The following is a 72,032-nucleotide window of genomic DNA, read 5'->3' as shown; positions in this document are numbered from 1 at the left end:
TTTGTACCAACTAGATTGATGCAGTATTTAAACCTAAATGTCTTTTCAGGTCCTACTACGAAGGAACTGATTTCAGCAGAAAAAAACAAATAGCTGTCAATATTTTCTGTTGCTTTTGCTGATTAAATCACCAATTTATTTGTTTCAATTTATGGTAGAAATCATTAAACTGTATAGTGCATTAGGAACAGCTTCCTACTGTTTTTTAACTTTTAATAAATAAATCGCTTGCCGAAATCGAGGACAGTTGGTTAGAAAATATATACTTCATTTTAACTTCCAACTCGGGGGAAATCATTTTCTAAAGGAACTGGGAGATTCGTGAATCAAAGGTTACAATGTGTTCTGAATAATGGTGATTTTCAAGGACTGAAACACCAATAACGGGCAAATCCCATTACCTTTTATTCCAAGACTGTAAAAAGGTTGGATAAAAGACTGTTGGGCAATGTAACGTACCTAGCATTGGTATGAAATTACCTCATATTGGGTTGAATTGGAAAAAAATCAACTATTGGGAAGAATTTGCCCAAGGGTGTTGGCAGTTGATAATTCAACCGGCATATGTCGAATTATCAACCCATTTTGCCCAACATTTTTGTTTTTACAGTGAAGCTGAAATAATGTCGCATACGAACAATTTTATCTTCTAATCTCGGCCTCGTCATGTCAACGATTTTTTTATTGCCACAAATCTGATGACAGCTTATTTGGTTTGACATTTTCGTTACTAGGGAATGATTTTTTAGGACCGGAGGAGGTGCCTTTTTCGTCTTTCTTATGGTTATCGAAACTCCCTGCGGAGATAATTAGTGTTCCAACACAGGCGAGAAAATAGGTGAGAACGTGGTTGGTACGTTCAACATCAGATCAAGTAAACAACATTTACAAGACATCCTGATTTTCGTTTTCATACGAGTGCCTCACTGGAAGTGTTGATTTCTCTACTGTACAAGGACCCTGTTTCAGCAGCCGAGACTAGCTCCAGCAACGAAGCAAATGTATGCAGTCCCACTGAAGATTTACTGATCATTAGATAAGATGACTATCAGTGTGCTCTGTCCGAAGCAACGAGTTCTACACTCAACCACTGATCTCTATATAAAGACTGGATAGCTAATAAAGAGCTGCACAATGTACGAATTTGACGCCATATTGGTGAGACCGGCTGGTGATCTACAAAGGACAAGTTGCCGTCTTTATAGACAGCTTGATTTCTTTTGTAACGTCGCGGCTCACTTGACTTATATTTTGGCTACCACCACTGACCAACTGACCAAGGTTTACTACAATTTTTCTAACGTAGTGGTTACTTTTATAATGCCGCAAATCACTTTTTCGGCGTTATTGAAATAATAATCACTACGGAAATGTGTTCCTTTAAGAACATCATAATATGTGTACGTGACCAAAATGCGCGTCAACTGTTGATACAACGCGCGCGTATTTACGCGTAGAACGTTCGTATTATACGCGGCCATCTTCGTGAGACCGGGGGCGAATTGGTCAATATGCAAAGTCTGCTGTGTGAATGTTGTATGCATATCCGCTATCCAGTCTTTATATAGAGATCAGTGCACTCAACCAACCGGTTCTTTCCAGAACCACACTCCTTCCAAGAAGATATATCTTTCCTAATGGGTGTTACCCGAAAATTGTATAATTTGTACCAACTAGATTGATGCAGTATGTAAACCTAAATGTCTTTTCAGGTCCTACTACGAAGGAACTTATTTCGGCAGAAAAAACAAATAGCTGTCAATATTTTGTGTTGCTTTTGCTGATTAAATCACCAAATTATTTGTTTCAATTTAAGGTAGAAATCATTAAACTGTATAGTGCATTAGGATCAGCTTGCGATACATTTTTAACTTGTAATAAATAAAACGCTTGCCGTTCATCGAGAACAGTTGGTTAGAAAATATTTCATATTAACTTCCAACTCGGGGGAAATCGTTTTCTAAAGGAACTTGGAGATTCGTGAATCTAAGGTTACATTGTGTTCTTATTAATCGTGATTTTCAAGGACTGAAACAGCAATAACCGGCAAATCCCATTGCCTTTTATTCCAACACTGTAAAAAGGTTGGATAAAAGACTGTTGGGCAATGTAACGTACCCAGCATTGGTATGAAATTACCTCACATTGGGTTGAATTGGTTAAAACCTGTCACCCTATTGGGAAGAATTTGCCAAAGAGTGTTGGCAGTTGATAATTCGACGGTTTCGACCAGCATTGGTCGAATTATCAACCCATTTTGCCCACTTTTTTTTTTTTTTTACAGTAAAGCGGAAATAATGTCGCATACGAACAGTTCAATCCTCTAATCTCGGCCTTGTCGTGTCAAAGATTATTTTATTGCCACAAATCTGATGACAGCGTATTTAATTTGTCATTTCTGTTACAGGAATGATTTGTTTTAGACGAAGATGCTTTTCCCCCGTCATTCCAATGATTATCGGAATTCCTTACGGAGATAATTAGTGTTCCAAGACAGGCGAGATAATAGGCGGGAACGTGGTTGGTACGTTCAACATCAGATGAAGTAAACAAATGCAATTGACAAGACATCCTGATTTTCGTTTTCATACGAGTGCCTCACTGGAAGTGTTGATTTCTCTACTGTACAAGGACCCTGTTTCCGCAGCCGAGACCTCCATTAACGAAGCAAATGTATGCAGTCCCACTGAAGATTTACTGATCATTAGATAAGATGACTATCAGTGTGATCTGTCCGAAACGTCGAGTTCTACACTCAGCCAACCGGTTCTTTCCAGAACCACACTCCTTCCAAGAAGAGATATCTGTCCTAATGGGTGTTACCCGAAAATTGTATAATTTGTACCAACTAGATTGATGCAGTATTTAAACCTAAATGTCTTTTCAGGTCCTACTACGAAGGAACTGATTTCAGCAGAAAAAACAAATAGCTGTCAATATTTTCTGTTGCTTTTGCTGATTAAATCACCAATTTATTTGTTTCAATTTATGGTAGAAATCATTAAACTGTATAGTGCATGAGGAACAGCTTCCTACTGTTTTTTAACTTTTAATAAATAAAACGCTTGCCGAAATCGAGGACAGTTGGCTAGAAATGATTATACTTCATTTTAACTTCCAACTTGGGGGAAATCATTTTCTAAAGGAACTGGGAGATTCGTGAATCAAAGGTTACAATGTGTCCTGAATAATCGTGATTTTCAAGGACTGAAACACCAATAACGGGCAAATCCCATTACCTTTTATTCCAAGACTGTAAAAAGGTTGGATAAGAGACTGTTGGGCAATGTAACGTACCCAGCATATGAAATTACCTCATATTGGGTTGAATTGGGGAAAAAAAATCAACTATTGGGAAGAATTTGCCCAAGGGTGTTGGCAGTTGATAATTCGACCGGCAATTATCAAACCATTTTGCCCAACATTTTTTATTTTATAGTGAAGCGGAAATAATGTCGCTTACGAACAATTTTATCTTCTAATCTCGGCCTCGTCATGTCAACGATTATTTTATTGCCACAAATCTGATGACAGCTTATTTGGTTTGTCATTTTCGTTACTAGGGAATGATTTTTTAGGACCGGAGGAGGTGCCTTTTTCGTCTTTCTTATGGTTATCGAAACTCCCTGCGGAGATAATTAGTGTTCCAACACAGGCGAGAAAATAGGTGAAAACGTGGTTGGTACGTTCAACATCAGATCAAGTAAACAACATTTACAAGACATCCTGATTTTCGTTTTCATACGAGTGCCTCACTGGAAGTGTTGATTTCTCTACTGTACAAGGACCCTGTTTCAGCAGCCGAGACCTCCAGCAACGAAGCAAATGTATGCAGTCCCACTGAAGATTTACTGATCATTAGATAAGATGACTATCAAAAATGACCGAGTCAACATGTACAAAATATTCATGTAGCGAGTTCCATCTTGAACGCCTGATAGACTTTTGTAGAACATAAAATCAGTTTTGTTTTGTGGAGGGGGGGGGGGGGGTTACAGATTTCTTGATTACAAAATTGTTTACCAGGATGGCGCCTAAAACGTCGTGGATATTTGAAATGCAATATGTGCATATTTGCTCAAGGTTGCTGCTACTATTATGTCTAGGAATCTATCTTTGCAAAATTGTACGTGTGTGTCTTAGTTACTTATGAAATTAATTTACTCTTTATTCATATCCATTTTATAAAAAATTACAAAAACCAATATCATTTTTAAACTAATCATGTTCTAAATGTTTGCCTAAATTAACGTAAACTAACGTTAAATATCCTATCACAAAGCGACACCATGGTGCAAAGAACAAAATGAAGTAGTGATATCACATTCCAGAAGATTGTGTTCTTGGGCAAGACACTTTACTACAATTGCCTCTCTCTCTACCTGTGACCATGGTGCTGCAGGGGGAGGGGGGGGGGGCAAGGGGGGCGCTTGCCCCCCGGACAAGCAAACAAAGAGTAAAAAAAAGAAAAAAAAAGAAAAAAAAAGGCGCGAAATCATATTGTTGTTAATTTAATGGGGGGGGGGGCAAATGCCCCTGCTCACCCTTGAAAAAACAATGATCAATCCGGAAAATGCTGGAAAATATAAGGATTTTGTGGGGGGGGGGGATTTGCTTTTCCCCCCCTACAAAAATTCCTGGCGACGCCCATGCCCGTGACTACTCCGAGTGCAACATTTTCTCCCAGTAAAGTACACCATAAAACAGTCCCTAAAATCCCTAGTGAAAATTCACTCGATCCGACTGGAAATAGGGATGTGAACACTGTATGAGTACTCCTCAAACTCGAGTATTGACTGAAGACTGTTTCAAAGTATTTCAAACGTAAATTTAAGTGATTTCACTAAATCGTCCCTATAGTTTCACTCATTCGAGCACATGAAAAGTGGGTTTCAATAATTTGTGAAACGTTTAAATAAGGCCTGTGTCGAATGAAATCAATCTTTCCCCTTTTTTACACTAAAAAATCACGTCCTGTACCTCAATAAAAGGTCCACTTCCACTTTAACCGTAATGGAACGTATATATGCACGGAGACCGACCTTTGGAACATGACTGTGTTTAAACTGGATTCACTCAGAGTGTACCATTTCACTAAATAAATTTAATACAGGAAACAACACGGTACGGTTAGGCATTAATGCGTCGTTGCTTGCAACTTGGGATGATCTCCGTTTCCTGCACAAACACTGACACGTACCGAGGCACCTCTTGACGCTGTTTTTAGTCTTGACCAAGGCTATCTGCTTGTTCCCATACGAGCTTGTTCCCGCTACCGCACACCGCGCGCGCCGCAACACACCAGTTGTACTATACCGTTAGCCTTAACGACCCTTGCGTGTGCTATGTGTGCCTGTACGTACGCCCCACACACACTTCCGCAAACAGCCGTACAGTAAGTCGAGAAGGAAGCCGCAACCGTGGCGAATTCCTTATGTGTTTCTTTGTATTTTCGACCGAATTCGGCCGAGAATTTGTGATGCACATATATTACACGATATCCTATCAAAGCCCGTAAACCCTGACCCGCCTTTGTCAAGGCTACGCTGTTTTATGCCTATCGAAAGCTGGTGTCATGTGAAATTTGGACTGCTATAAATCTGGTCTCATTTACCTTTGATGGACTCTTACTCTGACACGTGTCTTATCCCTGTTCTAATTGGGCATGCGCAATATATCAAACGAGTCCGGTGTCACGGTCTCACTTCTCCGGCGTGCTAGCTTCTCCGAAAGGGAAATTTCGCTTCAACACGCATGCACAAAATTGCGCAGTGGTGTGCATTTTTTGTCAACTTTATTTGTGTGCTGAGTTCTTCGGGGTTGTACTGGTGCACGTAATATCATAGGATATTTGTATGCATAGTTACAGGATACCAGTCGAATCCTGAATTTTCGTGGCGCGCGCAACTCCCAATAACCAAAAAATACTTGAAATGCACATTAATTTTAAGCCGCATGGTTGCAAAAATAAAGACAAAATGGACCACACGAACGAGCAAGGAACACGGACCAAGGAGTTCGCTAATTATTCCTCCATGAACACACACACACGCATGCATCACGTACGCTGGGAACACAAATCAGAATGATTGCAAGACCATGGGGGAAGTGTTACATAACACATTCTTGGATGTCCCTCACTGTTTTATTAATAGGCTTGGTAATACAGCCCGAGGAAAAGTAAGCACAGCGGACACATGAGCATGAATCGTGCTCATGTAACGTGCACTGTAATGTGCTCAACTGTCCGCCGAATCCATCTGGAGAAGCTAGCACGCCGGAGAAGTGAGACCGTGACACCGGATGTACGTATAGTCAACGTTTCACGGGATGCTGAACGAAATAGCGGTCACGTCGGCTTTGCTGGGGCTAGCTTGAAGGCACCAGAAATTGTTAGTTGACGTTGAAGAGTCGGGATAGCTTTTAAAACAGTTCTAAATTTCTGCCTGGCATGAATGAATCAGCGGTTTTTTTTTACCTATTTCGGCAACTCAGCTGAAACAGCTCATGTTTTCGTTAAAAAAGTTATTTTTATTTCAGACTCTCTCTTTTGGATTTGCACACATTGTTCCCCCGGACACTAAAAGCGATCGACTTAACCATTTAGTCAGTGTAGCTCTAGACACCGTCCCGCTTATGGGCCTTATGCACGAGTTTGCCATTAGTGTCGAGTTTCCTGAATATATTTCATTAATTGTTAACTGTTGAATGGGATGCATGGCGCCAGACTATTTATGCAGGCATAATGCAGCCTCATTTTACTGTCATTTTTTAAAATCTGGCTTTAAAGATCAAGGAATGTTTAATCACCAAATTTAAAATATTAATTGAGGCACGCTGGAATTAATTAGAAATTAACTTGCATTCATTTCTCTTCGCAAGTTCCAAAAATTTAGATTTTACCTCACTTTCAAATTCAATTGAATATGGCCGAATCGTGCATACGGCCCATTACTCACTGTAGTGAATGAAGCAGTCCCGAGCACTTGATGTTTTGATTGATTTATTGGTGAACAAATACAATGTAATTCAATGTAATACATGTACATTGAGGAAGTGGCGTAACCGGCGTACACTTTGCAGGGGGCACTAGGGAGGGGTCTCATTTTCTGGAGGGGGCACTCATCAATGGGTTCAGTCATAGTTTCAAAAAAAATACAAAGATCACGTGAAAGGGTTGCGGATACGCCGTTATAAGTAGGCCTACAGCTGTTTTGGGGTTCTTACATGACTGAAGTTGTACTTAATTTATAAGTCGATATCCACGACAACGTTCCGCTGCCACCACAACCAGCACTGAATTTCACCACTCTTTTCAGCCAAAACGCAGCAGTGAGCTGCGACATGGACACATGTGCCACTTCAGTGCCGTATGCGCGCGCGTACTGTACTGTACGCGCACAAATGTATCGACAGTCCAGAGACCCCCAACTTGGTCAACTTTGTCCCCGTTAAAGCTATAGTCCATCATTTGCAGCCATCCGAACAGTAACTGGCGTAATTATTGTTGAAAAACAAACTTGGTTGGAAGATAGTAAGGGAACTAAACTCCCTGTGAAATTATCCTTTCTGGGAAGCTGTTATTTTGAAGTAATCAACGAAAGAAGGCCTTTCCAACGGTGCGTCTTAAGATGCACCGTAGGAAAATTTAAATTAGTAGTTCGTTTTGTTATTCGGCGAAGCACGCGCAAGCATTGGCACGACCATAGATATAGAATAAAAATACTAGATCGGCAGCGCGTCCACGCGCGCCCATTCACTGTGCGATAAATCTCCGCCATTTTCGTTGTCTCTCGTGGACGTGGAGCTAAATGTATCTTTCCTCTAGCACGTGACCTAGTTCAACGCGCACGAAGCATAGCGCGAAGCTAGAAATGCTCACCGAGTATTTACGCGATGCGCACACGCATTAGCGATGATGATCCTAGAATGCTGTTTTTCTCGAAATATACAGCTGAAGCTTAGCTGAAACTTCATCAGGTTAGTTGTTCAGTATCCTTTATTAGATTTTGAACACTTCTGTTGCTTCAAACGAACAAAATGCACAAATTACAAATGATGGACTATATCTTTAAAATTGCAATTTTTAGATAATGGGAGATGTGATTGTGAAATGATCCATTTTATGGAGGCTTTATTCCAACAAAGAAATAAGCAGAGTTGTTAAGGGTTAGTTGACAAAAATCAATGTCTTGACACTATTGAGATGGATTAAACAAGTGCTTCAAACACAGTTCTGATTTCTATTTGAACCAATCCGATTTCAGTATTCAAATGCATATGTTATCTTAGTAAAAGTGACTTTTCTTCTTTTAATACATTTTAACTACCCCTTTCCCACTTAAAGCCCGCCATGAACATGTCAATAATTTATTACTATAGATATCTTAATATAACAGGCCCTTCCATCATGGATCAAACTCTTGCATAGGTAAATATTGTTTTAATTTCATTTTCTTTGGGGGGCACTAAATACTGTGTTAATAACATGATTAGGTTTTTCGAAACAGTATTTGGAATTTGAAGAAAAAGTAACACATTTATAACACATTCAGACATAGCGAAACCCCATTCCCATGCAAACTACCATAAATTTCAAGTATTTACAGTCAGTTTTTTTAGACCACTTGACAAAGCATCATTGAAATAATGACAGGAGGTCAATTTATTCATTCACTTATTTATGTGACACGCTTGAAATTAGGGATCGGAAGCTCTTCAGTTGTGGTATACCTGCAGAGAATTTATTCTGTAGGCCTATATGTGAAGACAAAATGTACACGAAGTGCTGTTAAATCATCAGTCTTCGGAAAATAACGAATGATCAAATATATTTACAAAATGATCTGACTACGATTAATCAGTAACATTAAAGCAAGATCAATTCGAATTACTTTCAGTTCATGAAATAATAATGATTTATTCAAATATAAGTGAACAGGAAAATACAACCAAAAATGGGTAGTCGAGGAATTGTGATGTCATCTAAGGTTATTGATCTAAAGATAAAGAACGAAAATAAATAGATAGTTATAATTAATACTTGTATATGTGAAGACAAAATATCCATGAAGTGATGTTACTTCATCAGTCTCCGGAAAATAACGAATGAGCTTAGTGCCCGATATCAGACGTTGGGGGCGCTGGGTTAATTTGAATTTACATGTAAATAAGGTTGATTACCAAAAATTCATTCATACCCATTCAACCAAGGTTGTTTTTAAAGATGCTGTGTTACATACAAACATGTAAAATTGGACAAAACACAAAATATCATCAGCAATTCAAATATATAAAACAAGCTGAAACATTAAGTCGGTAAGCAAATTTAAGAACGAACAATTACCACAACAGTAAAAATCAAATACATGTATAGACACCGAACAAGATTAGTAAATTAAAGTTGAAGAATGAGCCACGTCCAGTGAAACAGCCCATTAGATGAGGTTCGCAGGTGCAATGGGTTTTCCAGCAACTTTAAAAGCACCGTACCAATAATAAAAAAAATCATCCAATCTTGGGAACACTGTTATAGGAATTGTCTGGCCGGGTGCGCTGCCAAAATTCCCAAGCCAAGCTTTGGCAAGTTTGATCAAGCCTCCGCATCGGAAGAGGGTGCTATCAACAACATGAGGCAGACCCAGTAATTTCCTGGGTCAGATGTCAATAATATAATTCCCAATACTCGTTCCCAATACGGCGTTTTGACCGTGCTTGCCAGTGACCGGCATTGGAAGAAAATCCATATCCAGTCTTGGAACAAGACCATGAAGTTTGATCTTCAACATTGTGGCCAATAGGTTTAATTTGTCATAATAATTTAGAACCATCATTGTATTGTGGATGTTAAGATCATGTTGCGATTTTGCCTGTCGTTTCATCGCCAGACATTTGAAAATAAAAATACCAGGGCGTTCACTTTAGAAGTTCGAATTTGACAAGCGCCACGAGACCATACCACAAGAGGGCGCTTTCTTGATTTGAGGCCGGGTCCGTAAACACATTCATTAATCAGGAAATAGTTTATGGAGAACCATCAGGGGCGGATTTAAGATTTTCTTGCGGGGGGGGGGGGGTGGGTGGGTTCATCGGCAAATCAATGCTGAAATGTAGACAGGTTTTTTTCAGTCCGGACACTTCAAAATCAATGGGGGTGGGGGGAGGGGGGTGGGGGGGGGGGGGGGGGGGCTCGTACCATACTTCAATGGGGGCGCTGTCCAAATCCGAGGATTTGTACATGATTTTTTATACCAGTATAATTGTTTTTCGGTGTAACAGCAGGGGGGTGTTAGCTTTTATGGGTATTTTTATAAATATCTTTGGAAAAAAAAGACAGAGCTGGGGGAGGGGGGAAGTGTTGCCCCCCGGATCCGGGCCCACAGACATTAGTATACCTGGATGCGCCACCGGAAACTTTCAACTGGCTGACGACAAAATTGGATGGGAAGAGGTATAAATGTACACACAACAAATAATAATGTTCGCTTATTAACAAACAAATATATATTGCGTCAGCGTGGTTTTATAGGGAAAGAGGGCGGTTAGTATAAATTTTGGCGGGAATGGGATTCTTCAAGAGGGCGCTATTTTTAAAGCCTATTCATAGGCAGTAACTTACGCACTATGCAACGAAGGACAGTATAGGGGAGGGCGGGGGCTGGCAATGGTTAACCCCCAGCGACCCATGATCAATACTTTAATATTATTGAATAAAAATCCCAACTATATCATTAATTATCTGGATAAAATCTGTCACCCAATGTTGCAAAATGTGGTCATTGCCTCACTTCCCCTTTTCTCTCTTCTTATTGCCCTGATTGCAACGGCTCACTCCCCCTTTAAAATTCGTTGACATGAAACTCCCAGCCATCCCCTTTGGCAAACCTCGGAGCCGCCCTGCTGCATGCGGAGCAATGAGTAGAATAAGTGGGGAAATTTCGCCCAACTCTGAAGTTTGAGTATCAAACACGAAATAGGGTCATTGCATCCAGATGATGTGATGTCTTTTAAAGAATTTGGGAGGGGCAGTGATGCGGACGGGGAGGGAAATATATGGAAATAAAGCATTCTGGGTAGCTTTGCACATGCTGAATTAAATTATGATGTTTGGAGCACACATTATTATTAAATAACAAGTTCCTCGGCACAAAATCGTTTTGTTTAGAAATGTGTCAATGAAACTGAAGTTATACTTTTAGTTTATTTAATTGCATTTTATCACAGTCACAAAATATTGACATAAACCCTCTAGTTCGGTAGATTCAAAATGTAACTGCCTTTGTCAACAATAGCCATAAACTGGGCATCAGTTATATAATGGTTATTTTGCAACATCAAAAATGGAAAATTCTTCCCCTTTTTTATCGAAATTCAAACTACACATTTGTTTTTGGTACAAATGGTGAAAATATGCAACCAGAATAACCCACTATTTCGACTTCCGCTGTCTGGTGGAAATTTTCACAATCGAAAGCTGATAGATTGATTATTCGACAAACCATTTCCATATTTTTTTTTCATTTTGTGAAATTTTTTTTTTCAGAAATAAAAAAAAAACCACAAACACACAAATAGGATATCACACTAAGATATGAAGTGGGGAAGGAACAAAACTTATAATTTAAAGTACATTACAGCACGACGATATACCCTTATGCAATATCACCTCAATTTTTGTGTCTGTCGTTACGCTACAAACCTGTTTCTTATTGGCTGTTAATACTCTGTACTAAAGTCATAAGTAAACTGAATAACAGACTGATACAAATTTGAAGTTAGTCATATTTCAAGGAATGGAATGGAATGGAATGTTGTATGTAATTAATCTATTCTTGTACAAAGAGATATACTGATATACTATAAGCAATTCCAAAATTACATTATTACAATCATGCATGTTTGGTTTGAAGCAAGTGCATGTCGGACACAACACTTTCGCTGCAGTTCACTAAAATATTACGATTGTTTTTTCGGCGTCAAAATGGTGCCGTAGCAGTGATCACATTAGCTAAAAAATATGGCATATAAAGTTGATGAACACCCACGAAATCAACGAAAGAAGGCATTTCCAACGGTGCTTCTTAAGAAGCACCGTAGGAAAATTTAAATTAGTTGTTTGTTTTGTTATTCGGCGCAGCGCGCACAAGCATTGGAACGACGCAAAGGCGCGCGCGGTTGCTATAATTCGTCGGATCAGTGCGCGACATCGCGTAAAGCTGCAATTCAAAACAATTCGAAACATGATTTAGCAACTTTTGATTTTAAATTGAGATCCTAGAATGCTGTTTTTCTCGGAATATGAAGCTGAAGCTGAGCTGAAACTTCATCAAGTAAGTTGTTCAGTATCCTTCATTAGATTTTGAACACTTTTGTTGCTTCAAACGAACAAAATGCACTAATTACAAATGATGGACTATAGCTCTAAACATGCAGGTGACAAAGTTTGAAATCCAATGGACACAAATCAATCATGTTCTGCTTTAGATCGTAGCATCTGTTTTATAAATATATTTATATTAATAATAAAAGAAAGAAAAACAACAAACATTTGAGAAATTATTTGGCAGTAGAATGTTGGCAACTTCATTAATGGGCCATAATCATGTTAAACATGAAAATGCCCTTTTTACCAGCACTACTGCACTTTTGTGTGATTAATTCAGCAACTGATAGTTCTTATTTCTGTTATTTTGTTATAACTTTATACAAAATAAGTTGTTTATACAAATCTTAATCATGCGCGGAGGGTATCTTCATAAATGCGCCACTTGTTGTAAAGCTTTAATTCCATGGCCAGTTAAGTTTGTATGCTTTCAATAATTGTCTATAATTATTATACAAAAAATTCTTGCCATTTATCTTTGGCCTTGAATTTACTATTTACAACTGTAAATAACCATTTTGCACACGCACATTCTTTGTGGTTTTTTTTCTTAATACCAATTTGTCACCCACCACCAATAGTAGTGGCACCAAACTGCAATTGCACAAAATAAAATATCATTAGAGTCTCTACAACAGACCCCTTGCATGATACGCCCCAAGACAAGGACAGGTTGTGACATTAAAATTAATTTACTTGTACAGCACAACGTGTCTGCTTTATTTTTGTAACAAACTTTTTTGAAAACAAAGTTATCACATCATCTGCAAGGGTGTATTATCACCTTGTGTATTGTTTGATAACAACACCAACACATCTACTAAGTCTGGGCGCAGGACTTTTCAGATAAATTTTACTTTAGTTGACTGATAATGGTGTAGTGCTTTAAGCACTTTGTTCGAGTGGGACTCGAACCCACATCCTCCTGCTCACTATCGCAGATGGGTGGCATTTATCAAACGTTAGAGCCAGAACGCATTTCCTTTGTTTTTGTTACATTTGTATATTGTTTCATTATGTTTAAATGTGACTGATAAGTTAGATATCTCACACATGTGACTCGACTCAACAACCGCTGATTCCTTGAATTTGTTATATTTCTTTGTTAAAGTTTATTTGAGCCAAGGGAAGGTTGGAAACCAAATCACGAATAACTCATATTTCCAAAGTATTATCAATGAACGTTGTATTAGGGATGAGAGTTAATGACCTAGGGAGATGTAAAGTAAAGTCCACATTGATTCCACGATAAGGAAATGTGTTCTTTCTTCAGTGGCCATACACTTGGTTCTCTGTCTGAGACTTTGGCAAAATGGTTTCCCTTGGAGAACAATAACCTTAGTCCTGTTTCTCAGAAGGTTTATGTGTATAATCTTTTGGGACATGTCGAGAACAAGTCCAAACAATAACAAAAAGAGAATGGAACGACAATGGTACTCGGTAGTATGCATAATATAACTAGTGTGTTTGAGTGGGGAAGGGTGTGGTTAACCGTGACTGGGTGTCACCCTACAGACCATTCTCTGAATGCCCGAGAAGTAAGCCTACTTATTGGTTTTGGCACTGATTGCTTTGCACTGTATACTCTTCGAGAACTGCAAGACAGAGACCAACACATATTAATTCTTTTCATCATGGAGATCTTTGCTAAGAACGGTCATCGTACACAAGCTCGTGTGCGTAGAGTAGAGTGAATAATTAGTGTTTTTTTTTTAGTGTCACCGAACGGAGAAATGAAAAAGCCAGCGGTATCAGATGTTTGACACAACTGCCGGAGGTTTAAAGTGGTTGAAATTTGTTGCCAGTTTATTCCTCTTTTTTTTACATTCAAATGAATCTTGTAAATTATTCAACGTTGGTCGGCCGAGTTTGTTAAAAGAAAATGAAATATTTTCACCAACGCGCGAGTGGAAATAGCCAGCGGTATCAGATGTTTGAAGAAACTACCAGAGATTTAAAGTGGTTGAAATTTCTTGCCTGTTTATTTCATAATTTTCATTTTTTTTTGCTTACAGTCAAATGAATCTTGTAAATTATTCCACCTTTGTCCGGCCAAGTTTGTAAAGAGAAAATGAAATATTGAAATTGAACAGTGCAACATCTCCGTGCTACGGATTATACTACATGAAAAGTTGTCTTTTCACCAAAATCTATGTCTGCTATGCATCCAATGTCTGATATCGGTCCCACCTCAGTACTCAGCACTAAATATTCCAACGAAGGAACGGGAACCATTGGCTGGGTCACTTTACCATGGAAATTGTTGCCGCTTAATTTGACTACCTGCACATGACCAAGAGATGACAATAAATGAAAGACTGCCATTAAATCGCTGTTTTGCAGACCACATCCCGATAAAACAAGTGTGTGAAGCGAGGTAAAACGATCGATGGTGATATGTGATAAACTGTGGAGATTGTTTCCTTTCAGAACAACTGTCTTTATGCTGCCTGTTGATGAGAGGATAGAGAAAAGTGGCTTAATGTCAGTGTTTGTCAGCTCACACTCATTGACATGTAGTTCAGTCAGGCAGGGAACAGCAGTGATCGTTACAGGCTGCAAACCGTGTAAATTGTTTCCTTGCAAAACAAGTGTCTTTACGCTACCTGCTGCTGACAGGAGAGAGAAAAGTGGCTCAATTTCGATGTTTTGCAGACCACACCCATGGAGACTTAGTTTTGATAGGGAAGGTACAACAGTGATCTTTCCTGGCTGCAAACCGTGTAGATTGTTTCCATTCAGCACAAGTGTCTTTATGCTGCCTGCCGCTGCAAGTAGAGAGAAAAGTGGCTTAATGTCACTATTTGTCAGACCACACTCATCGAGATATAGTTCAGTCAAGAAGGAAACAGCAGTAATTCCTTCGGACTGCAAACCGTGTAAATTGTTTCCTTGCAAAGCAAGCGTCTCCACACTGCCAGTTGCTGACATGATAGAGAAAAGTGGTCCAATATCAATGTTTTCCAGACCACACCCATGGAGATGTAGTTTTGACAGGGTAGGAACAACAGTGATCTCTTCTGGCTGCAAACCGTGTAGATTGTTTCCTTTTAGGGCAAGTGTTTTTATGCTGCCTGTTGATGAAAGGATAGAGAAAAGTGGCTTAATGTCAGTGTTTGTCAGCTCACACTCATTGAGATGTAGTTCGGTCAGGCAGGGAACAGCAGAGATCGTTAAAGGCTGCAAACCGTGTAAATTGTTTTCTTGCAAAACAAGTGTCTTTACGCTACCTGCTGCTGACAGGAGACAGACAAGTGGCTCAATATCGACGTTTTGCAGACCACACCTATGAAGACTTAGTTTTGATAGGGAAGGAACAACAGTGATCTCTTCTAACTGCAAACCGTGTAAATTGTCTCCTTTAAGAACAAGTGTCCGTATGCTGCCTGCTGCTGACAGGAGAGAGAAAAGTGGCTTAATGTCACTGCTTTTCAGACCACACTCAAGGAGATGTAGTTCAGACAGGCAGGGAACAGCAGAAATCGTTTCAGGCTGCAAACCGTGTAAATTGTTTCCTCGCAAAACAAGCGTCTTCACCTTGCCTGCTGCTGACAGGAGAGAGAAAAGTGGCTTAATGTCACTATTTTCGAGCTCACACTCATAGAGATGAAGTTCAGATAGGGAGGAAACAGCAGCGATCTGCGCCGGATGTCGACCGTGTAAATTGTCTCCTTGAAGAACAAGTGTCCGTATGCTGCCTGCTGCTGACAGGAGAGAGAAAAGTGGCTTAATGTCACTGCTTTTCAGACCACACTCAAGGAGATGTAGTTCAGACAGGCAGGGAACAGCAGAAATCGTTTCAGGCTGCAAACCGTGTAAATTGTTTCCTCGCAAAACAAGCGTCTTCACCTTGCCTGCTGCTGACAGGAGAGAGAAAAGTGGCTTAATGTCACTATTTTCCAGCTCACACTCAAAGAGATGAAGTTCAGACAGGCAGGGAACAGCAGAGATTGTTACAGGCTGCAAACCGTGTAAATTGTTTCTTTGCAAAACAAGTGTCTTTATGCTGCCTGCTGCTGCAATTAGAGAGAAAAGTGGCTTAATGTCACTATTTGTCAGACCACACTCATCGAGATGTAGTTCAGTCAAGGAGGAAATAGCAGTAATTCATTTGGGCTGCAAACCGTTTAATTGTTTCCTTTCAGAGCAAGTGTCTTTACGCTGCCTGCTGCTGACATGAGAGAGAAAAGTGGCTTAATGTCACTATTTGTCAGACCACACTCATCGAGATGTAGCTCAGACAGAGACGGAACAGCAGTGATCTGTGACGGTTTCCTATCGTGTAATTTGTCCCCTTTAAGAACAAGTTTCTTTACGCTGCCTGCAGCCGACAGGAGTCGGAAAAGGGGTTTAATGTCACTGCTTGTCAGACCACACTCACACAAATTTAGTTCAGAAAGGGAGGGACAAGTAGTGATCGTGGCTGACTGCAAACCGTTTAATTTGTTTCCCTTAAGGGTGAGTGTTTTTATGCTGCCTGCTGATGAAAGGATAGTGAAAAGTGAGTCTATGTCATGGTTGTTTAAACCACACCCATTGAGACGTAGTTCGGTCAGGGAGGAAACAGCAGTGATTCCTTCGGGCTGCAAACCCTGTAAATTGTTTCCTTCAAAAACAAGTTTCTTTACGCTGCCTGCTGCTGACAGGAGAGAGAAAACTGGCTGAATGTCGATTTTCGTCAGACCACAGTCATAGAGATGTAGTTCAACCAAGAAAGGAACAGCAGTGATCTCTTTCGGCTGCAAGCCTTGTAGATTGTTTCCGTTCAGGATAAGTTTCTGCACGCTGCCTGCTGCTGATATGAGTTGAAAAAGTGGCAGGATGTCACTGTTTGTCAGATCACACTCATAGAGATGAAGTTGAGAAAGGCAGGGAACAGCAGAGATCTTTCCAGACTGCAAACTGTGTAAATTCCTTCCTTCCAAAACAAGCGTCTCCACGCTGCCTGCTGCTGACATGATAGAGAAAAGTGGTCCAATATCAATGTTTTCCAGACCACACCCATGGAGATGTAGTTTTGACAGGGTAGGAACAACAGTGATCTCTTCTGGATGTAAACCGTGTAGGTTGATTCCTTTCAGGGCAAGTGTCTTTATGCTGCCTGCTGCTGCAAGTAGAGAGAAAAGTGGCTTAATGTCACTATTTGTCAGACCACAGTCATCGAGATGTAGTTCAGTCAAGGAGGAAACAGCAGTAATTCCTTCGGGCTGCAAACCGTGTAAATTGTTTCCCTGCAGGTCGAGTGTCTCTATGCTGCCTGCTGCTGCAAGTAGAGAGAAAAGTGGCCTAATGTCACTTTTAGTCAGACCACACTCATCGAGATGTAGTTCAGTCAAGGAGGAAACAGCAGTAATTCCTTCTGGGTGCAAACCCTGTAATTTGTTTTCTTTCAGGGCAAGTGTCTTTACGCTGCCTGCTGCTGACATGAGAGAGAAAAGTGGCTTAATGTCACTTTTTGTCAGACCACACTCATCGAGATGTAGTTCAGTCAAGGAGGAAACAGCAGTAATTCCTTTGGGCTGCAAACCGTGTAAATTGTTTCCTTTCAGAGCAAGTGTCTTTACGCTGCCTGCTGCTGACATGAGAGAGAAAAGTGGCTTAATGTCACTATTTGTCAGACCACACTCATCGAGATGTAGCTCAGACAGAGACGGAACAGCAGTGATCTGTGACGGTTTCCTATCGTGTAATTTGTCCCCTTTAAGAACAAGTTTCTTTAACCTGCCTGCAGCCGACAGGAGTCGGAAAAGGGGTTTAATGTCACTGCTTGTCAGACCACACTCACACAAATTTAGTTCAGAAAGGGAGGGACAAGTAGTGATCGTGGCTGACTGCAAACCGTTTAATTTGTTTCCCTTAAGGGTGAGTGTTTTTATGCTGCCTGCTGATGAAAGGATAGTGAAAAGTGAGTCTATGTCATGCCTGTTTAAACCACACTCATTGCGACGTAGTTCGGTCAGGGAGGAAACAGCAGTGATTTCTTCGGGCTGCAAACCCTGTAAATGGTTTCCTTCAAAAACAAGTGTCTTTACGCTGCCTGTTGCTGACAGGAGAGAGAAAACTGGCTGAATGTCGATTTTCGTCAGACCACAGTCATAGAGATGTAGTTCAACCAAGGAAGGAACAGCAGTGATCTCTTCCGGCTGCAAGCCTTGTAGATTGTTTCCGTTCAGGATAAGTTTCTGCACGCTGCCTGCTGCTGATATGAGTTGAAAAAGTGGCAGGATGTCACTGTTTGTCAGATCACACTCATAGAGATGAAGTTGAGAAAGGCAGGGAACAGAAGAGATCTTTAGAGACTGCAAACTGTGTAAATGCATTCTTTGCAAAACGAGCCTCTCCACGCTGCCAGTTGCTGACACGATAGAGAAAAGTGGTCCAATATCAATGTTTTCCAGACAACACCCATTGAGATGTAGTTTTGACAGGGAAGGAACAACAGTGATCTCTTCTGGCTGCAAACCGTGTAGATTGTTTCCTTTAAGGGTAAGTGTCTTTATGCTGCGTGCTGCTGCAAGTAGAGAGAAAAGTGGCTTAATGGAACTATTGTTAGACAACACTCAAAGAGATGTAGTTCAGTCAAGGAGGAAACAGCAGTAATTCCTTCGGGCTGCAAACCGTGTAAATTGTTTCCCTGAAGGGTGAGTGTCTCTATGCTGCCTGATGATGAAAGGAGAGAAAAAAGTGACCTAATGTCAGTGTTTGTTACACCACAACAACTGAGAACTAGGTGAGTCAGGGAGGAAACGGCAGTGATCTCTTCCGCCTGCAAACCGTTTAATTGGTTTTCTTTCAAAACAAGTGTCTTTACGCTACCTGCTGCAGACATAAGTGAGAAAAGCGGGTTAATGTCGATGTTTGTTAGACAACACTCATAGAGACGTAGATTAAATAGGGAAGGAACAACAGTGATCCCTTCCGCCTGCAAACCGTGTAGATTGAGTCCTCTCAGGGCAAGTGTCTCTACGCTGCCCGCTGCTGACAGAAGACGGAAAAGTGACATAATGTCAGTGCTTGTCAGACCACACTCAAAGAGATGTAGTTCAGACAAGCAGGGAACAGCAGAAATCGTTTCAGGCTGCAAACCGTGTAAATTGTTTCCTCGCAAAACAAGCGTCTTCACCTTGCCTGCTGCTGACAGGAGAGAGAAAAGTGGCTTAATGTCACTATTTTCCAGCTCACACTCATAGAGATGAAGTTCAGACAGGCAGGGAACAGCAGAGATTGTTACAGGCTGCAAACCGTGTAAATTGTTTCTTTGCAAAACAAGTGTCTTTATGCTGCCTGCTGCTGCAAGTAGAGAGAAAAGTGGCTTAATGTCACTATTTGTCAGACCACACTCATTGAGATGTAGTTCAGTCAAGGAGGAAATAGCAGTAATTCCTTTCGGCTGCAAACCGTGTAAATTGTTTCCTTTCAGAGCAAGTGTCTTTACGCTGCCTGCTGCTGACATGAGAGAGAAAAGTGGCTTAATGTCACTATTTGTCAGACCACACTCATCGAGATGTAGCTCAGACAGAGACGGAACAGCAGTGATCTGTGACGGTTTCCTATCGTGTAATTTGTCCCCTTTAAGAACAAGTTTCTTTAACCTGCCTGCAGCCGACAGGAGTCGGAAAAGGGGTTTAATGTCACTGCTTGTCAGACCACACTCACACAAATTTAGTTCAGAAAGGGAGGGACAAGTAGTGATCGTGGCTGACTGCAAACCGTTTAATTTGTTTCCCTTAAGGGTGAGTGTTTTTATGCTGCCTGCTGATCAAAGGATAGTGAAAAGTGAGTCTATGTCATAATTGTTTAAACCACACCCATTGAGACGTAGTTCGGTCAGGGAGGAAACAGCAGTGATTCCTTCGGGCTGCAAACCCTGTAAATGGTTTCCTTCAAAAACAAGTGTCTTTACGCTGCCTGCTGCTGACAGGAGAGAGAAAACTGGCTGAATGTCGATTTTCGTCAGACCACAGTCATAGAGATGTAGTTCAACCAAGGAAGGAACAGCAGTGATCTCTTCCGGCTGCAAGCCTTGTAGATTGTTTCCGTTCAGGATAAGTTTCTGCACGCTGCCTGCTGCTGACAAGAGTTGAAAAAGTGGCAGGATGTCACTGTTTGTCAGATCACACTCATAGAGATGAAGTTGAGAAAGGCAGGGAACAGCAGAGATCTTTCCAGACTGCAAACTGTGTAAATTCATTCCTTGCAAAACGAGCGTCTCCACGCTGCCAGTTGCTGACACGATAAAGAAAAGTGGTCCAATATCAATGTTTTCCAGACCACACCCATGGAGATGTAGTATTGACAGGGAAGGAACAACAGTGATCTATTTTGGCTGCAAACCGTGTAGATTGTTTCCTTTCAGGGCAAGTGTCTTTATGCTGCCTGCTGCTGCAAGTAGAGAGAAAAGTGGCTTAATGTCACTATTTGTCAGACCACAGTCATCGAGATGTAGTTCAGTCAAGGAGGAAACAGCAGTAATTCCTTCGGGCTGCAAACCGTGTAAATTGTTTCCCTGAAGGGTGAGTGTCTCTATGCTGCCTGATGATGAAAGGAGAGAAAAAAGTGACCTAATGTCAGTGTTTGTTGCACCACAACAATTGAGAACTAGGTGAGTCAGGGAGGAAACGGCAGTGATCTCTTCCGCCTGCAAACCGTTTAATTGTTTCCTTTCAGAGCAAGTGTCTTTACGCTGCCTGCTGCTGACATGAGAGAGAAAAGTGGCTTAATGTCACTATTTGTCAGACCACACTCATCGAGATGTAGCTCAGACAGAGACGGAACAGCAGTGATCTGTGACGGTTTCCTATCGTGTAATTTGTCCCCTTTAAGAACAAGTTTCTTTAACCTGCCTGCAGCCGACAGGAGTCGGAAAAGGGGTTTAATGTCACTGCTTGTCAGACCACACTCACACAAATTTAGTTCAGAAAGGGAGGGACAAGTAGTGATCGTGGCTGACTGCAAACCGTTTAATTTGTTTCCCTTAAGGGTGAGTGTTTTTATGCTGCCTGCTGATGAAAGGATAGTGAAAAGTGAGTCTATGTCATTTTTTTTTTAAACCACACCCCTTGAGACGTAGTTCGGTCAGGGAGGAAACAGCAGTGATTCCTTCGGGCTGCAAACCCTGTAAATTGTTTCCTTCAAAAAAAATGTCTTTACGCTGCCTGCTGCTGACAGGAGAGAGAAAACTGGCTGAATGTCGATTTTCGTCAGACCACAGTCATAGAGATGTAGTTCAACCAAGGAAGGAACAGCAGTGATCTCTTTCGGCCGCAACCCTTGTAGATTGTTTCCGTTCAGGATAAGTTTCTGCACGCTGCCTGCTGCTGACAAGAGTTGAAAAAGTGGCAGGATGTCACTGTTTGTCAGATCACACTCATAGAGATGAAGTTGAGAAAGGCAGGGAACAGCAGAGATCTTTCCAGAGTGTAAATTCATTTCTTGCAAAACGAGCGTCTCCACGCTGCCAGTTGCAGACACGATATAGAAAAGTGGTCCAATATCAATGTTTTCCAGACCACACCCATGGTGATGTAGTTTTGACAGGGAAGGAACAACAGTGATCTCTTCAGGCTGCAAACCGTGTAGATTGTTTCCTGTCAGGGCAAGTGTCTTTATGCTGCCTGCTGCTGCAAGTAGAGAGAAAAGTGGCTGAATGTCACTATTTGTCAGACCACACTCATCGAGATGTAGCTCAGACAGAGACGGAACAGCAGTGATCTGTGACGGTTTCCTATCGTGTAAATTCTCTCCTTTAAGAACAAGTTTCTTGACGCTTCCTGCAGCCGACAGGAGTCAGAAAAGGGGCTTAATGTCACTGCTTGTCAGACCACACTCACACAAATTTAGTTAAGAAAGGGAGGGACAAGTAGTGATATTGGCTGACTGCAAACCGTTTAATTTGTTTCCCTTAAGAGTGAGTGTTTTTATGCTGCCTGCTGATGAAAGGATAGTGAAAAGTGAGTCTATGTCATGGCTGTTTAAACCACACTCATTGCGACGTAGTTCGGTCAGGGAGGAAACAGCAGTGATTTCTTCGGGCTGCAAACCCTGTAAATTGTTTCCTTCAAAAACAAGTGTCTTTACGCTGCCTGCTGCTAACAGGAGAGAGAAAACTGGCTGAATGTCGATTTTCGTCAGACCACACTCATAGAGATGCATTTAGAATAGCAGTAATCTCATCCAGCTGCAAGCCTTGCAAAGTGTATCCGTTCAGGATAAATGTCCACGCGTTGTCTGCTGCTGACAAGAGTTGATAAAGTGACATAATGTCACTGCTTGTCAGACCACACGCATAGATACTTAGTTGAGAAAGGCAGGGAACAGCAGAGATCGTTCCAGACTGCAAACCGTGTAAATCCATTCCTTGCAAAACAAGCGTTTTCACGCTGCCTGCTGCCGACACGATATAGAAAAGTGGTTCAATATCAATGTTTTCCAGACCACACCCATGGAGATGTAGTTTTGACAGGGAAGGAACAACAGTGATCTCTTCAGGCTGCAAACCGTGTAGATTGTTTCCTGTCAGGGCAAGTGTCTTTATGCTGCCTGCTGCTGCAAGTAGAGAGAAAAGTGGCCTAATGTCAGTTTTAGTCAGACCACAATCATCAAGATGTAGTTCAGTCAAGGAAGAAATAGCAGTAATTCCTTCGGGCTGCAAACCGTGTAAATTGTTTCCTTTCAGGGCAAGTGTCTTTACGCTGCCTGCTGCTGATATGAAAGAGAAAAGTGGCTGAATGTCACTTTTTGTCAGACCACACTCATCGAGATGTAGCTCAGACAGAGACGGAACAGCAGTGATTTGTGACGGTTTCCTATCGTGTAAATTCTCTCCTTTAAGAACAAGTTTCTTTACGCTGCCTGCAGCCGACAGGAGTCGGAAAGGGGGCTTAATGTCACTGCTTGTCAGACCACACTCCCACAAATTTAGTTCAGAAAGGGAGGGACAAGTAGTGGTCTTGGTTGGCTGCAAACCGTTTAATTTGTTTCCCTTAAGGGTGAGTGTCTTTATGCTGCCTGCTGCAGACAAGAGAGAGAAAAGTGGCTCCATGTCACTGTTAGTCAAACCACACTCATAGATATATAGTTCAGACAGTGAGGGAACAGCAGAGATCGGTACAGGCTGCAAACCATGTAAATTATTGATTCCTAGATCAACTCTCTGTATGCTGCCCAATGCCGATAAGAGAGAGAACAGTAGCTGAATATCACTGTTGGTCAGACTGCAGTTGAAAAGATTGATTTTTTTCATGCTTGTTACTGGTTTAATGGTTCGGTTAGACAGTGTATCTAGCGTAACTCTACCACTTATTGTTAAAGTGTCAATTTCCGCGTAGCTTTTTGACAACACTTGAAAAAGCTTTCCAAGCTTCCAATCACAGTTAGCTACATGTAAAGACTTCAGACATTTCATCATCCTCTTGGATTTCAACATCCTCATGGACTTATCCTCAAAGCTATCCCAGCTGATCCCATTAATTACAAGGTTCAGCGATGGCTTACATTGGATGTGTGTCATTATATCCTCTAAAAGTCTGAAGTCAGCTAAATCTCGACATGTAGCATTAATTTCTTGTTGGTCTGTTTTGAGCAGAGTTGTATGGTTGGAACCGACTTTAAAGAAATAATGCGCAGCTACAAGTACTTCACCTTGGAGTTCATATGGAAACGCAACCTTCCCAGTTTCAACAAAGCATTTCACGAGGGATTCTGACTGGGCTTCAAAAAGCAGTTGCATCAGAATTCTATGCATGGACTTGTTCGGTCTGTTTTGTTTTAAGAGATCCCCAATGCGCCTTAAGATCACCTCGGCAGCATCTGTGTTCAGCCCACAGCAGAATCGCAGAACGTATTCCAAGCTTTCCACATCACCATGCAATATACAAGACAGGTATTGGTCAAAGGCTTCTTTGTCAGTGGTTAACAAATCTACCAGATATACCGCCGCGCAGTATTCCTGGAAAGTCTTGTGCGGGAACGAAAAGTGAAAAACTATCTCGAGACCTTGAACAGTTTTTCTTTTTGACAGCAAGCCAACATCGGAACCCCTCTCGAAAATATCTAGGTCCTTTGAATCGATCTCATTTTCTAAGAAATGAAGCCTTTCCCCATTTGGATCTAACAAACCTTCAAGAGCTATCCGACCAAGTTTTGAAATAAGTGTCTTGGTGTCCGAAACTTGTTCGTCTGTTTCCTTACTAGCCTGATGCAGGAAAAGCAGATGAATATTATCCCGAAAAAGGCTTGTTATTTGATCAGGCAGTTGTCCTTTATTTGCCCATGTATGGCACATCAGCCACATAAATAACGGTATCTTGGCTAAACTACGAAGCGTTTCGGATCCATTCACCTTTTCAAGGAAGCTGTTTTGATTTTTAGACTCAAAATTTGCCAAGTATTTCCTGAGGTAAAGATCCCTGTCTTTCTCGTCAAAGCCGACCATGATAATGTTTGTGTAGTATGCATGCATATTCAACAGTTCATTTGCCGTCTTCTGTCGGCTCGTAACTATAACCTTGCATGACTTGAGTGATTTGAACGATAGTACACCGTTTAGGTCAAAGCTGATGTTGCACTGTGCATCCTTTATCCTTTGCAAGAAAATCTCATCAGCGCCATCCAAAAGAATTAATACGCTCTCTTGGTTTTCCTGGATGTATTTTTCTAAATCTGTCTTTTTCAGTTTGCTATGTGTGAGAATCTGAGAAAATATGGCGTCGATGATGTTGAATGTCTTGCCCATTCGATTAACCTCGACCACAAAGATAAGCTCGTACCTTCCCAGAACTGATGCGTGCTCAGATTGTTGTTGGTTTTCAGTCTGACCCCCCTTGATTTTCAGATCTGCCCAATCGTATGCAATCCTTTTAAGGAGTGTGGTTTTCCCGAAACCCGCCTCAGCTCTGATTAATAATCGATTTCCTTCGAGCTTAAGCATGTCTTTATATGAGTCAAGGGAAATTGTCTGAACATGAAGCCCTTTGTCCTTATCAGATTGTGATTTGGGGGCATCAGGAGTACCTTGTTTCGAAGCTTTCAAATGCTCTGAATGTCTGCCTGTTTCTGCCTGCATCTTTGCCTCCGATGAGAGGACAGGTATGTTCGTTTCTTGCAGTAGCTGTGGGTTGACATAGATGTCATCCATCTCTCTTGCCATGTGCTTCTCTTTAGGATGTGTCGACACTTTCATGGTCTCTCGGTAATGCGCTGCCAATTCTCTTGCACACTGTTCAACGTCAAAACGAGGTCCTGCAATGCCTGTGCAGAAAAGTCATATCGGGGAACAATCATTATTATTATCAACATTTACTTAAAGATGCCTCTTATTTGAGTAAAGCACAGGCCCAAATTCATGGCGCTGAAAATGTAACCTGGTTCGGAGATTGGGTGCAAATCCTTTTTGTTAATAAGCTGTTTAACACACAGTATATTTTATGCTTTAACTTAAATTTCGTGGGTGTTTTAAATTTTCATTTGTTTCGCCTGTCAGCTGTTGGAATTTTATGAGCAGAAGTTTTGCATAGCACTCAATATCCACAGAAGTCAGTTTTGGTGAAATTGCTATCACAAAAGTGATATAATGTTTAAATATCAAACCTTTTTCAAATATTCATAAAGGGAGCCTAGAATGACCAAGGGCGACCTCATTGAACGTTCATGTACGCATTTTGTAGAAGTGACTTATGTCCATTTACATTGTAAGTGTGTGATATAAGCCCACATATTCCTATGAAACACATTACTTTGTTGATGACCTTGTGCTTCTCGCGCGAAGACGTTTAACACTTGTCTTCGTCAACATGAAAATTTAGTTGTTAGGTCCATCCATTGGAATTATTCGGGATGATTATTGTACACGTGTAATAGCGAGCTTATATAACTTAAAGGTTCATTTTCTGGATAAACATTGATAGAGGTGTTTGCCCCAGCTTACAGATATTCAGATGAACTACTCGGCAGCGCCGGGAGATTGTATACTTTCTCGGTCTTTTTTTCTGGAAGACGTCCTTCGACTGTGTATACACCAATATATTTCTGTCAGAGTTTTCACTTATGTTTGTGCGTCGCTATGACTACCACCGTGACGTTCACCGTCGGAAAGGGCACACCCGCAAGCCCTAGTGAATATACTTTTGACCGAAAATGAAGTTTGTGTATGTAAAAGTCTCTCACGTGTTTGTGATGCATGTTGTAGGGGCAGTGTGGAGAACATACTCTTAACATGCACAGTCGCAAGTCACAGTGCATCTCCTTACCGAGCTGTTGTATATTTCTGTGTTATGTTCCAGGCAATGTTTTTTTCTTAGGACAGAGGCTTGTCTTCGTCTTTGATTTCTACGGTACGTGTGATCCCTTGTTCATTGGCAGCCTAAGAGTAACTTTAAGCGAGTACGAATCAAGAATCATCATAAGTGAGCATGTGCAGCGGTGTTTTCCCCTCTGCTCCTCCGTAAATACCCCGATGCAGCTCGTCCTTTTTCACAAGAGGGCAGGGTCTCCTTATGCCGTCCAACTACATCACATTTATTTCTACATTTCTTGTTTAATTGATGTCAACAATAATACATTGATGTAAAAAGGGAAAGGCCGGGGTAGTAAGCTTAGCTTGACCGAGAAACAGAGCATGATTAACATTTTCGGTTAACGGACGTACTTGGTACTTGCGATGCCAGATCAGCACGGCCCATGTCTTCCAGAACGGCTTTCAGCTTCTCAGGAGCGTCTGCGGGATTGTCCTGTTTCTTCAACCAGGCATCTAACATCTGGTAGATTTGTTCACGTAGGTCTCCCCTGTTGTTTTCTTGGAAGACGTCGATTTCTCCTCCCTTGAAATCCAACAATCTGGCGAGCAGCCTCCAGTCTTTTCCAAGCTTACGTGATAAGTTTAAGATGCATTCTTCTGGAATGCAAAAACATACAAACAGTTCACATCACTCATCTCGGCACGGCGTTAGGGGCACCAAATGAATGGAGCTCCTTTTAACTCAAGTGTGAGGTTAAACAAGATCAGAAACTTATACGGCATTGACTAATCAAACATAAGTTTTATGACGCTTTCAGCTATTATAACACCTCACCCACAGATTCTGTGTCTTGATTGGCCGAGAGCGAGTCACATGTTACTTTCTAATTTTGCTATCTTTCTGTGCACGGCCAAAAGTACTATGCGCATAGCAAACAAAGTACTATACCATTAGCAACCAAAGTACTATTTCCACGGCGCGGTATTTGTGTGCAAATGCATGCTGGTGTGCGCGTTGCGCGTTATGCGTAGCGCGTATTATTCCAAAGAGAGCGCGCCGCAGACTTGGGTTCAAACATTTCGTGAAGCGGTAGTTTTTAAGAGAGAAATACATTTTCCACCAATTTTGTATTGAAATTGAAGTTTATTTCAACTGTGTTCAGATTTAAATAATTAAAAATATTAAAATCAAGCAGAATCTGTGGGCGAAGTGTTATAAAACAAATATTGAATGCTTTATCTCGTGGTGAAGTAAAACTAGCCTCCCTCGGTGATCCATGGACCATTCTATTTTCCCTCGGCTTCGCCTGGGGAAAATAGAATGGTCCATGGATCACCTCGGGAGGCTAGTTTTACTTCACCACTCGAAGCACTCAATATTTGTATAATAGTAACATTTGCAAAAACGACGAATTCGTTAATCACCCAATTTAACTGTTTGTGTTTTTATTGTTTTTTTTCCAACCTCATGCCTTGGTATAGTTACCTAATGGTCCACCGCCTAGTAAGCCACCAGCGCGAAGCTCGATGTTCTGGTCTTGGTGTATCCCATGATCGCGAATGGAGAGTAGGTCACATAGCTGCAAACCAATGTGAATTTCAGGGGGCAGAAATTTACAAATCAGTGTTTTTAACAATTCCTGGTGCAATTACGTAAATTCGGACGTATATGTCAGACACGTTAATAAGCTGCTGTTTGGAAAAGTGAAAGTGATACATCAGTTATATGTGACATCTAATGAGTAGACAACAATTACAGACCAAACTAAGGTACCATGCCCAGTTAAAATTACGCATAGTATTACATTCTTTGCCAGAAAATCTCAAACTGGTTGAATACATTAACATTGAATTGGCGTTTACTCTCGCACTAAAATAATTCAAAAAGTGACTTAGACTGATCGGACTTCTCACGGCAAAAGGGTGTAACTTTTGGCCTTTGAGATGGTGTTATTTTGGGGGTAATTAGGGGCGCTGCTTACATTCGATGAACTTTTAAGTCCATATGGCTTTCCGTTTAAAACACAGCAGGGCGTATTTCTAGCAAAATCTTGCATGTGTAATTCACTTTCTTTGTCAAAAGGGCGTATGTTGAGATGCAGCATGTTCTGTGATTATGTGACCCGATGTGAAGAGGCAAACTATACAAGATACAGTTTTTTGCATTATTATACAGTCGTTATGCTTATCGTCAAACTGCATAATAGTGCATTGGATATGCTCTCTCAAGATCCATCATTTTACCAAAAACAACCTTTTTTATATGTTTGTAAAACAAGGTACAGTGTTGCAACAAGTTTAAAGTGCCTCTTTACCAAAAACGAAAAAGGACAAGAAACTGATATTTCTATTGCTTGTTTACAACAATATTTACATACTGTAGTATAAATCAATTGGTTTAATCGATAGTTAAAAATAAACAATTGAAGGCCTTGAACTTTAAACGGATTTTCTCGAAATGTGTTATTTTTTCTCAAGTTACACTCTTGAGCAGGCCGCGATTTTCCCTTTTGCCGTAAGAGGGCCGTGAGTTCCTTTTTCATTGTAATAATAGAAGCAGCACCTGAAAATGTATCCCAATGTATAGGCGTTGATCCTGAGGCTGGATGCCACTCTCTCTTTCAACCAGTGCCTTTAAATCAGAAACGGATGTCTCCGGATCTAATTGCAGGCAAAGTGTCTTTGGTAAGAGCAGACCTCGGACAAACACCTGCAATTTCTGTCTCACTTCAACGGGACTGCAAGTTGGAAATACAGAAAAATCTCCTGCATGAGCCTTGGACAACAAAACTCAGACAATTACTATTTTCGATTCAGCTAAATGTCAGATGTTCAGACGTCAGGTATTATGCTCCAATTACAGAAGTAGCAAATTTGGATTTTATTTTAATGAGAAGAAAATATGAAACAGTGATTTCGTATTGGGCAATTATTTTAGAAACATGTTGCAAGATACTTGAAACAAGTCCACCAATTGTGAAATGGGGTTACACATTGCAATGTATTTTTAGTTAATGCTATCATGCTGAATAACCACTGCACCTGGTTCGTCACGAAATGACAAAAAATACCACCCTACAGGCCTATAATATAACATTTATTATGGGGATTTTGTGAAACATTTGGTTGATCGAGATTTTTTTCGGAACGTTTGCCCCCTTATACCTTTCCACTTCAGTTTTGCTATTTGTTTCTTCTGTCACATCAGTTTCGCCGTGCTCAAGATGAGTTACTGAAGCCTCTTTCAGTGGCAGGACGGATGCTCCCTCTTTATCAGAATGGAGTCTTGGCGAGGCTTTGACTGGAAAGGCGGCCATGAATGCCGCCTTACGACTTGGCTTAACCCTCCTCTTCGTGCCGACGAGTTTGCTGAGTGAGTGGTTGTACTCCTCGGCTATGATCCTAGCTCTACCTCGCCGACCAAGTCTGTCTTGCTGCATCTTTGTTTTTGAGGTCGGACGTCAGACGACGAGGATCAACTGGTATCAAGAATAACAATGTTAAATAATAACTTTTAACCGTACTTATACATGTATTCATAATTTTACTGGAATAATAATACATACTTTTACTGATATACTGGAATTCCTAAAACATTTGGCATCTCTGAATGAATTAATCGAGCAGAGTTTAGACAAATGAACCGACAAAACATGATTAATGAAGTCAGGATATTAATTTACATTCAGTTACCAGTTAAAGGCATGCATTTTCATAGCTTGGCTTTGTTTGTAGGCGATTAACCATTACAAGGCATACGCATGTGAAAACTGATATCTGAATAGACGCCAAAAGAAACAGAAAACCCATGTGACATATTTGTGCGCTTCCACCTTTTAATCACAAAAAGTCCCCCCCCCCCCTCAGAAAAAAAAAACAGATTAACAATTTCAGCGTGCACACACTCTACATTGGGAAAAAGTTTCCACTCGGGTTAGTTAATGGAAAATAAAAGCAAAAATGTGTGGCAAGGTTTGAAAAGAGCAACCAAAACAAACCCCCTCCGAATCGGCATATCCCCCTGCAGAGAGGCTTGTACGTGACTTGCACTCATTGTTAACTCGTTGGCATATAGGAGCAAAAAGCGTGATCAACCCCTCCTCAAGCAGGAAGAGGCAGCACTTTGAACACTACAAGTGTATACCAGCAGAAAAGAATCCAGGCTTTGCTCTCTGGAAAATGTTTGGTTGACCTTTATTTGCACAAAGGGTAAAATCATATATATTTTTTCCTAAAAAACTTATTTCGTGAACGAGGTATAGTAATACGCAACCCCCCCCCCCCCCAAAAAAAACCCCACAGTGACCGCAAAATACGTGACCTAGAAAAGGTTGTACCGTGGGGGCTTAGAGGGGTTTCCCTCAGCTCCCGCAGCAATGAAACCCTATTGTTATTGCCAGGGTAGGAGCTAGTAACTTGAACAATAGTTACCAGGTAACGTCAAAACATCTGGGGGCTGTTCGTTAAAATGTCTTATATAGCATGAAGGCAATAGACACGTTGCACAGAACGCTCTCAAGATGGTCATTCAGGGTTTTATATTTGAATTCATTAAAAGAAAAATGCCTATTAAGATAACTTATCTACAAAATGAATACTTTGTCAGGTGATTTCGCTGCTGATATATTTATAATTATTATTATAAATAACCATTTTCAATTATAGAATATAAAAATTCGCATCCCTCCCCACCCCCCGAAAAAATAGAATGTGTAATTGCCCTTTTTATTCATTTTGTAGATAAGTTATCTTAATAGGCATTTTTCTTTAAAAAAAAATGAATTAGTATCTAAAGAGACGCCAAAAGAAAAAGCCATTTTACATATCTATGTTCTTCTAGCTGTTGGGTTCACAAAAAGTCACTAAAACACGGCGTCAAGAAACACCGTCAAGAAAATCAATGTGAACAAATTAACAATTTCAGCTAACACAAACTCTGCGTTAGGGGGGAAAAAGTTAACACGCGGATTAGCCAATGGAAAAAAAAACCACATAAACATTGTGTGGCATGGTCCAAAGAGATCAACAATACAAATTTGCATATATCCCCTGACTTGCACTCAGTGTTAACTAATATAGAAGACCGAAGCGTGATCAATCGCTCCTCCAGCATGCAGGAAGATGCAAAACTTAATATGCCTGTAATTATACAAACAGAAAACAACCTGACAGGCTTTTCTGTCCGGTACAATTTTTGGTTACCGTTTAATCACATCGAGAGAGGGAAAATTAATATCTCTTGAAAACTATTCTGTGCACACTGTATTGTATTGTAATCTTAGTAATTCAGTGACCAGAAAATTAGCGACATGGAACCAGTTTTGACGAGGGGGCCAATGGGGTTTTCCCCCAGCTTCTCGCAACAATTGTTGTCTCTTTATATCCCAGGGTAGCTATTAGCGACTTGATAAATAACGCCAAAACATCCTTGATCTGTCGGTTAAAAAGTATGAAGACAATAGAGTATTTGCACAAAGGGCCCTAAATTTATAAAGTTTGCTATTTGAGGTCAATGGCAATAAGCCTTTTTGCAATGCGAACTGCGCATGTTCGAAATCTGCTTGACAACCAGTTTCGAGAGATAAACAAATCAGATGAATTCAAACAAGTCTATGGGGGACGTGGTAACCGAATCCGCATTATGCAATTTTTCTTCCAGTTTTTATTTTGTTCGAACAAAAGATGGAGCATACAAACACCTTAAATCATAGCGCCGCTAAAAAAAACCAATCATATTTTCGCATCTACTTCAAAACAAGAACTTGTCTTTAGTTTCGTTGGTATCCCGCTATAATTGTGCACGCTTTTGACGAACTGTTTATGTCTATACTATAGCTGTAGCAAAAAAAAAATCCTTCTCTGTGGTTTTTCCTCCCAACCCTGCATGCTTGTGTGTCCCACATGTTTGTTTCTGTTTCTTGTTCCACCGTCATTTGCCTCTGACGAAGATCCTGTTTAAATCGTAATTTGTTTGATTTGCATAAAGAAACAAAACAGTACTTCGGTTTCATTGCAAGTTTGCCATAAAGTCAGGCTTCCATTTCATAATGCCCTACATGAAATGAGGGGCTCCATCAGTACAAGTTGATTAAATGTTTATTGAGCGAATCAGAATGCAAAGGGTGAAACGTCGCGCTACCCCCCCCCCCGGACTAGAAAAAGGGAGATATTAATTGGCAAAGAGTGAATTATATGTAGGTTCAAGAACGCAGTCAACTGCGTGCCATGACCGACACATCTAGGCTTGTACTTTTCTATTCAAGATTACGTTCCTAAGCAGAAATGTACATTTTTTAAAACTATTATTGACTACCTTAGATGTGTGATTTGTAAGGCTCTTTATTCATCGTTAAGGGATTTGTATGCACAGAGTTATTTCCCACGGAATATATTCCCCCGTGGAGAGGGGAAGTTCCCTGGCAAATAAAGGAGAAAGCAAAGTAAACCTATTCAATTCAACATGGCAGCTCAACAAGTATTACAACAGGTGCGCATGCGTAGTAATACATTCACTGAAGGGGGAACAAGTCTACGGACCTCTTTGCTAATAAACTCATAATAGTGTGTACGCAGGCGCATAAATGGGCCTGGCAGCAAGAAGCGAAATCGGTCCAGTGAAATTGTACCGTGCTCCAAATATTCGGGTCATTTTCTCATAATTTGTCCATGATTTGTTGCTTTTTTTCTTTGGAAAACCCTTTAAATCGACCTAGGCATTACTTTCTGGCCTAAGTGTGTGGTTTTTTGTGGGGGGGGGGGGGGGGCACAGAAAAAAACTGTAAAAATTGGATTCCGTCCCTTGCGCACGAGGGCGAAGGAAATCAACTGGGCTCCTTTGTGCACCAGTGGAAACAAAATAACCATGTAATTTGGGGTACCCGCTAACCAAATTTTGGGCCCGATCGCGGTGCTGATTCGCGGCCAGGCTTTGCCGTGGTAGAATCAGCCTGTGATCAGCCGCAGTGAAGGCAGACCGCGATCCGGCCCGAATTTTGGGGAACGAGTACCCCGAAGCACACGGTTATTTGTTTTTGTTGTTGTTGTTGTTTTTGTTGTTGTTGTTGTTGCTTTTTTTTCAATGGTTAGGAAATCGGTTTTTAAACTTTATATTATGTGCCCCAAAAATCAAAGGCCAGGAAGTAATGCCTATGACGATTGAATTTTTTTTTTTCCATGGAAAAAAGGGCCAATTCTTGGACAAATTGAAAGAAAATGACCCAAATATTTGGGCCCTAATACATTTTCAATGTACCGCTTTTGCTTCTTGCTGCCATGTCCAATATGCCCATGCGTGCATAATTATGAATTTATTATTACAAAAGGTCCATTGATTAAACTGTACCTTTGTATTTTATTAGTTATTTTTGGGGCGACCATGATGTATATTTTTTTCACACAGTGGAGGAAATGAGTTGGTCTTGTTTTAGTGACCAAAAAACCCCCAAAACAATTACCCTACATTGTATTTCTTTAAAGGTTTTTAAGACTTTTAGTTATTTTCGATTGATTGTAAAACGCCTTGAACGTTATAGTTTGACGGATTTTGCGCAAAGGCTCTGTCATCCCAGGCCAACACCAAGAGCTTTGGCCCTCAAGGCCAAGGCAAAGGCCAAGGCTTTCACTGTCAACGCCAGGTCAAGGCCAAGGCTTTAACATTCAAGGCCAAGGCCATATAGGCAAAGTCAAAATTGGAATTAAAACGAAGGCTCTCGGTGCTAAGCCATTGTTTGACCTTGAAGACATTATCGTGTTAATCCTCACGAAAAGACAGCACTAAGGCATGCGGTCTCAGTGCCACTTTGAAATCCATCAAATATACAATGACTACTAATGTGAAACTAGTCACAACATCACGAATCGATGGTATTAATAAAGAATCATTTCGTCTCTATCAGGTTGATACAATGTATATTGACTGCCCAGTCTCAAAATACAAGTTCAGGAATTCAGAAATTACACTTTCTTATTAAATTTGACTTTATTTAAATTTTTAAATTTTTTTTATAAGGGGCGTAATCATATACATGCACCCTATGTAATGTGTTAAGAGTTTGATTGGATGGAGTATAGGGGCCTTAAATCATAGATGTTTTTTTAAATTAGACGTGTGTTGTTATTTTTATAGCAACGAAGGACCGAAAATGTGCAGGCAAGATTCGGGGAGTATTAGATAACTTTAATTTGTTGGAAAATTAAAAGAAGATTGCAGCCGTGAATGATCACTAAGAGGGAATGGACAATGGGACTTCATATGGGTCATTCCATGTCAGACCAACGCACTTTTTTACCTCATGTCTTCTGATTTTAATAAAAATTGCTGTGCTTGTAGGTCCTAATGAGCAATGAATACACACCAATTTTTAGCCCGATCCGACCTATTATGTGATCAGGGCAGAAGCCACACAAAAATGGCATTTTTAGAGTAAAATACCACCCTTTTGGTATAAATATGTCAAAACTATGGCAATTTTCATCGAATATATGTGAATTTGGTATTAAAATAATGAGGATTGCATGCTCAAAGCACTTCTTTTGTCAAAATTAAATTTTGTGAAAAGTAGGTCACGTGACCTTTAATATGCTATCGTGACCTTTGACCCACTTTTTGTAATAATGTATCATTCCGAAAATCAACGAAATAAAAATAACTTGCTAGAGCATGTCTTCCTCTATCAGAAACTACCAAAAATCAATTGGGGTCTTCAAAATTTACAACTTTATGACTACTTTTGTACAGTTGGTAGGTTACAAATGAGTCAATTTATAGACTTTACATAAGAAATACACCAACACAACTTACTATTCTGTTTCTTAAAATACTAAAATTAATCTAGATTTTTATGTATAAAGTACAAAGCCAGGAAAAACAAAATTCTACCTTCTGATTCCAAAGAAACTGTCTAATCAGAATATCTGGACTCGGAAGTGTGCTAACCACTAACAGTAACCAGGCCTTCACCCAGTACAGCGGACTCACGTCCAGGTGAAATTCATCTCAAAGGAACAAAATGCCAAGTCTGTGAGAGTCATTAAAGTTCAAGAAGCACAGTGATGAATGAGTAAAGGTAACTTTGATTGTAATATTAAGTATTATCTTCAAGCAAACTTGAATCCTAGACCCTGATTAGTCCATCTATAGCAACAACTGTGTGATTTTATATAATATTGCACAGCTATATTGCACCCCAGATATTAAAAATGTACGTGTACATATGTTGTGTTATTTCCTGCTGAACGGACCAATACACTACATGTATGCACGTACATCTTCACCGCGTGTACGCATTTGATATCAAGTTGGTTGAAGATAAATTGGTTATAAATCCCACTTGCGCTCGTGGAACACGGAATTATGTAGTGCATCGAGTGGCATATGGGTCACAGCAGCATTGCATTATTTCATATTCCAAGCGCGCTCGTGGGATAACTAATTATCAGTGGCACCCAGGAAGGGGGGGGGGGGGCTTGAACCCAACCCCAACATTGTCAATTTGTTTGTTTGATTTTAGGCTAGTTTTTGTCGGTCCAATCTTGTACAGAAATTTGAACAAAAAACGATTTATGACCCCCCCCCCCACCAAAAGCCAAATCCTGGGTGCGCCACTTCTGATAATTTACACTATGAGTCTGGTTAGACCTCATCAGCCCTCAGAATGAGAAATTCACAAACCAAGATATATTTTAGTAACTTTAGAAACAGAATAGTAAGTTGTGTTGGTGTATTTCTTATGTAAAGTCTATAAATTGACTCATTTGTAACCTACCAACTGTACAAAAATAGTCATAAAGTTGTAAATTTTGAAGACCCCATCTGATTTTTAGTAGATTCTGATAGAGGAAGACATGCTCTAGCAAGTTTTTTTTATTTCGTTGATTTTCGGAATGATACATTATTACAAAAAGTGGGTCAAAGGTCACGATAGCATATTAAAGGTCACGTGACCTACTTTTCACAAAATTTAATTTTGACAAAAGAAGTGCTTTGAGCATGCAATCCTCATTATTTTAATACCAAATTCACATATATTCGATGAAAATTGCCATAGTTTTGACATATTTATACCAAAAGGGTGGTATTTTACTCTAAAAATGCCATTTTTTTGTGGCTTCTGCCCTGACCACATAATAGGTCGGATCGGGCTAAAAATTGGTGTGTATTCATTGCTCATTAGGACCTACAAGCACAGCAATTTTTATCAAAATCAGAAGACATGAGGTAAAAAAGTGCGTTGGTCTGACATGGAATGACCCATATGCATCAGCAGGGTCATTCCTTTGGGGTCATTCGTTTTTTTGAGACAATCATCAAAAGTGACTTTCTAAATACGTATTTTGACAGAAGAGAAAGAACGTACCAAATACGCGCTCGGCGGTTCATTATGCCCACACCGGCATCGTTACCATACCATTCAACTCATTAATCAACTTCAATATTCCATGCCAGTCGCAAGATAAAAAATGTAGACCTACATCAGTTAGCAATTCATCAACTTTTGTGCACACTAAACATGGGGGGAATAGCGCTGCTGATACCGGTAACAAATCCCATTCAGTGTTCCCCTATTGTGAATCAAATTACCATTAATCGATTACACAATGTACCCCCGAAATCTTGCCTAAAGTAAACACGTACGTACCTTGTATTGGCGCGTTGTCAGCACTTCCCAATGAGTCCCGAAGCCTTCAGAGACTGGTTGCTAAAGTTAGTGTCTCTCCGATCCTTTCCCTTTGTGTCTTTCCGATCCTTTCCCTTGAAATTTAGAGCCACCAGTGGGTTACGGGGATCCCATGCACCTGTGACGAGCTTTCGTCTGGGGAATCACAAAAAATATGACTCGCTGATGGCTTCGGGAGCTCTTGTAATGGAACTTGTGGCCCGCAAAGGCCTGCGGCCCGACGCACTCGATGGAGCCATTTCATTCGCTGCCGCCTGACAACAGTTTTCATAATTTGACTATCAATAACACGTGTTCCTGATATGGGATTTAGAATCGAGCCACAAATTGCAAAGGCATGGTTTTTTTGTTGTTTTTTGTTGGAGACTTGCCAAAATTGGACAGCATGCAGTAGGGCACTTTACTTCGCAGCAGAGATTGCTGAACGTGGCACCCTATGTTTCAACCGCATGCGTGACTTTTGGCTGACCTTACCAAAGCTGTGATTGGTCAGAGCATCATGGGGCGGGGATTATTGGGTCGAAGCGAATGAGTACAGTTTCAGAATGTTCACGTTTTTGTAATGCATCGCGTATTGTTACTCACGTTGGCAGCTGGTCAGCCAATTTTTTCCTAAAAAACATTTTTCGTAAACGAGGTGTTGTAATGTAATGTGCAAAAAAAAAAAAAAAAAATCAGAGACCGCAAAATACGTGACCTAGAAAAGGTTGTACCGTGGGGGCTTAGAGGGGTTTCCCTCAGCTCCCGCAGCAATGAAACTCTATTGTTATTGCCAGGGTAGGAGCTAGTAACTTGAACAATAGTTACCAGGTAACGTCAAAACATCTGGGGGCTGTTCGTTAAAATGTCTAATATAGCATGAAGGCAATAGACACGTTGCACAGAACGCTCTCAAGATGGTCATTCAGGGTTTTATATTTGAATTCAGTGGCAGTAAAACTACAAAATGTCTCAAAGAGGACGTGTCATCGGTGAGGGCGCTATGTGCAAAGAGCTCAACATATTTCAAAATGACAACAAAAAAAACAAAAAAAGTGCGAGTGCACAATACGCTCTTGCCCTGTTGGAAGAGGTCTTGTATAAAAGTATTGCATTTAATCGATCAAAATGATCCCTGCCAGAGCTTATAAATGCGACGCCGAAAAAAATGCGGATGGCACAAAATATGGAACACCATACGTTATGTCAATTTTCGGGGACAGCCGGAAGAAAAAAACCAGCAACAACAACAACAACAACAAAAACAACAACTACAACATAATGCTTCGGGGTACTCGTTTCCAAAATTTCGGGCCGGATCGCGGTCTGGCTTCACTGCAGCTGATCACAGGCTGATTCTACCACGGCAAAGCCTGGCCGCGATTCAGCACCGCGATCGGGCCCAAAATTTGGTTAGCGGGTACCCCAAAGTACATGGTTATTTTGTTTCCACTGGTGCACAAAGGAGCCCAGTTGATTTCCTTCGCCCTCGTGCGCAAGGGACGGAATCCAATTTTTACAGTTTTTATTCTGTGCCCCCCCCCAAAAAAAACCCACACACTTAGGCCAGAAAGTAATGCCTAGGTCGATTTCAGGGGTTTTCCATAGAAAAAAGCAACAAATCATGGTCAAATTATGAGAAAATGACCCGAATATTTGGACCACGGTACAATTTCAATGGACCGATTTCGCTTCTTGCTGCCAGGCCCATTTATGCGCCTGCGTACACACTATTATGAGTTTAATAGCAAAGAGGTCCGTAGACTTGTTCCCCCTTCAGTGAATGTATTACTACGCATGCGCACCTGTTGTAAAACTTGTTGAGCTGCCATGTTGAATTGAATAGGTTTACTTTACTTTCTCCTTTATTTGCCAGGGAATATTTGCCAATTAATATCTCCCTTTTTCTAGTCCGTGGGGGGGGGGGGGGGGGGGGGGGGAGGAGTGCGACGTTTCACCCTTTGCATTCTGATTCGCTCAATAAACATTTAATCAACTTGTACTGATGGAGCCCCTCATTTCATGTAGGGCATTATGAAATGGAAGCCTGACTTTATGGCAAACTTGTAATGAAACCGAAGTACTGTTTTTTCTTTATGCCAATCAAACAAATTACGATTTAAACAGGATCTCCGTCAGAGGCAAATGACAGTGGCACAAGAAACAGAAACAAACACGTGGGACACACAAGCATGCAGGGTTGGGAGGAAAAACCACAAAGAAGGATTTTTTTTGCTACAGCTATAGTATAGACATAAACAGTTCGTCACAAGCGTGCACAATTATAGCGGGATACCAACGAAACTAAAGACAAGTTCTTGTTTTGAAGTAGATGCGAAAATATGATTGTTTTTTTTTAGCGGCGCTATGATTTAAGGTGTTTTGTATGCTCCAACTTTTGTTCGAACAAAATAAAAACTGGAAGAAAAATTTCAACATGCGGATTCGGTTACCACGTCCCCCATAGACTTGTTGAATTCATCTGATTTGTTTATCTCTCGAAACTGGTTGTCAAGCAGATTTCGAACATGCGCAGTTCGCATTGCAAAACGGCTTGTTGCCATAGACCTCAAATAGCAAACTTTATAAATTTAGGGCCCTTTGTGCAAATACTCTATTGTCTTCATACTTTTTAACCGAAAGATCCAAGATGTTTTGGCGTTATTTATCAAGTCGCTAATAGCTACCCTGGGATATAATAAGACAACAATTGTTGCGACAAGCTGGGGGAAAACCCCATTGGCCCCCTCGTCAAAACTGGTTCCAGGTCGCTAATTTTCTGGTCACTGAATTACTAAGATTACAATACAATACAATACAGCGTGCACAGAATATTTTTTAAGAGATATTAATTCTCCCTCTCTCGATGTGATTAAACGGTAACCAAAAAATGTGCCGGACAGAAAAGCCTGTCAGGTTGTTTTCTGTTTGTATAATTACAGGCATACTAAGTTTTGCATCTTCCTGCATGCTGGAGGAGCGATTGATCACGCTTCGGTCTTCTATATTAGTTAACACTGAGTGCAAGTCAGGGGATATATGCAAGCTTTTATTGTTGATCTCTTTAGACCATGCCACACAATGTTTATGTGTTTTTTTCCATTGGCTAACCCGCGTGCAAACTTTTTCCCCTTACGCAGAGTTTGTGTTAGCTGAAATTGTTAATTTGTTCACATTGTTTTTCTTGGCGGTGTTTCTTGACGCCGTGTTTTAGTGACTTTTTGTGAACCCAACAGTTAGAAGAACATAGATATGTAAAATGGCTTTTTCTTTTGGCGTCTCTTTAGATACTACTTCATTTATTTAAAAGAAAAATGCTTATTAAGATAACTTATCTACAAAATGAATACTTTGTCAGGTGATTTCGCTGCTGATATATTTATAATTATTATTATAAATAACCATTTTCAATTATAGAATAGAATATAAAAATTCGCATCCCTCCCCACCCCCCGAAAAAATAGAATGTGTCATTGCCCTTTTTATTCATTTTGTAGATAGGTTATCTTAATAGGCATTTTTCTTTTAAAAAAATGAATTAGTATCTAAAGAGACGCCAAAAGAAAAAGCCATTTTACATATCTATGTTCTTCTAACTGTTGGGTTCACAAAAAGTCACTAAAACACGGCGTCAAGAAAATCAATGTGAACAAATTAACAATTTCAGCTAACACAAACTCTGCGTTAGGGGGGAAAAAGTTTACACGCGGGTTAGCCAATGGAACAAAAACACAAACATTGTGTGGCATGGTCTAAAGAGATCAACAATAAAAGCTTGCATATATCCCCTGACTTGCACTCAGTGTTAACTAATATAGAAGACCGAAGCGTGATCAATCGCTCCTCCAGCATGCAGGAATATGCACAACTTAATATGCCTGTAATTATACAAACAGAAAACAACCTGACAGGCTTTTCTGTCCGGAGATTTTTTGGTTACCGTTTAATCAAATCGAGAGAGGGAGAATTAATATCTCTTGAAAAATATTCTGTGCACGCTGTATTGTATTGTAATCTTAGTAATTCAGTGACCAGAAAATTAGCGACCTGGAACCAGTTTTGACGAGGGGGCCAATGGGGTTTTCCCCCAGCTTCTCGCAACAATTGTTGTCTCTTTATATCCCAGGGTAGCTATTAGCGACTTGATAAATAACGCCAAAACATCCTGGATCTGTCGGTTAAAAAGTATGAAGACAATAGAGTATTCGCACAAAGGGCCCTAAATTAATAAAGTTTGCTATTTGAGGTCAATGGCAATAAGCCGTTTTGCAATGCGAACTGCGCATGTTCGAAATCTGCCTGACAACCAGTTTCGAGAGATAAACAAATCACTCAGATAAATTCAAACAAGTCTATGAAGGACGTGGTAACCGAATCCGCATTTTGCAATTTTTCTTCCAGTTTTTATTTTGTTCGAACAAAAGTTTGAGCATACAAAACACCTTAAGTTATAGCGCCGCTAACAAAAAACAATCACATTTTCGCATCTACTTCAAAACAAGAACTTGTCTTTAGTGTTGTTGGTATCCCGCTATAATTTTGCACGCTTGTGACGAACTGTTTATGTCTATACTATAGCTGTAGCAAAAAAAACTGAACAACAACAATCCTTCTTTGTTTTTTTCCCTCCCAACCCTGCATGCTTGTGTGTCCCACATGTTTTTTTTCTGTTTCTTGTTCCACTGTCATTTGCCTCTGACGAAGATCCTGTTTAAATCGTAATTTGTTTGATTTGCATAAAGAAAAAAAAAAGTACTTCGGTTTCATTACAAGTTTGCCATACAGTCAGGCTTCTATTTCATACTGCTCTACATGAAATGAGGGGCTCGATACGTACAAGTTGATTAAATGTTTATTGAGCGAATCAGAATGCAAAGGGTGAAACGTCGCGCTCCCCCCCCCCCCGGACTAGAAAAAGGGAGATATTAATTGGCAAAGAGTGAATTATATGTAGGTTCAAGAACACAGTCAACTGCGTGCCATGACCGACACATCTAGGCTTGTACTTTTCTATTCAAGATTACGTTCCTAAGCAGAAATGTACATTTTTAAAAACTATTATTGACTACCCTAGATGTGTGATTTGTAAGGCTCTTTATTCATCGTTAAGGGATTTGTATGCACAGAGTTATTTCCCACGGAATATATTCCCCCGTGGAGAGGGGAAATTCCCTGGCAAATAAAGGAGAAAGCAAAGTAAACCTATTCAATTCAACATGGCAGCTCAACAAGTTTTACAACAGGTGCGCATGCGTAGTAATACATTCACTGAAGGGGGAACAAGTCTACGGACCTCTTTGCTAATAAACTCATAATAGTGTGTACGCAGGCGCATAAATGGGCCTGGCAGCAAGAAGCGAAATCGGTCCATTGAAATTGTACCGTGGTCCAAATATTCGGGTCATTTTCTCATAATTTGTCCATGATTTGTTGCTTTTTTTCTATGGAAAACCCTTTAAATCGACCTAGGCATTACTTTCTGGCCTAAGTGTGTTTTTTTTTGGGGGGGGGGCACAGAAAAAAAATGTAAAAATTGGATTCCGTCCCTTGCGCACGAGGGCGAAGGAAATCAACTGGGCTCCTTTGTGCACCAGTGGAAACAAAATAACCATGTACTTTGGGGTACCCGCTAACCAAATTTTGGGCCCGATCGCGGTGCTGAATCGCGGCCAGGCTTTGCCGTGGTAGAATCAGCCTGTGATCAGCCGCAGTGAAGCCAGACCGCGATCCGGCCCGAATTTTGGGGAACGAGTACCCCGAAGCACACGGTTATTTGTTTTTGTTGTTGTTGTTGTTTTTGTTGTTGATGTCGCTGGTTTTTTTTTTCAATGGTTAGGAAATCGGTTTTTAAACTTTACATTATGTGCTTCAAAAATCAAAGGCCAGAAAGTAATGCCTATGACGATTGAATTTTTTTTTCCATGGAAAAAAGGGCCAATTCTTGGACAAATTGAAAGAAAATGACCCAAATATTTGGGCCCTAATACATTTTCAATGTACCGCTTTTGCTTCTTGCTGCCATGTCCAATATGCCCATGCGTGCATAATTATGAATTTATTATTAAAAATGGTCCATTGATTAAACTGTACCTTTGTATTTTATTAGTTATTTTTGGGGCGACCATGATGTATATATTTTTCACACAGTGTAGGAAATGAGTTGGTCTTGTTTTAGTGACCAAAAAACCCCCAAAACAATTACCCTACATTGTATTTCTTTAAAGGTTTTTAAGACTTTTAGTTATTTTTGATTGATTGTAAAACGCCTTGAACGTTAGTTTGACGGATTTTGCGCAAAGGCTCTGTCATCCCAGGCCAACACCAAGAGCTTTGGCCCTCAAGGCCAAGGCAAAGGCCAAGGCTTTCACTGTCAACGCCAGGTCAAGGCCAAGGCTTTAACATTCAAGGCCAAGGCCATATAGGCAAAGTCAAAATTGGAATTAAAACGAAGGCTCTCGGTGCTAAGCCATTGTTTGACCTTGAAGACATTATCGTGTTAATCCTCACGAAAAGACAGCACTAAGGCATGCGGTCTCAGTGCCACTTTGAAATCCATCAAATATACAATGACTACTAATGTGAAACTAGTCACAACATCACGAATCGATGGTATTAATAAAGAATCATTTCGTCTCTATCAGGTTGATACAATGTATATTGACTGCCCAGTCTCAAAATACAAGTTCAGGAATTCAGAAATTACACTTTCTTATTAAATTTGACTTTATTTAAATTTTTAAATTTTTTTTATAAGGGGCGTAATCATATACATGCACCCTATGTAATGTGTTAAGAGTTTGATTGGATGGAGTATAGGGGCCTTAAATCATAGATGTTTTTTTAAATTAGACGTGTGTTGTTATTTTTATAGCAACGAAGGACCGAAAATGTGCAGGCAAGATTCGGGGAGTATTAGATAACTTTAATTTGTTGGAAAATTAAAAGAAGATTGCAGCCGTGAATGATCACTAAGAGGGAATGGACAATGGGACTTCATATATGGGTCATTCCATGTCAGACCAACGCACTTTTTTACCTCATGTCTTCTGATTTTAATAAAAATTGCTGTGCTTGTAGGTCCTAATGAGCAATGAATACACACCAATTTTTAGCCCGATCCGACCTATTATGTGATCAGGGCAGAAGCCACACAAAAATGGCATTTTTAGAGTAAAATACCACCCTTTTGGTATAAATATGTCAAAACTATGGCAATTTTCATCGAATATATGTGAATTTGGTATTAAAATAATGAGGATTGCATGCTCAAAGCACTTCTTTTGTCAAAATTAAATTTTGTGAAAAGTAGGTCACGTGACCTTTAATATGCTATTGTGACCTTTGACCCACTTTTTGTAATAATGTATCATTCCGAAAATCAACGAAATAAAAATAACTTGCTAGAGCATGTCTTCCTCTATCAGAAACTACCAAAAATCAATTGGGGTCTTCAAAATTTACAACTTTATGACTACTTTTGTACAGTTGGTAGGTTACAAATGAGTCAATTTATAGACTTTACATAAGAAATACACCAACACAACTTACTATTCTGTTTCTTAAAATACTAAAATTAATCTAGATTTTTATGTATAAAGTACAAAGCCAGGAAAAACAAAATTCTACCTTCTGATTCCAAAGAAACTGTCTAATCAGAATATCTGGACTCGGAAGTGTGCTAACCACTAACAGTAACCAGGCCTTCACCCAGTACAGCGGACTCACGTCCAGGTGAAATTCATCTCATAGGAACAAAATGCCAAGTCTGTGAGAGTCATTAAAGTTCAAGAAGCACAGTGATGAATGAGTAAAGGTAACTTTGATTGTAATATTAAGTATTATCTTCAAGCAAACTTGAATCCTAGACCCTGATTAGTCCATCTATAGCAACAACTGTGTGATTTTATATAATATTGCACAGCTATATTGCACCCCAGATATTAAAAATGTACGTGTACATATGTTGTGTTATTTCCTGCTGAACGGACCAATACACTACATGTATGCACGTACATCTTCACCGCGTGTACGCATTTGATATCAAGTTGGTTGAAGATAAATTGGTTATAAATCCCACTTGCGCTCGTGGAACACGGAATTATGTAGTGCATCGAGTGGCATATGGGTCACAGCAGCATTGCATTATTTCATATTCCAAGCGCGCTCGTGGGATAACTAATTATCAGTGGCACCCAGGAGGGGGGGGGGGGGCTTGAACCCAACCCCAACATTGTCAATTTGTTTGTTTGATTTTAGGCTAGTTTTTGTCGGTCCAATCTTTTACAGAAATTTGAACAAAAAACGATTTATGACCCCCCCCCCCACCAAAAGCCAAATCCTGGGTGCGCCACTTCTGATAATTTACACTATGAGTCTGGTTAGACCTCATCAGCCCTCAGAATGAGAAATTCACAAACCAAGATATATTTTAGTAACTTTAGAAACAGAATAGTAAGTTGTGTTGGTGTATTTCTTATGTAAAGTCTATAAATTGACTCATTTGTAACCTACCAACTGTACAAAAATAGTCATAAAGTTGTAAATTTTGAAGACCCCATCTGATTTTTAGTAGATTCTGATAGAGGAAGACATGCTCTAGCAAGTTTTTTTTATTTCGTTGATTTTCGGAATGATACATTATTACAAAAAGTGGGTCAAAGGTCACGATAGCATATTAAAGGTCACGTGACCTAATTTTCACAAAGTTTAATTTTGACAAAAGAAGTGCTTTGAGCATGCAATCCTCATTATTTTAATACCAAATTCACATATATTCGATGAAAATTGCCATAGTTTTGACATATTTATACCAAAAGGGTGGTATTTTACTCTAAAAATGCCATTTTTTTGTGGCTTCTGCCCTGACCACATAATAGGTCGGATCGGGCTAAAAATTGGTGTGTATTCATTGCTCATTAGGACCTACAAGCACAGCAATTTTTATCAAAATCAGAAGACATGAGGTAAAAAAGTGCGTTGGTCTGACATGGAATGACCCATATGCATCAGCAGGGTCATTCCTTTGGGGTCATTCGTTTTTTTGAGACAATCATCAAAAGTGACTTTCTAAATACGTATTTTGACAGAAGAGAAAGAACGTACCAAATACGCGCTCGGCGGTTCATTATGCCCACACCGGCATCGTTACCATACCATTCAACTCATTAATCAACTTCAATATTCCATGCCAGTCGCAAGATAAAAAATGTAGACCTACATCAGTTAGCAATTCATCAACTTTTGTGCACACTAAACATGGGGGGAATAGCGCTGCTGATACCGGTAACAAATCCCATTCAGTGTTCCCCTATTGTGAATCAAATTACCATTAATCGATTACACAATGTACCCCCGAAATCTTGCCTAAAGTAAACACGTACGTACCTTGTATTGGCGCGTTGTCAGCACTTTCCAATGAGTCCCGAATCCTTCAGAGACTGGTTGCTAAAGTTAGTGTCTCTCCGATCCTTTCCCTTTGTGTCTTTCCGATCCTTTCCCTTGAAATTTAGAGCCACCAGTGGGTTACGGGGATCCCATGCACCTGTGACGAGCTTTCGTCTGGGAAATCACAAAAAATATGACTCGCTGATGGCTTCGGGAGCTCTTGTAATGGAACTTGTGGCCCGCAAAGGCCTGCGGCCCGACGCACTCGATGGAGCCATTTCATTCGCTGCCGCCTGACAACAGTTTTCATAATTTGACTATCAATAACACGTGTTCCTGATATGGGATTTAGAATCGAGCCACAAATTGCAAAGGCATGGTTTTTTTGTTGTTTTTTGTTGGAGACTTGCCAAAATTGGACAGCATGCAGTAGGGCACTTTACTTCGCAGCAGAGATTGCTGAACGTGGCACCCTATGTTTCAACCGCATGCGTGACTTTTGGCTGACCTTACCAAAGCTGTGATTGGTCAGAGCATCATGGGGCGGGGATTATTGGGTCGAAGCGAATGAGAACAGTTTCAGAATGTTCACGTTTTTGTAATGCATCGCGTATTGTTACTCACGTTGGCAGCTGGTCAGCCAATTTTTTCCTAAAAAACATTTTTCGTAAACGAGGTGTTGTAATGTAATGTGCAAAAAAAAAAAAAAAAAATCAGAGACCGAAAAATACGTGACCTAGAAAAGGTTGTACCGTGGGGGCTTAGAGGGGTTTCCCTCAGCTCCCGCAGCAATGAAACTCTATTGTTATTGCCAGGGTAGGAGCTAGTAACTTGAACAATAGTTACCAGGTAACGTCAAAACATCTGGGGGCTGTTCGTTAAAATGTCTAATATAGCATGAAGGCAATAGACACGTTGCACAGAACGCTCTCAAGATGGTCATTCAGGGTTTTATATTTGAATTCAGTGGCAGTAAAACTACAAAATGTCTCAAAGAGGACGTGTCATCGGTGAGGGCGCTATGTGCAAAGAGCTCAACATATTTCAAAATGACAACAAAAAAAACAAAAAAAGTGCGAGTGCACAATACGCTCTTGCCCTGTTGGAAGAGGTCTTGTATAAAAGTATTGCATTTAATCGATCAAAATGATCCCTGCCAGAGCTTATAAATGCGACGCCGAAAAAAATGCGGATGGCACAAAATATGGAACACCATACGTTTGGTCAATTTTCGGGGACAGCCGGAAGAAAAAAACCAGCAACAACAACAACAACAACAAAAACAACAACTACAACATAATGCTTCGGGGTACTCGTTTCCAAAATTTCGGGCCGGATCGCGGTCTGGCTTCACTGCAGCTGATCACAGGCTGATTCTACCACGGCAAAGCCTGGCCGCGATTCAGCACCGCGATCGGGCCCAAAATTTGGTTAGCGGGTACCCCAAAGTACATGGTTATTTTGTTTCCACTGGTGCACAAAGGAGCCCAGTTGATTTCCTTCGCCCTCGTGCGCAAGGGACGGAATCCAATTTTTACAGTTTTTATTCTGTGCCCCCCCCCCCCCCAAAAAAAAAACCCCACACACTTAGGCCAGAAAGTAATGCCTAGGTCGATTTCAGGGGTTTTCCATAGAAAAAAGCAACAAATCATGGACAAATTATGAGAACATGACCTGAATATTTGGACCACGGTACAATTTCAATGGACCGATTTCGCTTCTTGCTGCCAGGCCCATTTATGCGCCTGCGTACACACTATTATGAGTTTATTAGCAAAGAGGTCCGTAGACTTGTTCCCCCTTCAGTGAATGTATTACTACGCATGCGCACCTTTTTGTAAAACTTGTTGAGCTGCCATGTTGAATTGAATAGGTTTACTTTGCTTTCTCCTTTATTTGCCAGGGAATTTCCCCTCTCCACGGGGGAATATATTCCGTGGGAAATAACTCTGTGCATACAAATCCCTTAACGATGAATAGAGAGCCTTACAAATCACACATCTAGGGTAGTCAATAATAGTTTGAAAAAATGTACATTTCTGCTTAGGAACGTAATCTTGACTAGAAAAATACAAGCCTAGATGTGTCGGTCATGGCACGCAGTTGACTGTGTTCTTGAACTACATATGATTCACTCATTGCCAATTAATATCTCCCTTTTTCTAGTCCGGGGGGGGGGGGGAGCGCGACGTTTCACCCTTTGCATTCTGATTCGCTCAATAAACATTTAATCAACTTGTACTGATGGAGCCCCTCATTTCATGTAGGGCATTATGAAATGGAAGCCTGACTTTATGGCAAACTTGTAATGAAACCGAAGTACTGTTTTTTCTTTATGCCAGTCAAACAAATTACGATTTAAACAGGATCTTCGTCAGAGGCAAATGACAGTGGCACAAGAAACAGAAACACAAGCATGCAGGGTTGGGAGGAAAAACCACAAAGAAGGATTTTTTTTTTGCTACAGCTATAGTATAGACATAAACAGTTCGTCACAAGCGTGCACAATTATAGCGGGATACCAACGAAACTAAAGACAAGTTCTTGTTTTGAAGTAGATGCGAAAATATGATTGTTTTTTTTTTGCGGCGCAATGATTTAAGGTGTTTTGTATGCTCCAACTTTTGTTCGAACAAAATAAAAACTGGAAGAAAAATTTCAAAATGCGGATTCGGTTACCACGTCCCCCATAGACTTGTTGAATTCATCTGATTTGTTTATCTCTCGAAACTGGTTGTCAAGCAGATTTCGAACATGCGCAGTTCGCATTGCAAAACGGCTTGTTGCCATAGACCTCAAATAGCAAACTTTATAAATTTAGGGCCCTTTGTGCAAATACTCTATTGTCTTCATACTTTTTAACCGAAAGATCCAGGATGTTTTGGCGTTATTTATCAAGTCGCTAATAGCTACCCTGGGATATAATAAGACAACAATTGTTGCGACAAGCTGGGGGAAAACCCCATTGGCCCCCTCGTCAAAACTGGTTCCAGGTCGCTAATTTTCTGGTCACTGAATTACTAAGATTACAATACAATACAATACAGCGTGCACAGAATATTTTTTAAGAGATATTAATTCTCCCTCTCTCGATGTGATTAAACGGTAACCAAAAAATGTGCCGGACAGAAAAGCCTGTCAGGTTGTTTTCTGTTTGTATAATTACAGGCATACTAAGTTTTGCATCTTCCTGCATGCTGGAGGAGCGATTGATCACGCTTCGGTCTTCTATATTAGTTAACACTGAGTGCAAGTCAGGGGATATATGCAAGCTTTTATTGTTGATCTCTTTAGACCATGCCACACAATGTTTATGTGTTTTTTTCCATTGGCTAACCCGCGTGCAAACTTTTTCCCCTTACGCAGAGTTTGTGTTAGCTGAAATTGTTAATTTGTTCACATTGTTTTTCTTGGCGGTGTTTCTTGACGCCGTGTTTTAGTGACTTTTTGTGAACCCAACAGTTAGAAGAACATAGATATGTAAAATGGCTTTTTCTTTTGGCGTCTCTTTAGATACTACTTCATTTATTTAAAAGAAAAATGCTTATTAAGATAACTTATCTACAAAATGAATGCTTTGTCAGGTGATTTCGCTGCTGATATATTTATAATTATTATTATAAATAACCATTTTCAATTATAGAATAGAATATAAAAATTCGCATCCCTCCCCACCCCCGAAAAAATAGAATGTGTCATTGCCCTTTTTATTCATTTTGTAGATAGGTTATCTTAATAGGCATTTTTCTTTAAAAAAATGAATTAGTATCTAAAGAGACGCCAAAAGAAAAAGCCATTTTACATATCTATGTTCTTCTAACTGTTGGGTTCACAAAAAGTCACTAAAACACGGCGTCAAGAAAATCAATGTGAACAAATTAACAATTTCAGCTAACACAAACTCTGCGTTAGGGGGGAAAAAGTTTACACGCGGGTTAGCCAATGGAAAAAAAACACATAAACATTTTGTGGCATGGTCTAAAGAGATCAACAATAAAAGCTTGCATATATCCCCTGACTTGCACTCAGTGTTAACTAATATAGAAGACCGAAGCGTGATCAATCGCTCCTCCAGCATGCAGGAATATGCACAACTTAATATGCCTGTAATTATACAAACAGAAAACAACCTGACAGGCTTTTCTGTCCGGAGATTTTTTGGTTACCGTTTAATCACATCGAGAGAGGGAGAATTAATATCTCTTGAAAAATATTCTGTGCACGCTGTATTGTATTGTAATCTTAGTAATTCAGTGACCAGAAAATTAGCGACCTGGAACCAGTTTTGACGAGGGGGCCAATGGGGTTTTCCCCCAGCTTCTCGCAACAATTGTTGTCTCTTTATATCCCAGGGTAGCTATTAGCGACTTGATAAATAACGCCAAAACATCCTAGATCTGTCGGTTAAAAAGTATGAAGACAATAGAGTATTTGCACAAAGGGCCCTAAATTTATAAAGTTTGCTATTTGAGGTCAATGGCAATAAGCCGTTTTGCAATGCGAACTGCGCATGTTCGAAATCTGCCTGACAACCAGTTTCGAGAGATAAACAAATCACTCAGATGAATTCAAACAAGTCTATGAAGGACGTGGTAACCGAATCCGCATTTTGCAATTTTTCTTCCAGTTTTTATTTTGTTCGAACAAAAGTTTGAGCATACAAAACACCTTAAGTTATAGCGCCGCTAACAAAAAACAATCACATTTTCGCATCTACTTCAAAACAAGAACTTGTCTTTAGTGTTGTTGGTATCCCGCTATAATTTTGCACGCTTGTGACGAACTGTTTATGTCTATACTATAGCTGTAGCAAAAAAAAAACTGAACAACAACAATCCTTCTTTGTTTTTTTCCCTCCCAACCCTGCATGCTTGTGTGTCCCACATGTTTTTTTTCTGTTTCTTGTTCCACTGTCATTTGCCTCTGACGAAGATCCTGTTTAAATCGTAATTTGTTTGATTTGCATAAAGAAAAAAAAAAGTACTTCGGTTTCATTACAAGTTTGCCATAAAGTCAGGCTTCTATTTCATAATGCTCTACATGAAATGAGGGGCTCGATACGTACAAGTTGATTAAATGTTTATTGAGCGAATCAGAATGCAAAGGGTGAAACGTCGCGCTCCCCCCCCCCCGGACTAGAAAAAGGGAGATATTAATTGGCAAAGAGTGAATTATATGTAGGTTCAAGAACACAGTCAACTGCGTGCCATGACCGACACATCTAGGCTTGTACTTTTCTATTCAAGATTACGTTCCTAAGCAGAAATGTACATTTTTAAAAACTATTATTGACTACCCTAGATGTGTGATTTGTAAGGCTCTTTATTCATCGTTAAGGGATTTGTATGCACAGAGTTATTTCCCACGGAATATATTCCCCCGTGGAGAGGGGAAATTCCCTGGCAAATAAAGGAGAAAGCAAAGTAAACCTATTCAATTCAACATGGCAGCTCAACAAGTTTTACAACAGGTGCGCATGCGTAGTAATACATTCACTGAAGGGGGAACAAGTCTACGGACCTCTTTGCTAATAAACTCATAATAGTGTGTACGCAGGCGCATAAATGGGCCTGGCAGCAACAAGCGAAATCGGTCCATTGAAATTGTACCGTGGTCCAAATATTCGGGTCATTTTCTCATAATTTGTCCATGATTTGTTGCTTTTTTTTCTATGGAAAACCCTTTAAATCGACCTAGGCATTACTTTCTGGCCTAAGTGTGTTTTTTGGGGGGGGGGGGCACAGAAAAAAAATGTAAAAATTGGATTCCGTCCCTTGCGCACGAGGGCGAAGGAAATCAACTGGGCTCCTTTGTGCACCAGTGGAAACAAAATAACCATGTACTTTGGGGTACCCGCTAACCAAATTTTGGGCCCGATCGCGGTGCTGAATCGCGGCCAGGCTTTGCCGTGGTAGAATCAGCCTGTGATCAGCCGCAGTGAAGCCAGACCGCGATCCGGCCCGAATTTTGGGGAACGAGTACCCCGAAGCACACGGTTATTTGTTTTTGTTGTTGTTGTTGTTTTTGTTGTTGATGTCGCTGGTTTTTTTTTTCAATGGTTAGGAAATCGGTTTTTAAACTTTATATTATGTGCCCCAAAAATCAAAGGCCAGGAAGTAATGCCTATGACGATTGATTTTTTTTTTCCATGGAAAAAAGGGCCAATTCTTGGACAAATTGAAAGAAAATGACCCAAATATTTGGGCCCTAATACATTTTCAATGTACCGCTTTTGCTTCTTGCTGCCATGTCCAATATGCCCATGCGTGCATAATTATGAATTTATTATTAAAAAAGGTCCATTGATTAAACTGTACCTTTGTATTTTATTAGTTATTTTTGGGGCGACCATGATGTATATTTTTTTCACACAGTGGAGGAAATGAGTTGGTCTTGTTTTAGTGACCAAAAAAAACCCAAAACAATTACCCTACATTGTATTTCTTTAAAGGTTTTTAAGACTTTTAGTTATTTTCGATTGATTGTAAAACGCCTTGAACGTTATAGTTTGACGGATTTTGCGCAAAGGCTCTGTCATCCCAGGCCAACACCAAGAGCTTTGGCCCTCAAGGCCAAGGCAAAGGCCAAGGCTTTCACTGTCAACGCCAGGTCAAGGCCAAGGCTTTAACATTCAAGGCCAAGGCCATATAGGCAAAGTCAAAATTGGAATTAAAACGAAGGCTCTCGGTGCTAAGCCATTGTTTGACCTTGAAGACATTATCGTGTTAATCCTCACGAAAAGACAGCACTAAGGCATGCGGTCTCAGTGCCACTTTGAAATCCATCAAATATACAATGACTACTAATGTGAAACTAGTCACAACATCACGAATCGATGGTATTAATAAAGAATCATTTCGTCTCTATCAGGTTGATACAATGTATATTGACTGCACAGTTTCAAAATACAAGTTCAGGAATTCAGAAATTACACTTTCTTATTAATTTTGACTTTGTTTTTTTTTATAAGGGGCGTAATCATATACATGCACCCTATGTAATGTGTTAAGAGTTTGATTGGATGGAGTATAGGGGCCTTAAATCATAGATGTTTTTTTAAATTAGACGTGTGTTGTTATTTTTATAGCAACGAAGGACCGAAAATGTGCAGGCAAGATTCGGGGAGTATTAGATAACTTTAATTTGTTGGAAAATTAAAAGAAGATTGCAGCCGTGAATGATCACTAAGAGGGAATGGACAATGGGACTTCATATATGCATCAGCAGGGTCATTCCTTTGGGGTCATTCGTTTTTTTGAGACAATCATCAAAAGTGACTTTCTAAATACGTATTTTGACAGAAGAGAAAGAACGTACCAAACACGCGCTCGGCGGTTCATTATGCCCTCACCGGCATCGTTACCATACCATTCAACTCATTAATCAACTTAAATATTCCATGCCAGTCGCAAGATAACAAATGTAGACCTACATCAGTTAGCAATTCATCAACTTTTGTGCACACTAAACATGGGGGGAATAGCGCTGCTGATACCGGTAACAAATCCCATTCACTGTTCCCCTATTGTGAATCAAATTACCATTAATCGATTACACAATTTATCCCCGAAATCTTGCCTAAAGTAAACACGTACATACCTTGTATTGGCGCGTTGTCAGCACTTCCCAATGAGTCCCGAATCCTTCAGAGACTGGTTGCTAAAGTTTGTGTCTCTCCGATCCTTTCCCTTTGTGTCTTTCCGATCCTTTCCCTTGAAATTTAGAGCCACCGGTGGGTAACGGGGATCCCATGCACCTGTGACGAGCTTTCGTCTGGGGAATCACAAAAAATATGACTCGCTGATGGCTTCGGGAGCTCTTGTAATGGAACTTGTGGCCCGCAAAGGCCTGCGGCCCGACGCACTCGATGGAGCCATTTCATTCGCTGCCGCCTGACAACAGTTTTCATAATTTGACTATCAATAACACGTGTTCCTGATATGGGATTTAGAATCGAGCCACAAATTGCAAAGGCATGGTTTTTTTGTTGTTTTTTGTTGGAGACTTGCCAAAATTGGACAGCATGCAGTAGAGCACTTTACTTCGCAGTAGAGATTGCTGTACGTGGCACCCTATGTTTCAACCGCATGCGTGACTTTTGGCTGACCTTACCAAAGCTGTGATTGGTCAGAGCATCATGGGGCCATGTTGAATTGAATAGGTTTACTTTGCTTTCTCCTTTATTTGCCAGGGAATTTCCCCTCTCCACGGGGGAATATATTCCGTGGGAAATAACTCTGTGCATACAAATCCCTTAACGATGGAGCCATTTCATTCGCTGCCGCCTGACAACAGTTTTCATAATTTGACTATCAATAACACGTGTTCCTGATATGGGATTTAGAATCGAGCCACAAATTGCAAAGGCATAGTTTTTTTGTTGTTTTTTGTTGGAGACTTGCCAAAATTGGACAGCATGCAGTAGAGCACTTTACTTCGCAGTAGAGATTGCTGTACGTGGCACCCTATGTTTCAACCGCATGCGTGACTTTTGGCTGACCTTACCAAAGCTGTGATTGGTCAGAGCATCATGGGGCGGGGATTATTGGGCCGAAGCGAATGAGAACAGTTTCAGATTGTTCACGTTTTTGTAATGCATCGCGTATTGTTACTCACGTTGGCAGCTGGTCAGCCAATTTTTTCCTAAAAAACATTTTTCGTAAACGAGGTGTTGTAATGTAATGCGCAAAAAAAAAAAAAAAAATCAGAGACCGCAAAATACGTGACCTAGAAAAGGTTGTACCGTGGGGGCTTAGAGGGGTTTCCCTCAGCTCCCGCAGCAATGAAACTCTATTGTTATTGCCAGGGTAGGAGCTAGTAACCTGAACAATAGTTACCAGGTAACGTCAAAACATCTGGGGGCTGTTCGTTAAAATGTCTAATATAGCATGAAGGCAATAGACACGTTGCACAGAACGCTCTCAAGATGGTCATTCAGGGTTTTATATTTGAATTCAGTGGCAGTAAAACTACAAAATGTCTCAAAGAGGACGTGTCATCGGTGAGGGCGCTATGTGCAAAGAGCTCAACATATTTCAAAATGACAACAAAAAAAACAAAAAAAAGTGCGAGTGCACAATACGCTCCTGCCCTGTTGGAAGAGGTCTTGTATAAAAGTATTGCATTTAATCGATCAAAATGATCCCTGCCAGAGCTTATAAATGCGACGCCGAAAAAAATGCAGATGGCACAAAATATGGAACACCATACGTTTGGTCAATTTTCGGGGACAGCCGGAAGAAAAAAACCCACCAACAACAACAACAACAACAAAAACAACAACTACAACATATAACCGTGTGCTTCGGGGTACTCGTTTCCAAATTTCGGGCCGGATCGCGGTCTGGCTTCACTGCAGCTGATCACAGGCTGATTCTACCACGGCAAAGCCTGGCCGCGATTCAGCACCGCGATCGGGCCCAAAATTTGGTTAGCGGGTACCCCAAAGTACATGGTTATTTTGTTTCCACTGGTGCACAAAGGAGCCCAGTTGATTTCCTTCGCCCTCGTGCGCAAGGGACGGAATCCAATTTTTACAGTTTTTATTCTGTGCCCCCCCCCCCCAAAAAAAAAACCTTACACACTTAGGCCAGAAAGTAATGCCTAGGTCGATTTAAAGGGTTTTCCATAGAAAAAAGCAACAAATCATGGACAAATTATGAGAAAATGACCTGAATATTTGGACCACGGTACAATTTCAATGGACCGATTTCGCTTCTTGCTGCCAGGCCCATTTATGCGCCTGCGTACACACTATTATGAGTTCATTAGCAAAGAGGTCCGTAGACTTGTTCCCCCTTCAGTGAATGTATTACTACGCATGCGCACCTGTTGTAAAACTTGTTGAGCTGCCATGTTGAATTGAATAGGTTTACTTTACTTTCTCCTTTATTTGCCAGGGAATATTTGCCAATTAATATCTCCCTTTTTCTAGTCCGGGGGGGGGAGGGGAGGAGTGCGACGTTTCACCCTTTGCATTCTGATTCGCTCAATAAACATTTAATCAACTTGTACTGATGGAGCCCCTCATTTCATGTAGGGCATTATGAAATGGAAGCCTGACTTTATGGCAAACTTGTAATGAAACCGAAGTACTTTTTTTTCTTTATGCAAATCAAACAAATTACGATTTAAACAGGATCTCCGTCAGAGGCAAATGACAGTGGCACAAGAAACAGAAACAAACATGTGGGACACACAAGCATGCAGGGTTGGGAGGAAAAACCACAAAGAAGGATTTTTATTTTTTTGCTACAGCTATAGTATAGACATAAACAGTTCGTCACAAGCGTGCACAATTATAGCGGGATACCAACGAAACTAAAGACAAGTTCTTGTTTTGAAGTAGATGCGAAAATATGATTGTTTTTTTTTTAGCGGCGCTATGATTTAAGGTGTTTGTATGCTCCATCTTTTGTTCGAACAAAATAAAAACTGGAAGAAAAATTGCAAAATGCGGATTCGGTTACCACGTCCCCCATAGACTTGTTGAATTCATCTGATTTGTTTATCTCTCGAAACTGGTTGTCAAGCAGATTTCGAACATGCGCAGTTCGCATTGCAAAACGGCTTGTTGCCATAGACCTCAAATAGCAAACTTTATAAATTTAGGGCCCTTTGTGCAAATACTCTATTGTCTTCATACTTTTTAACCGACAGATCCAGGATGTTTAGGCGTTATTTATCAAGTCGCTAATAGCTACCCTGGGATATAAATAGACAGCAATTGTTGCGAGAAGCTGGGGGAAAACCCCATTGGCCCCCTCGTCAAAACTGGTTCCAGGTCGCTAATTTTCTGGTCACTGAATTACTAAGATAACAATACAATACAATACAATACAGCGTGCACAGAATATTTTTCAAGAGATATTAATTAGATCTCCCTCTCTCGATGTGATTAAATGGTAACCAAAAAATCTCCGGACAGAAAAGCCTGTCAGGATGTTTTCTGTTTGTATAATTACAGGCATATTAAGTTTTGCATCTTCCTGCATGCTGGAGGAGCGATTGATCACGCTTCGGTCTTCTATATTAGTTAACACTGAGAGCAAGTCAGGGGATATATGCAAGCTTTTATTGTTGATCTCTTTAGACCATACCACACAATGTTTATGTTTTTTTTTTCCATTGGCTAACCCGCGTGTAAACTTTTTTCCCCCTTACGCAGAGTTTGTGTTAGCTGAAATTGTTAATTTGTTCACATTGTTTTTCTTGGCGGTGTTTCTTGACGCCGTGTTTTAGTGACTTTTTGTGAACCCAACAGTTAGAAGGACATAGATATGTAAAATGGCTATTTCTTTTGGCGTCTCTTTAGATACTACTTCTTTATTTAAAAGAAAAATGCCTATTAAGATAACTTATCTACAAAATGAATACTTTGTCAGGTGATTTCGCTGCTGATATATTTATAATTATTATTATAAATAACCATTTTCAATTATAGAATATAAAAATTCGCATCCCTCCCCACCCCCCGAAAAAATAGAATGTGTAATTGCCCTTTTTATTCATTTTGTAGATAAGTTATCTTAATAGGCATTTTTCTTTAAAAAAAAATGAATTAGTATCTAAAGAGACGCCAAAAGAAAAAGCCATTTTACATATCTATGTTCTTCTAGCTGTTGGGTTCACAAAAAGTCACTAAAACACGGCGTCAAGAAACACCGTCAAGAAAATCAATGTGAACAAATTAACAATTTCAGCTAACACAAACTCTGCGTTAGGGGGGAAAAAGTTAACACGCGGATTAGCCAATGGGAAAAAAACCACATAAACATTGTGTGGCATGGTCCAAAGAGATCAACAATACAAATTTGCATATATCCCCTGACTTGCACTCAGTGTTAACTAATATAGAAGACCGAAGCGTGATCAACCGCTCCTCCAGCATGCAGGAAGATGCAAAACTTAATATGCCTGTAATTATACAAACAGAAAACAACCTGACAGGCTTTTCTGTCCGGTACAATTTTTGGTTACCGTTTAATCACATCGAGAGAGGGAAAATTAATATCTCTTGAAAACTATTCTGTGCACACTGTATTGTATTGTAATCTTAGTAATTCAGTGACCAGAAAATTAGCGACCTGGAACCAGTTTTGACGAGGGGGCCAATGGGGTTTTCCCCCAGCTTCTCGCAACAATTGTTGTCTCTTTATATCCCAGGGTAGCTATTAGCGACTTGATAAATAACGCCAAAACATCCTAGATCTGTCGGTTAAAAAGTATGAAGACAATAGAGTATTTGCACAAAGGGCCCTAAATTTATAAAGTTTGCTATTTGAGGTCAATGGCAATAAGCCTTTTTGCAATGCGAACTGCGCATGTTCGAAATCTGCTTGACAACCAGTTTCGAGAGATAAACAAATCAGATGAATTCAAACAAGTCTATGGGGGACGTGGTAACCGAATCCGCATTTTGCAATTTTTCTTCCAGTTTTTATTTTGTTCGAACAAAAGATGGAGCATACAAACACCTTAAATCATAGCGCCGCTAAAAAAAAACCAATCATATTTTCGCATCTACTTCAAAACAAGAACTTGTCTTTAGTTTCGTTGGTATCCCGCTATAATTGTGCACGCTTGTGACGAACTGTTTATGTCTATACTATAGCTGTAGCAAAAAAAAATCCTTCTCTGTGGTTTTTCCTCCCAACCCTGCATGCTTGTGTGTTCCACATGTTTGTTTCTGTTTCTTGTTCCACCGTCATTTGCCTCTGACGAAGATCCTGTTTAAATCGTAATTTGTTTGATTTGCATAAAGAAACAAAAAAGTACTTCGGTTTCATTGCAAGTTTGCCATAAAGTCAGGCTTCTATTTCATAATGCTCTACATGAAATGAGGGGCTCGATCAGTACATGTTGATTAAATGTTTATTGAGCAAATCAGAATGCAAAGGGTGAAACGTCGCGCTCCCCCCCCCCCTCGGACTAGAAAAAGGGAGATATTAATTGGCAAAGAGTGAATTATATGTAGGTTCACGAACGCAGTCAACTGCGTGCCATGACCGACACATCTAGGCTTGTACTTTTCTATTCAAGATTACGTTCCTAAGCAGAAATGTACATTTTTTAAAACTGTTATTGACTACCCTAGATGTGTGATTTGTAAGGCTCTTTATTCATCGTTAAGGGATTTGTATGCACAGAGTTATTTCCCACGGAATATATTCCCCCGTGGAGAGGGGAAGTTCCCTGGCAAATAAAGGAGAAAGCAAAGTAAACCTATTCAATTCAACATGGCAGCTCAACAAGTTTTACAACAGGTGCGCATGCGTAGTAATACATTCACTGAAGGGGGAACAAGTCTACGGACCTCTTTGCTAATAAACTCATAATAGTGTGTACGCAGGCGCATAAATGGGCCTGGCAGCAAGAAGCGAAATCGGTCCATTGAAATTGTACCGTGGTCCAAATATTCGGGTCATTTTCTCATAATTTGTCCATGATTTGTTGCTTTTTTTCTTTGGAAAACCCTTTAAATCGACCTAGGCATTACTTTCTGGCCTAAGTGTGTGGTTTTTTTTGGGGGGGGGGGCACAGAAAAAAACTGTAAAAATTGGATTCCGTCCCTTGCGCACGAGGGCGAAGGAAATCAACTGGGCTCCTTTGTGCACAAGTGGAAACAAAATAACCATGTACTTTGGGGTACCCGCTTACCAAATTTTGGGCCCGATCGCGGTGCTGAATCGCGGCCAGGCTTTGCCGTGGTAGAATCAGCCTGTGATCAGCCGCAGTGAAGCCAGACCGCGATCCGGCCCGAATTTTGGGGAACGAGTACCCCGAAGCACACGGTTATTTGTTTTTGTTGTTGTTGTTGTTTTTGTTGTTGTTGTCGCTGGTTTTTTTTTTCAATGGTTAGGAAATCGGTTTTTAAACTTTATATTATGTGCTTCAAAAATCAAAGGCCAGAAAGTAATGCCTATGACGATTGAATTTTTTTTTCCATGGAAAAAAGGGCCAATTCTTGGACAAATTGAAAGAAAATGACCCAAATATTTGGGCCCTAATACATTTTCAATGTACCGCCTTTGCTTCTTGCTGCCATGTCCAATATGCCCATGCGTGCATAATTATGAATTTATTATTAAAAATGGTCCATTGATTAAACTGTACCTTTGTATTTTATTAGTTATTTTTGGGGCGACCATGATGTATATATTTTTCACACAGTGGAGGAAATGAGTTGGTCTTGTTTTAGTGACCAAAAAACCCCCAAAACAATTACCCTACATTGTATTTCTTTAAAGGTTTTTAAGACTTTTAGTTATTTTTGATTGATTGTAAAACGCCTTGAACGTTAGTTTGACGGATTTTGCGCAAAGGCTCTGTCATCCCAGGCCAACACCAAGAGCTTTGGCCCTCAAGGCCAAGGCAAAGGCCAAGGCTTTCACTGTCAACGCCAGGTCAAGGCCAAGGCTTTAACATTCAAGGCCAAGGCCATATAGGCAAAGTCAAAATTGGAATTAAAACGAAGGCTCTCGGTGCTAAGCCATTGTTTGACCTTGAAGACATTATCGTTTTAATCCTCACGAAAAGACAGCACTAAGGCATGCGGTCTCAGTGCCACTTTGAAATCCATCAAATATACAATGACTACTAATGTGAAACTAGTCACATCACGAACGATGGTATTAATAAAGAATCATTTCGTCTCTATCAGGTTGATACAATGTATATTGACTGCCCAGTCTCAAAATACAAGCTCAGGAATTCAGAAATTCCACTTTCTTATTAAATTTGACTTTGTTTTGTTTATAAGGGGCGTAATCATACACATGCACCCTATGTAATGTGTTAAGAGTTTGATTGGATGGAGTATAGGGGCCTTAAATCATGGATGTTTTTTAAATTAGACGTGTGTTGTTATTTTTATAGCAACGAAAAGGACCGAAAATGTGCAGGCAAGATTCGGGGAGTATTAGATAACTTTAATTTGTTGGAAAATTAAAAGAAGATTGCAGCCGTGAATGATCACTAAGAGGGAATGGACAATGGGACTTCATATATGCATCAGCAGGGTCATTCCTTTGGGGTCATTTGTTTTTTTGAGACAATCATCAAAAGTGACTTTCTAAATACGTATTTTGACAGAAGAGAAAGAACGTACCAAACACGCGCTCGGCGGTTCATTATGCCCTCACCGGCATCGTTACCATACCATTCAACTCATTAATCAACTTAAATATTCCATGCCAGTCGCAAGATAACAAATGTAGACCTACATCAGTTAGCAATTCATCAACTTTTGTGCACACTAAACATGGGGGGAATAGCGCTGCTGATACCGGTAACAAATCCCATTCACTGTTCCCCTATTGTGAATCAAATTACCATTAATCGATTACACAATTTATCCCCGAAATCTTGCCTAAAGTAAACACGTACATACCTTGTATTGGCGCGTTGTCAGCACTTCCCGATGAGTCCTGAATCCTTCAGAGACTGGTCGCTAAAGTTTGTGTCTCTCCGATCCTTTCCCTTTGTGTCTTTCCGATCCCTTCCCTTGAAATTTAGAGCCACCAGTGGGTTTCGGGGATCCTGTAACGAGCTTTCGTTGGGGAATCACAAAAATATGACTCGCTGTTGGCTTCGGGAGCTCTTGTAATGGAACTTGTGGCCCGCAAAGGCCTGCGGCCCGACGCGCTCGATGGAGCCATTTCATTCGCTGCCGCCTGACAACAGTTTTCATAATGTGACTATCAATAACACGTGTTCCTGATATAGGATTAAGAATCGAGCCACAAATTGCAAAGGCATGTTTTTTTTTTTTTGGAAACTTGCCAAAATTGGACAGCATGCAGTAGGGCACTTTACTTCGCAGTAGAGATTGCTGAACGTGGCACCCTATGTTTCAACCGCATGCGTGACTTTTGGCTGACCTTACCAAAGCTGTGATTGGTCAGAGCATCATGGGGCGGGGATTATTGGGTCGAAGCGAATGAGAACAGTTTCAGAATGTTCACGTTTTTGTAATGCATCGCGTATTGTTACTCACGTTGGCAGCTGGTCAGATTTGACAGAAAAAGTTAAATTTACTATCCATACATGGTCAGTTGGGAGCAAGTGAAAATCAGTCAGTAATAATGACTTTAAGAATAAAGATATGCAAATAACTAAAATTGGAGTCTAACCCAACTACTTGTTCTGGTCATAGTATGAAACTTTCCTAGTTTAACTAAATTTTTAGTCAACTTTCAATGACTGGGAAAACCTGTCAATATTTGGATGAAGTTGTTGTTAAAGTGTAATGGGACCGTATATACGTCAGGCAGAGTAGCCATTATATTGCATGACATCATGCAGTGCACTGGATTGAAATCAACTGGAATGAAAGAATCTAAATAAAGTTATTTCCAATTTCGTAGCCAGACATACGGATAGAGGGCGGTAAAATAGCTTTTTTTTGGCGATGATAGGCTTTTTAAAGAGGGCGCTATTACTTCTTCGTTGTAAGAATGGACCCTAGGCGGGGTTGGGGGAGGCAGTGGGGTAACTTGTATCCCTCACCAAGAGCCACCAATGTTGTCTACTTACGTTACTGAAATGAATCCAAGTATCATTAATTTAACTGAATCCTTCACCCAATATTGCAAATTGATATCCATTGCCTCAGTTACTTTTTGGTCCCTTTTTTCGCTTCGTGATTGCAACAACCCGCCCCGGCCCCCTCCCCTTGAAACTTCTTAGACATCAAACCCTTTTGGAAATCTTAGATCCTACTGCTGCACACGGAGCAATATAGTACATGTTATAATTGGTGAAATTTCGCCCACATGTTATAGATGAAGCCAGTGTGTATACAGAGGGTAACGGGGATCGCTTTAAGCTTCAGACATGAAATAGCCGTTAACATGTTTTATATCGCATTTGCTTATTTGAATTCAAGCTAATTCAAGCCCAATTGAAACAGTGTAAAATCAACAAAGTTCAGGACCAACAGTGTAAAATCAACAAAGTTCAGGACCAAATAACATGCAAGCCAACATTACTGGGTTTTCTCAAACAAAAATTAAATTATTGTTTTGTCTTTCATCTTTTCATTTCTTTTCAATTTTAGGTACATTAGCCAATTACAGTTTTAAAAATATTCACACCCAAATAAAACCACCTCCCGAAAAGTGATAGTTCCCAAGCATGCATGTAGCCATTTTACAAGTGGCATCCTTCCACTTTCACAGGCAAATGGGACCCATTTTTCATCCGTGATTTTATCAAGCCTGCCCTCAGATGGAACCAGGGAGTTGATCCTTGGGTATATTTACACAATCCCTCCGTTTTTAAAGCCAAACGGTTTCCGTTTTCATAAGAAATTCCGGGGGCACTTTCTTATGCTAATGACTTGCGTAGAAATTCTCACTTGAATTAGTTCAGTGCACCCTATACACATATCGATTTGTATTACTTGACACAACATGAATACTTATAAGATCAAGAATCAATGACAGACCTCAAATGTAGAAGAAAAAAAAATGATGCACTGGCCGTTTATGGATTAAATGTTCAAGGCCAGACAGTGGTATTTTGCACAGTTTAAAACCAGCACACATACGGAATCTGCAATGTCTTCAGAAATATGCTAACATATGTGAAAATGTTGATTCTAATTAATATAGCTTTGAGTGCTAGCTGTGAAGTCTGCCGCACAGCCCACTCCACTCTGTGGACTTAAGGAAAACAATATTTGTGTATTGGTGTTGTGTGTATAAGGGTGACCGCATGTCCAATCCAAATTCTGCTAAATGCACTTCAAAAATCTGTCAGATTTATTAAAACTCTGCCGGATTCCTAGAATTTCTCGAAATAGACTATAAACACTTAAAAATAACATGCAGATGTTGTAATATTACCTTAATTTAGGTTCTAATTACATTATAAACAATCTATAGTCATATAAAGATGTTATGAAAATGTGTAAATTTCAGTCAAAACGTGGTTGCGACACGATTAAATTCATCGGGTTCGCAGTGAACCTCAGCACCTAGACCAGGCAACCTGTCCTGCTTTGCAAGGATTTGTTTAAAAAGATTGAAGCTTTTTTAAACAAACGTACAATTCTTTTTTTCAAATTTGCAATTTCTTTCTGAGAAATAACCATATTTGCAGAAATCTGCCAGAAATCTGCCAAAAACATCCAATCTGTCAAATGTTCTGTCAAACTCTTTTTTTTTAACAAAATAAATCTGTCAAAGTTAGCCGAAATCGGCCAAAACAGTCACTGTGGTAAGTATTATGTGACATACACGACATGTACTGGCATTGTATGGACACGGATGGATATACTACGGAAGTGTATTTAGGACATGACCAAAATATTTTTCCGGCCCTCTATTTCGCCCGGGCGGATTACTATTTCACCCGGGCGGATTACTAATTCGCCCGGGGCAAATTACTATTTCGCCAGGGCGGATTACTATTTCGCCCGGACGGATAACTAATCCGCTCTGGCGAATTACTAATCCGCCCTGGCGAATTAGTAGTCTGCCCGGGCGAATTAGTAATCCGCCCATGCGGAATAGTGTGGCGGAATCTCCCGAGGTCAATTGAAACCAGAGGTCAGGGAAGGCAATCACCGACTGAGGTGAAAGTTCCTCTAACCCCAAACTATGTTTTCTGTCTCGAACCTAGGGAAGTTTTCGAGCAGCCTCTAGGCCCAGGGATGCAAGCTCGTTTTGGTGGAAATCTACCGCCCAGTTGGATACTGATTACGAGGCCCTGTTACTCTAGTACAGAACAGAACAAACAGACGAAGAACTGCAGAAATATTGGACACTGGGATACACAATTCTCTTTGTGGAAAGGAAATGATTGGTTTATTTAATCACGGACAATTCTGACTTGATTGGGAACTCTTTGATTTATAAGGTTATTATCGTTGGATTGTTATGATTATATAAGTTTGAGCGCCTTAGCTGATCAGTATGCGACAAAACCCGTGTGACAATAAACTTGACCGAGTGCAGTTATTGACTACCTGTGACTATTCCTCCCAGGCCTCTATGTCAACCTCTGGGTCGACCCTCTATGTTATCGCACGTCTCTGTGAACCTACGACAACAATCCTTATGCCTGTACTTAGTCACCCTACTCTGTAAGTCAAACACTCAACTGCAACAATTGCACAAACATGCACTAAATTACACAATAAAGCAATTCGGTCCTACCAGGCTAACTGGGTCACACCACGGGGCTCTGCGCTCCGTACAATCGCTCAACCACGGTACGAGAAGTCAGGCCGAAACAGCGTCAACACCGGTACACTGCACCACACACGGCCTCGCCAAAGCAAACACTAGCTTGGTCACGGACAATTGCAATTTCACTCGTACACTACTACTGAACCCGCTCCATACACAGAGCTGAGGAACAACTTACGCAACTCACGCAACTGAACTGACTCACGCCCGGCCGACCATGCGCTCAAGTGCCACGGCAAGGGTAGCGGGGCCACGCCCAATCACGCCGTGATTGGCCGCCAACCCTTCACCTCTGCCCGGTAACACCAATCACGCATACGCGGGTACGGGAAACACAGATCGCAAGTGCGGTCACGGCCTGCCTCGCCCCGCCCAGCAACAGCGAGCGCGCTCCGATTGGCAGCCACTCCCGCCAAAACCACGAGACATTGTCCGCTGACACGACCTGACTTCCTTGCCAAGAAATTACAAGTAAACACTACCAAATAAGGGGAATTAGACTGGTGTCGGCCCACCCCATCACGCCACAATAGTAAACCGCCCTGGCAGAATAGTACTCCGCCCGGGCGAAATGCTAATTCGCCAGGGCGAAATAGTAATCCGCCCGGGCGAAATAGTAATCCGCCCGGGCGAAGTAGTAAGCCTAAAAAATATTTTCGGTCATATCCTAAATACGCTTCCGTAAAATACGTATGCGTACGCAACAAAGTATCTGTCGTGGTTTTTTTCTCGTTTTTTTTTTCTCTGGAAAGGTAAGACCTTTGAAAAGGATCAGCCAGTCAGTCAGTTCGTGGAATTTAACTTAGTCACTGTTTGAATAATGAGTCCGATGATCTCCTAGCTAAATGAGAGGTCAGCAACGCATTTGGATTGGTCTGTGGGTACCAGCGAAAATATCCCAAGGGGCATCTTCTGTTCGTTTTTGCAGACCTCAGCTGATGAATACAAAGGCAGTGGCTAGGGCCGAGTACATCACAAAACCTTTCATAGAAGTGAGACTGCAGGACTTGGACAATGAACTAGTTATGACTATAACACTGTAGAATGGAAAGCCGATGATGTTTATAAATGCACATTCGTCACTTCAAAAAAGTGCTTGTTCTGTTTCCAATTAATGTGAAATGTATTTAAAAAGAAATGTAGTAAAAGAGCATCCTACGAGTATCAAAATTATGTTCTAAGATACGGAATCGGCTTAATAAGTAGCACTAATATTTATTCTGAAAATTCATGTTAATCACTCCAAGACTTTATACAAGCAAAAGCAAATCGATCTTAACTACCGATAATAATCAAAGCAAGATTACATGCATGCCAGTAAAAAAAAATACATACATAAACCAAACCAAATAAAAATGCCATCGAAACAATAAATGAAAATGTGCTTACCCTCAAAACAAACATCAAACAAAATACAAAGCGCAGGGATATGCCTCAGAATAACTGGCGCCATTTCACAATCTGCTTTCTTGTGATTGAGGTTTGGCAAGACTACTTGATGATATCTGGAGACAAGGTAAATGTGCAAAACTTTAGGATTTAATAGTAGCCATTTTGAAATTGTTACTATGTCCTCATCATCATTCTGTCATTTATTATGCTTTAAAATGTTATTGAAGTCAGGAAGTGTAAGTAGAATCAACAAATTCACCAAGTTGCTTACTGGCACAGTTATAATATTTAAACCTAAAGCCTTAGAATAGTACAATGTGATATTATAAATATTGTCCACAATAAGCATGTGGAAATTTGCCTTCCACCAGCAGTACATATTCAAAATTACATTTACTAACAAAAACTTGATTAACAATGTGAATAACCGATAGAAGTGAACGATTAACATTATAATTTTCGTTTATTATATACTAAAACAATACACAACATAATTTCTAATTCTTATTCCTTTTCTCCTCTTCCTTTTCTCTCCTCCTCCTCATTATTATTATATACAATACATGTATAATTTCCATCACTATCACCACGCGCATGCTTGCTTTTGCTTATCGTAAGTTTCTTGACTGACTGAGGCTTAAGTTATCACTTACAAAGGGCCAGGAGTAATGTTTATAACAAAGGGTTGCGCCATCTCTTGACAAGTTGGTTTGAACACATAGATAGAGTTTGGTACAAATGACTGACGGAAGCGTGCTCGGTTCGTGCGTGGCACACGCAACCTGATGTCAGAACGACTGAATATGTAGTGCTCATTAAGTGGATGATTTTGATAACCAAAGATTTTGTCCATTTTAGTCATGACACTATGTTCAAACAAAGAACTAATTGGAGGCAGGTCTTGTCCAATGGCAAGTTGTGCCACCGGTCCGTGAATTTGGCTAAAAAGTAAGAGAAGGGTTGCCTAACTTTGGAGACTTGAACAAGGACTCCCAAAATTATTGGTAAAAAAACGTTTTGATGTTGACATAATAATCGTATGCAACATGATCTTTTAATTTCAATTGGGGAATTTCCTTCAACTTGTTCGAGTATCCAACGTTAGGCAACCCTTAACCTAATTTTTGCCAAATTTATGGACACCCCATTTTCCACCTTTGACCTAAATATCAAAATTTTTAATTTTTTTTCACATGATTTCCATTTCTTTCTGTTCTGCTCAAACTAAGTTGTTTCTCCTGATATAATGCTTAATGATTTGAATCTCAATCACTCACTAAAAGCGAGTCAAAACGAAAGTGGCTGGGATATTTTTTTTCCCCATGAAAAATACATTAAATATGGATACTTCAATGGAGCACGTGTACAAGTATGTTCTTTCGCTCATCTGAATAAAAAGTACTCCTGAAATGGGTACATGCTTTGTTTCACTTAAGAAAAGAAACACATTTTTAAAGCTGTCAAATGATGTTCTGAATTGATCCAGCTAAATGAACACCAGAGATTACACACGAGCAATCCAATTTAAATGAAATTAAATTTGAGCCAAGACTGATCCTGAAAAGAGGAATGTTCGGTGAAGATTGTCTGTTTTCCTTTGTTAGCTTCGTTCAAATTATTTGAAGGATTTTCGATCATGCGTATCGGTAAATGATAATTGCTGGACAGCGGAATTTCAGGGGTATTTCTATTAAAACAGAAAAAGACCTGCAGGTGCAGATCGGGGGGGGGGGGGGGAAGGTTAGGGGTCAAGCCCTTTAGCGATAGCTTTAAAACCAAAAAGAAATCGCAACCCGGATGTTATGACGTTTTAGCCTCGAGCCTTGCCCATCTTACGATACCAAACAAAAATAAAAACATTCCGTGAAAACTGAATTTCTCCATATACGTAGTGTACACAAAGCAAAATTACCATTCATGCATATAGTCCTGAATTTTTCTGGGTATGTTCATGATAAGTTGTTCTATGCACCCCCCCCCCCCCCCCCGGCTGAGAGCTGGTCAAAATAGCCCGACCCTTTTAGGGTTAGTATTAGAGGCATTGATAAAATGCAGGTCGTTCATATAGACTCAGTACAGCGAATAGATTGGAAAGGTTTATAATCGACTTTAACAACACAAAACATATTTTTTTTCAAGTCAAGTCTCAAGTTATATTTTCCGAAGTCAAGTCAAGTCTCGAGTCAAAAAAATTGCGACTCAAGTCCGACTCAATTAACAGCACTGTCATTAACTGCTTCGAAGAAGTGATACCACAATATCTCTAAATAATGACTCTCTTCCGGGTTTGAAGATTTGCTCACATAGGTTAGAGCCCTCTGATAAAATTCTACTGGATGTTTTAGGATCATTTGCTTGGTAGCCCCAAAACAGCCGTTCCCGCACTCCCGCACTCCTTTGGGATGTGGCTTACCGTACAGATCTTGGTACATCTGCCCTAAAGTTCCTTTTGCTTTGACTATATGACCACGGCGGAAAATGGGTTTGTCCCAAGTTGAGCGAACAAATCCCTTTAAAATGCAAGGGACACCTTTTTTTGCAGAATCGATAAACCGTGTTATATCTTTGTAGCATCTTCCTCGCAAATTGTCTCCCTGAGCAAAGACAGTGACGTTAGCGAGTTGGTTGTAGTAGGTGGTAATGTGAACAAGATAAGCGTGAGCTTCTCGTCCAAGGTTCTCCAACCGCTCCCAACCGTAGAACTGGAATGGTGGACCCAGGTCGTTCCCTTGATGGTAGATGAGGGTGTGGTTGGCGTGAGGCTTCATCCAATTAAGATTCTCCTTATAGTGTGCGATGACGAATTCATAATCCAAAGGTATGGTGCGATCCCTGTTTTTCTTGGAGTTGGCCCGATTCGGATCCGGGTAAGTTAACTCCGGAACGTTGCTAAGGAACTTGTCCACGGCCTCGACCCCTTGCATGAAGGAATGATCTTGATTGGCAACCTCGTATTTCCAACCTCCGAACCGTCCACGGGAGTAGATGTCTTTGGTTTGCAGCCAAGGTTGTATCGTGTCAAGGATCGTATCCCTTTTAAGTGAAGGGACGGGGTATCCGTGGTCCAAGCGACGGTAGTGCTTGGAGACTACCATATCAGCAGTGATAAACCCGTACAAGACTAAGGCTTGAATGGATTCTTTTAACAGGTTTTCCTTACTCCAATAATCTGGATTAGACCTTTTCTGTGGTTCGGCTATTTCGCACATAAGTGACCAGTATGTTCCAGGTTTTGGTACATGGTCATCTGAATAATTGGAGAACATTGTCACGCGGTAGAAAGGAGAATCAGAATCTGGGAAATACACCCACGATTTATCAGCGAGGATCCTTGGTAGTTGACCGGTGAGGCCGACGCCTACGATGTGAGTGTGCGTGTACACTAGCTGTGACGCTAGCTGTTGCATCTGGCCTAGGGAAACATAGTGGCTTTGCAATAATGATGTAAAAGTATCTAAGGGCGCCGTCGATATAAGGGTATCGTATGCTAATGAGTATTGTGATGTCTTCACGCCAGTTCCAGCCACGACAGTAATGATTTTTCGGTCAATATCAATTGCAGTTACCTTTTCGTGAAATCTGAACCAGTGGCTTGGAAGCATTCTCGCAACTGACTCCCAAATTCCGCCAGTCCCATTATATTTTGGGAAACGAAAGAAACGGTTCGGTCCCCATTCGGAATCCTTGGCGCTTTTTCCGTTGTCCACCTCTGCAATCTTGGTCTTAATCTCTTTAATGTCTGGTACGGCAACCCTCTCTCCAACCCAGGCTGAGTTCATATCTTTGGTGTCAACTGTCCAGATTTTTCGATTGTATTTCCTCATAAAGACGTCAGCGAGACCCTCTCCAAATTTCTGCAGCAGCCACTCGTCGAAATTTTCGGGTTTACGGCTGCTGGGATTTTTGGTAATCTCCTCTAAGCCTTTCAGGCTTTTCTGCTGATCAATTTTATCCATGACGTGAATGTTGTTCTGAACTGGATAAGGAATGAACCTCCTCGTGTCATCTGATCCTTTCATGAAGGCAAATGACGCCCGGCGCCGGTAGTTCCACTCGGGTACTGCCATGTTCAGGACTCGATCAAAGTAGGTGTAATGGGAGAATACAACATGAACTCCGACATCCCAGAGAAAGCCTTTATCATCCCTGACAGACGAGGCTAGGCCTCCTGGTTTGCCTAGTTCCTCCAGGATAGTGATCACGCTGTTGTTTTTTCCTTGCCCGAGATCGTAGAGTCTTTTAGCGGCACCCAGAGCTGTAGGTCCGGATCCGATGATGACGATTCGATGAGGATGAAAAGACTGTTTCTCATATTCCCGGTTGGCGTTCATGAAATCTGGTGCATATGGCGGAAGGCTTCTGGCCATCACTGAAAAGAGCAAAAGAATGACAATTCATTAATTATCATTGTTATGATAAGGACACTGATGCAAAAGGTAACCTAGTAGACCAAATTGTGCACTTTTTGATAAAAGCATGAAACCTTGCATAGTCTTCATCCCATGAAAAACATTTTTAGATGTTGGGGACATCGCATAGATAATCCGACCTTTCGTGACCTTTAAGAGGTCAACGACCTTTTCATACACAGTTACTAGCCATTTATCAGATTTACTCTTTGAAATGCCTTTTCTTTATTACCAAAGTCTAAATGTAAGGTCTCCATGCCTTGAAAAAAATATGAGATGTTTTGATATCTTATATTCTGACTTTTGTTAGCCTTTGAGAGGTCACATCACCTTTATAAACTAGGTCTATGACCTTTATATACATTGTATAGCATACTATTA

At 40.4% G+C, this 72,032-nt stretch overlaps 4 protein-coding genes across 4 annotated transcripts in view; all 4 read right to left on the bottom strand.

Annotated features, from left to right (window-relative positions):
- Positions 1-15,447: 15,447 nt before the first annotated feature.
- LOC119730259 (NACHT, LRR and PYD domains-containing protein 5-like) lies at positions 15,448-18,702 on the bottom strand. Its single transcript, XM_038203104.1, has 3 exons — positions 17,011-18,702; positions 15,979-16,086; positions 15,448-15,456 (listed from the first exon to the last, which is right to left on the bottom strand). Exons 1-3 carry the CDS (start codon positions 18,700-18,702, stop codon positions 15,448-15,450), a joined length of 1,809 nt encoding a protein of 602 aa, XP_038059032.1.
- Positions 18,703-18,871: 169 nt separating this feature from the next.
- LOC119730169 (leucine-rich repeat-containing protein 31-like) lies at positions 18,872-20,141 on the bottom strand (the record flags this gene model as incomplete). Its single annotated transcript, XM_038202992.1, has 1 exon — positions 18,872-20,141. A coding segment is annotated over one exon (1,263 nt), but the record flags the coding sequence as incomplete, so codon positions are not given.
- Positions 20,142-22,163: 2,022 nt separating this feature from the next.
- On the bottom strand, positions 22,164-62,583 carry LOC119744350 (NLR family CARD domain-containing protein 4-like). The gene is made up of 9 exons (XM_038220268.1): positions 62,046-62,583; positions 54,254-54,427; positions 46,655-46,828; positions 37,253-37,426; positions 29,781-30,094; positions 29,179-29,353; positions 28,102-28,195; positions 27,027-27,272; positions 22,164-25,630 (listed from the first exon to the last, which is right to left on the bottom strand). The coding sequence occupies exons 5-9, from the start codon at positions 30,053-30,055 to the stop codon at positions 22,521-22,523; spliced, it is 3,900 nt and encodes a 1,299-aa protein (XP_038076196.1). The 5' UTR covers positions 30,056-30,094; positions 37,253-37,426; positions 46,655-46,828; positions 54,254-54,427; positions 62,046-62,583; the 3' UTR covers positions 22,164-22,520.
- Positions 62,584-69,257: 6,674 nt separating this feature from the next.
- LOC119744255 overlaps positions 69,258-72,032 on the bottom strand; it is a 15,065-nt gene continuing 12,290 nt past the window's right edge. Inside the window, exon 2 of the mRNA XM_038220152.1 lies at positions 69,258-71,611. Within this exon, the coding sequence (XP_038076080.1) occupies positions 69,453-71,611 (2,159 nt within the window). The 3' untranslated portion in view covers positions 69,258-69,452. The remainder of the gene's footprint in view (positions 71,612-72,032) is intronic.

The sequence above is a fragment of the Patiria miniata genome, unplaced genomic scaffold (assembly GCF_015706575.1).
Source record: "Patiria miniata isolate m_02_andy unplaced genomic scaffold, ASM1570657v1 HiC_scaffold_1, whole genome shotgun sequence".
Lineage (NCBI taxonomy): Eukaryota > Metazoa > Echinodermata > Asteroidea > Valvatida > Asterinidae > Patiria > Patiria miniata.
The sequence above is the reverse complement of the archived record's forward strand: the minus strand, read 5'-3'. Positions and strand labels throughout refer to the sequence as shown.

Bases quoted from the DNA above. Each gene is read 5' to 3' on its own strand.
- LOC119730259 (XM_038203104.1), bottom strand. From the start codon at position 18,702: ATGCATTTACACAGTTTGCAGTCTCTAAAGATCTCTTCTGTTCCCTGC. The intron at 16,087-17,010 runs GTAAAGAAACTT...CTCTCCTGTCAG, and splicing joins TCCTGTCAGCAGCAGGCAGC to CAGCAGGCAGCATACGGACA.
- LOC119744350 (XM_038220268.1), bottom strand. From the start codon at position 30,055: ATGCAGCAAGACAGACTTGGTCGGCGAGGTAGAGCTAGGATCATAGCC. The intron at 27,273-28,101 runs GTAACTATACCA...TTTGCATTCCAG, and splicing joins ACTAGGCGGTGGACCATTAG to AAGAATGCATCTTAAACTTA. The intron at 25,631-27,026 runs GTACGTCCGTTA...TTTTCTGCACAG, and splicing joins TCTGGCATCGCAAGTACCAA to GCATTGCAGGACCTCGTTTT.